Raw genomic sequence first — 59162 nt, forward strand, 5'->3', positions numbered from 1 at the left:
TCTACAGAACCTAATAATTGTATGATACAATATTGTTCTGCTCCAGGAAGACATCCAGGCCTCTCTTGAACCCCTCGACTGAGTTCGCCATCACCATGTGACACTATGTATTCCAGCCACCCATCCATCCCTCCATTCCTCATCCATCCATCTGTCCAGGCATACCTCCATACATCCATCCCTCATCCATCCCATGCAGCCTCGATGTCATCCAGGTGCAGCCACTCATTCCTTAGTGGTTCTCGGCCTTGACGGTTGAATCTTGGCACCGTCCAGGTTGGAAACTGTTTATCCCAAGACATGGACGGTCGTGGGACAGAGCGACGTCAGGTGAGGGATATGGTTGTTTTTTTATTTTTATTTTTTTTTACAGGAGACAAAGGCTTCAATGGAATGGGCGTTAGATGAGTATAACTGTGTTTGTTATTTTAAATAAAAAAGGAAAAGTGTGTTTTGTTTTTATTTCAATTAAAGGACATTATTATTGCTGTGTTTATTTACCATACAACTATAGGATTAGTAATGGAAAGGTGTCTTATAGACGCCTCTCCATTACTAAGCCGTGGGCTTGAAGTCAGTGGACAATACAAAGGTGACCCCAACCCCACAAATATGAAACCCACTTGCCACCGTTACAGGGCAAGTGGAAAGAGCCAGGCAAAGCGCCAGAATGGACACATCTAATAGATGCGCCTTTTCTGGGCAGCTGCAGGCTGCTATTTTTAGGCTGGGGAGGGCAATATCCTTGGCCCCTTACCAGACTGAGAATACCAGCCCCAAGCTGTCTGCTTTGGCTTGGCTGGTTGTCAAAAATGGGAGGAATCCTATGCCGTTTTTTTTAATTTTTTTAAATAAATATGGGAACCCCTCTTTTCTTGATAACCAACCATGCTAACTCTCACAGCTGAGGGTTGCAGCCCCCAATTGTCAGTTTTGCCTGGTTGATTATCAAAAATGCAGGGGAACCCATGCTGTTTTTTTTATATTTAATTATTTATTTAGAGTGCAGGTGCCGGCTGATGGGAGTATTCATTAGCCGCTGCCTGCTCTCACTGTTATTAGTGGCAGCTGGTGTAGGCTGACGGGAGCAGTAGTCCCATCAGCCGATGCCAGTGACCAGAGGTAAACTTTACCACCGATCACAGCTGTGAGGGAACTGCGGCTGACCCGGCAGTAATGTTTTTACCGCCGATCAGAAGCAGTGTTTGCACATGACATCTCAACAAACAGGAGGGCCAAATCTGAACAGTAACACGGACTTCATGGTGGTGCTAATGAGTTCAAGTCCTCTTCCTCTCTGAAAAGGCAATTTGCATATTACATTTCCCAGAGGAGCATTGCACGGCGCATACGCCTCCTTACCTTGTCAATGCCAGAGCCAGTATGTCACTCTCTACAAGGAGAAACGTTACCCCTTAGACCCTGGATCCAATGAGTGAGACAAGAAGTCAGAACACACATGATGCATATAAAATCCATTTTATTAAATCTTTACATATTCAATGCTGGATGCTCTGGCCATTTTGATATAGACATTTATTGTACTGTACCTGGATCCGGAGATATGGGGTATCATGTCCTGTCCATACACAGATCTTGCTACTTATCTTGCAATTAACACGACTGATACCAGCATTTAGCTTGGTCCAAGAGGCATGTAATTGACTATGGTAATGGGGTCCAAAAGAACCGGAAAAGTCTAATCGTCGTGATTAGTGTTTTTCCCTGAGAACTGCTGTACATCCATCAAACTTTGGCTGATATATTTCTCTATAGGTTATTTGTCTATATACATCCTTCAAAATGCAGAAACTCACTGGAAAATAATAAAAAAAAATCTGATTTATTATGTAGTATTTTTTTTATTTTTATTTAGCTACGTCTTTTTCTTTCCCCCCTACGTCATCGGAGAGCAACTAAAGAACTTATTAGCTGCCTGACTGCAAATGGGAACTGCAGAAAAACATGTGGCACATGCATCGGAGCTGAATTCACCCATATCTTTTGTGCACCATGTATGCAAAATGATCCATTTTTGCCATTTGTATGATTTTTTTTTTTTACATTAAAAATAATAAAAAGGTATGTTTCATTTTTCTATAAACTCTTTTGAATCGATTAAAAACTGATGCAATGCTGATCCATTTTTTAAATGCACCCATTGATATGTATAGGCGAGTCTCATCCCCAAAAAAACATTATTGGTCAATGTAAAAAAAAAAAAAAACATTAATGTGAGCTACCACGTTAACATTGAGGCAGTGTGCGGTCCATTTTTCATACGGACCAAAAACGTTCATGTTACCATAACCTTTAGGTATGGTCCCATGAAAAGTGACATATACCAAATTCAATACATAGTTATAACAGTATAGAGTGCCAAATCTGCCACATCCATGTGCACCATGGTATTAGTCACCTGCAGGTAAATAGTGTTCAAACCTGAAGCAGCTACAGGGAGGAAATGAAGTTATATCCCCCCTGCAGCCGCTGCTTCGAGCATTCAAAGGGAACCTGTCGCCTCCAAAACCACTAGTGTGCATTTAGATGTCTTACTTGTACATATGAGAATATCAATGGCTTTTTTCTTACACTTTATTGGCAGAAATCTGCTTATGGCTATGTGCACATCGTAACTTTTAGACGCCAGCGCAGCAACCAAATGTTCCCAGGCACAGTCTGTGGCCGTTTTCTTGAGGCGACTTTGCCTTCGTTCTTGAAGTGACCTGAAAAAGATGCCATGTGCTCATACCCTAAGGTCTAGGTTCACATGGAGTTTTTTATGTGGATTTTCATTCTGCTTCAATATCCAAATCATGGAGAATTTGATGCAGTTTTTGATGTGGATATTGAAGCAGCTCCACTGAAAAAAAAACGCCATGCAAACCTGGCCTAATGGCATCATTCTAGTGCATGGGGTTTGTCTGTTATTACACAATTGATTGAAATAAGGGGTGCTGTTTTCCATGAAAGCACTCAGACAAAAAGACCAGGAGAATTCATAGGATCTCCAAAACGAGAGCTCTCCTAACACGGCTCCCCGTGTCGCACCAACTTTTTCAGAACTCTAAAACTTCAGCAAATGTTTAACTTTACTGGTGATGTCATTAGCTCCCATGTCGCTGCCAACTGGCTAATGCTATAAGAAGGAAATGCAGATTGATCAAACAAGATTTTTTTCCTAACTCCTAATAAGCCAGAAGATAAACAGTGATTTAATATACCAGGAGAAGCGAGTACGCTCACTAACAAGGTACACACATAGCTAGATATCTTTAAAGTCTGTCACTTGGCAGGCAAGTCTATCCGTTGTGTGCCCCTCTGGCAAAAGGAAGACGAGATCTTCCAAACTTTCCTGACATTTCAGCGGTTGCCATTTATTTGCTTTGAAAATTAATTCTTCTGTGCAGATCCTGCTCCGAAGAGTCCGGGACGTGATTTGCTGCCAGAAGATCATTGCTTCTGTCACAAAAAGCAGCAGTGCCCAGAGTCGAGGGTAAGTGCTGCACCGAGGCCATTCATTACCTACATCCACCTGTCGCCTCCTGGCAAAACAGAAGCTGCGAGATTAAGACATTCTGTACGAGGAGAGGTAACTGTCTTCTAGATAAAACGATTGGACTCGCTGTATGTGCTGAAGGCGAGAAGGAAAAGAGGTAATCGACCGCTACAGGGAAGAAACGTCAACACAATGGCTGTTCCTTTATCCTTATGGGGTTGCAATTCATCAGCAAGACTGGTGTCCAAAACGCCACTTTCTAAGGCTACTTTCACACTAGCATCGTACGACGCACGTCGCAATGCGTTGTTCTGCAGAAAAACGCATCCTGCAAAGTTGTTTGCAGGATGCGTTTTTTCTCCATAGGCTTGTATTAGTGACGCATTGCCACACGTCGCAACCGTCGTGCTGTGGCAGACCGTCGGCACCAAAAAACATTGCTTGTTACGTTTTTCGGTGCGTTGTGTCCGCCATTTCAGACCGCGCATGCGCGGCCGGAACTCCACCCCCTCCTCCCCGCAACTCACAATGGGACAGCGGATGCGTTGTAATAATGCATCCGCTGCCCTCGTTGTGCTGCGTTGGCACAGGATGCGTCAGTACGTAGGCCCGACGCACTGTGACGGGCCGACGCTAGTGTGAAAGTAGCCTGTTTTCACTGGAACACAAAATTCATTAAGAAGTGTACAACAACTTGATACAGAGGAATGTGTCGCGCGTAGGATAGCTAAGAGGGGCCTTGACTGAGCGCAGCTAACACAATTATAATTTACCCATAAAGTACAAGAGAAACGTAGTTCTGTCCCTGGCTACAGAACACTTCCTGGGGTGGCGCATATTTTAGCTGCCATGTGACATCCCAAGAAATATTTTGCAAGGACAGAAGTTTGTTTTTTTTTTCTCTAGTACTTTACACCACTTTTATGGTCAAATTATAATGACTTTTGTTGGCTATGCTCAGTCATGCCCCCTATTTGGTAACCTATGCTCAACACCAAAATTTGCAAATTGGTCATAATCTACAAATATGGTGGTCAGTGGACATTCTTCAAGAGACTACTACGGTGGGACTTAGATGGGATAACTCAGGCCAGTAACTGACCATCAACCAAGAACCAGACCCAGGCAGTGCTCAGAGTGAAGAAACTGTGATGAGACTTAAAAGTGCGTTGGGGGTGTGCCAGTGCCTTGTCACGCCCCCAATGCACTTCCAGGTTAATTTGCATGTAGTTTCAAAGCTTGATTTTTCAGCGCTTACACATCGGATTACTACAAAACAGGCATTATTTTTGTTGCTGTACTACAACGTATACAGCCATGCCACTTGTTCCACTTGTGAAATCTTCATGACCGGTTTCCTTTAAACAGCAGCATATTCATCAAAAAGTCATATTGTGTTATAAAGCAAAACACCTAAAGATAATATACACATTCTCTCGCACCTTGAGCTAAACCTTGTTTAATGGCAGAAGTAAAAAAATAAAAAAAATCAAAGTGTGTTCTTCACCTGTCCCAGGGTTGTGTCTGCTATGACAATTCAGCACCATTAAATGTAATGGAGACTGAACGGCAGTACCACACACAACCAGTAGGTAGCTGTGGCGCTGTTTCATTAAAAAAAAAAAAAAAGTACCCTGTACAATCAATAGTTCACTATAATGAAGAGGTGAGCTTTTGCCTTTTCTATTCTTCATCCTCTGCCAGAATCTACTCATTCTACACTATAATGCCTACTCAATGTGCTTTACTGTACAGTGGTACCATTCCCCAATATTTCCAGTAATTATAGGGAAAAAAAAAAATTACTTTCTTATTTTTCCAGTTTTACCCAAGACAAAAAAGTCCTTTTTTAGGGAAAAAAAAATATATAATATATACATCATGTCGACCTACTGGACTTTTTCACAATTTTTTTCAATATTTTACTCCAGTGCAGAATGACGATTGCAGCAGGGAAGTGCTTAATGCAGCTCCGTTTTTATGGGATTTAACCCCATAGCTGCTCTATAGCATATATTTATATATAATGTATATCATAACCTTCATATGCTATCAGTCTCGGTCAGAGCTCCGTCACAATAATGGGCCCCAAAGGTCATTTATTCGTCAGTAAAGTATTTCTCATGGGACAATTCACCTTTCAGCCCTAATTAAACATATTTTCCCTCTGTGCAATGATATCCTCGGCCCCAGTCCAGCCCTAGGAGATTCAATTGTCTTCATATTCTATACGCCGCTACTGCTGCATGAATACTTATCACGTGTGTCAATGACATTATTACAAGGTACCTTTCTCTTTAAAAAATATTTATCCTAAAACCAGTGATTATGACATTACAGCTGATTGCGACCCCATAATTTAATAATTTACATAACATTCATGCTACGCTGATCCTACATCCAATTATCCACCATTAAAGGTTCACTTGTCACATTGTACATGCCGCCCTGTTGATGGTATAAAGCAGATTCATATATACCGTAACTTTATGTTAAAAGACTATTTATATCCCTGCTTATTGTAGGCTTAGGGGTCCAGTGGGCGGTTCTACTTGGTAATGGGCCCACCCACTGGACTCCTACGCCTAAAAAGAGCAGGAATTCCGAGAACCTATACCAAACATATATATTAATCTGCTCCATTTCTCCCCTGTTTAAGTGCAGATATCACGTCCAATGTGCCAAGTTCTCTTTAATTACCAGTAAAATGTGGATAATTGGCTTCTGGATGGAATATTTTGTATGATACATCATTGTCATAGGACAATAGAGTCTTTTATGTTTCTTCGGCACTAAAGTTTTAAAAAAATCCATTGAGCTTGGCATCAACTACCTTGCCGAAAGCTGTGGATTTGTGTAGAGTACTTTTCTAGGTGTTCGTCATTGTCCTCCTCCCCGTGTTGCTGCTGGTAATGTTGATAGAGCTTTCCCCCTCTCCTTGTATCCGTCCTCGGGTCCCCGGGCAAGCAACCGCTGGACATATTCAATACGGTGGCGGTTAAAGTGTTTATGTAGTTTTTGGCCAAGGTAAGCGTTTCGATTTTGGACAATTTCTTCTCAGCCCTGACGTGTGGAATGACTTCTCGTAGAGCCTGGAAGGCGTTGTTGAGCTTGTGCATCCTCTGCCGTTCCCGTTCGTTGCTCTCCAGCCTACGGACGCTGTGCTCCTTCCCTTGGGAGGACTGTCTCTTCCTCCGATTGCCGCTCTTACCGGGTTCTTGGCTTTTACTCTTACTCTTCTCCCGGTACACGTAGCACTTATCGTTATCATCCTCGCTGGAAGTTTGCTGTTCCGGACTCTCTTCGTCCTCCAAGTCGATTTCCAGTCTTCGTCTCGTTGATCTTGGGTTTGTCTTCATATTTTAGGGTAAAAAGAAACAAGGCAGATTGATCTTTCTCCCAAAAGGCTTCTTCTGACTTTATTCATCAAAGTGAGACCTGCGAAAACACATTGAGTCAATTAGAAACTGCCCTGAAACTGGGTACTGAAAGTTCACTGCACCTGGTGCATGGTGGAGAAAAATCACAAATCGCCGCCCAACGAAAGAAATTGTGGTGCCTCTCGTAAAAAAAAAAAAAGACAAACAGCTATTGCTCACTTTATGGGACCTAGACTTGTCCTTGTTCCGGCAAGTCCTGAAAGTGAACGGGAAGGTGGCAGTACCAACACGCCATCCTCTAAGAATGCTTAGTAGTGTTAGCAGTATGGCACCAAGGTTATGATGTTTGTATTCTTCATTAAAATTTAGTGAAAGAACCTAACATACACGGCTCAATGTTGGGGTCAAATTTAATATTGAGTTCTTCTAACGGATCGATGTCTTCTAAACGTCGATTCTATGTGTGATCATTTACTGCAAGGGCGCAATATGCGGCCCACTATGTCAGTGTTTGGAGCCCACTCAGCCATCTCTGACTCCTCGGAGTTCAGGAACTCTCATAAATTATGGGGATAGTTGCGAGTACTGTATGGTCACCTTGACGCCTTTTTTTTCTGTGTAGTGCTAAATAAATAAAGAGATGACTTTCTGTCTACAATAATGGACCCACTTCTTGTTAGATTATGGCCTAACTAGAAGGGTCGATATAGGATCAGAATACCCTTTGGGAGTGGTACAATCACAAAATTTGGCACTCCGACACAAAAAAACAGGTTGTGCACGTCTGCTTTACTATTTATATGCATCATGAAGAATCAGACTCCATATAAGTCTAAGGCAGGGGTGTCAAACTGCATTCCTCGAGGGCCGCAAACCATGAGTGTTTTCAAGATTTCCTTTGCATTACACAAGGTGCTGGAATCATTCTGTGCAGGTGATTAAATTGTCACCTGTGCAATACAAGGAAATCCTGAAAACATGACCTGTTTGCGGCCCTCGAGGAATGCAGTTTGACACCCCTGGTCTAAGGAGACAAAGACTAGATATCTACAGAATATGATGATCCCGCGAATATTGCAATTTCTATTCAACTGATGCATGTTCTGATGGGAAAAATTGCCCAACTCCAATCCATCTTTTTGTGCATTTAGGCCGCGATTCATCAAGCCTGGCATTTTGAACACCATTGTCTTGGTGAAGTGTGAGCTGGAGAAGGATGTGCAAATTTCATTAAAAAAAAGTGCATCTCTTAATGATTGGGTGCATTTTTTAAGAGGTTGACCAATTTCAGGAATTTGGTCCCGATATTGTAAAATAACAAACTCAGCAGGTATTCCCCCCACATTGGGTCCAGTCTTGGTGTTTTGGCTGCAGTGGTCCAATCACGTGAACCGCGCATGTCACCGCTCTAACCAATCACTGAGCTCAGGGAGCGTGCCATCAACCTCGGCACATCCCCTGAGCTCAGCGATTGGCTAGAGTGGTGACACGCGCTGTTGACATGACGTCACCGTGGAGGCAAAACATTGAGACCACTTAAGCAGCAGGGACCCAAGGAGGGCTAGGACCTACTGAGTTTGATTTTTAACAGAATTTGGGAGTCATTTTCTGAAAGTGGACAACCCCTTTTAGCATTCATTATGGTAGTGTTCCCCAACTCCAGTCCTCAAGAGCCACCAACCGGTCATGTTTTCAGGGTTTCCTTAGAATGGCTCAGGTGATGGAATTGTTGCCTGTCTAGATGATGGAATTCTCACCTGGGCAATACTAAGGAAATCCTGAAAGCATGACCCGTTGGTGGCTCTTGAGGACCGAACTTGGGGAACACTGCATTATGGCATTTTGTTTTCCAGTTTTCTGGATTAAACATCTTAAAAGGAAAAAGGAGCCCTGAAAATTAAGCAGCAGTAACAGATGTAGCCTCCTGGTTATTATAGGTCAAGGGGCTCGGTAATTTCCATCAATCCCATAGTCTTTGAATGGAGCTGCACAGTTTACGGAAGGCTTATATGGGAGACTTTCATTCCACTCAGAAGGAGAAGAAGACACGAGACCCTTGTTCTGACCATCAATAGGGCAACCAGCGAACTTCAACCATGATCTATTACATGTTGATGGAACACCCCTTTAATTTCTATCCTCGTGTTTATAGCAACCTCGATGCTTGTTGGTCTTTTCTAAGCTCAGTGCCACCATTGGTAATGGAATAGTGGACTGTAGTAGAAGACCACAATTATCTAAACCGGCTTCGGAGGTAAACTAGGAAATTGTGCATTTTATAATCTTTTATATTATTCTGCTTTTAAATAGATCATCTAATGTACAAAACTAATTTTCACATTCAATACTAGGAGCTTCAGATTTAATACAGGAGGAGGTCCGCAATTCAGGACCCTCACTTATCACCCAACGTTACAAAGAGCGTCTCCCGCTCTGGAGGACTGTGCACTTCCCTGCATTACATACTCCATATATTGCGCAATTATGAAATACCTCATTTCTCCTGCGGAGGCGCTGGTGGGGAATTGAACACTTGTTACCAGATCTAAACTGATTGATTGGAATCAGCCTATTATGGGGTGGGGAAGAAACGGGCGCATCCAAACAAAAGTGTAAAAAATATCCACAGCCTTAAAGACGACTTGTCACTTGCCTTAAATATAAATTTTTCATATTACCTGGTGTGAATGCCGCAGTTCTCCTGAATTTGATGTTACTTTTCTTCTGTTCCTGCATCACTCTGTTTATTAGATATGGCCTCCTCTTCACTGTGTATAATTCTAGTGTTGTTAGCCAACGGGGCGGGATTGTCAAGTAGGACTACGCCCACTTGGCTAAAAAGTCTACATCTATATACAGTGAAGAAAGGACCATATCTCAGGAATGGAGGGGCTCAGAAACAAAAGAAAAATAGCGCTGGATTCAGAACAGCAGTTTTTACGCCTGGTAAAAAAAAATGCATATATGTGTCAAGTGACGAGGGCTTATATAATTTTGATTGTTTTACTTGATCACACCTATAAGAAAACTCATTCATTGTGTTATATATTTAATTTCTATTTTTGTTCATAATTTGTGCTCATATTTTTTTTTTTTGCAAATTAACAATGTCTGGTGGGTTTGGGGGTCGTGCAGCCCAGGAGGGATAGACATTATGGGACCCCGTACTCGATGACGATTCTATATGTTTATTCAGAACAATGAATGGAAAGTAAAGGGTTTTCTAATGATATAAAATGCTGTAAGACAAGACCGGTGAGACCAGCGCTCATCAGTGGCGGCGACGTATGGTAGCCGTGACGTATGGTGGCCGTGACGTATGGTGGCGGCAACATATGGTGGCCGTGACGTATGGTGGCGGCGACATATGGTGGCAGCGACGTATGGTGGCGGCGACGTATGGTGGCCGTGACGTATGGTGGCCGTGACGTATGGTGGCCGTGACGTATGGTGGCGGCGACGTATGGTGGCCGTGACGTATGGTGGCAGCGACGTATGGTGGCGGCGACGTATGGTGGCCGGGTGACAATTGGATCTTTGTGCGGGACCTGAATGGGGTTAAGTTATAATTAGGATTTCTAAATCTTCCAGTGATATTTACCAATGAGTCTTAATCTGTAGTCTATGAAGGCAGCCCGGAGCCTGATGATTACTGATAAGAAATCTGATCTCAACGTGACAAATAAAGAGAAAACACACATCAAAGATCGGCCCAGGAACGTGGCAGAACCTTGTTTGCAGAGAAGATGAAGACGTAACAGAGAGTCTGAAGCGAGGCAAGACATCCAACAAGGATGAGGGGAATAGGGCATAATAGATCACATCCAGGGGTGACCGGCTACTATGCTACATCCAGAGGTGGCCGGCTACTATGCTACATCTAGAGGTGGCCGGCTACTATGCTACATCTAGAGGTGGCCGGCTACTATGCTACATCCAGAGGTGGCCGGCTACTATGCTACATCTAGAGGTGGCCGGCTACTATGCTACATCCAGGGGTGACCGGCTACTATGCTACATCCAGAGCTGGCCGGATACTATGCTACATCCAGGGGTGACCGGCTACTATGCTACATCCAGAGGGGGCCGGCTACTATGCTACATCTAGAGCTGGCCGGATACTAAGCTACATCCAGGGGTGAACGGCTACTATGCTACATCCAGAGGTGGCCGGCTACTATGCTACATCCAGAGGTGGCCGGCTACTATGCAACATCCAGGGGTGGCCGGCTAACATGCTACATCCAGAGGTGGTCGGCTACTATGCTACATCTAGAGGTGGCCGGCTACTATGCTACATCCAGAGGTGGCCGGCTACTATGCTACATCTAGAGGTGGCCGGCTACTATGCTACATCCAGGGGTGACCGGCTACTATGCTACATCCAGAGCTGGCCGGATACTATGCTACATCCAGGGGTGACCGGCTACTATGCTACATCCAGAGGGGGCCGGCTACTATGCTACATCTAGAGCTGGCCGGATACTAAGCTACATCCAGGGGTGACCGGCTACTATGCTACATCCAGGGGTGGCCGGCTACTATGTTACATCCAGCGGTGACCGGCTACTATGCTACATCCAGGGGTGACCGGCTACTATGCTACATCCAGAGGTGACAAGCTACTTTGCTACATCCAGAGGTGACAAGCTACTATGAAACATCCAGGGGTGACCGGCTAACATGCTACATCCAGGGGTGACCGGCTAACATGCTACATCCAGGGGTGACCGGTTACTATGCTACATCCAGAGGTGACCGGCTAACATGCTACATCCAGAGATGGCCAGCTACTATGCTACATCCAGTGGTGGCTGGCTACTATGCTACATCCAGGGGTGACCAGCTAACATGCTACATCCAGGGGTGGCTGGCTAACATGCTACATCTAGGGGCGGCCGGCTAACATGCTACATCCAGAGGTGGCCGGCTAACATGCTACATCCAGGGGCGGCTGGCTAACATGCTACATCCAGAGGTGGCCGGCAAACATGCTACATCCAGGGGTGACCGGCTAACATGCTACATCCAGGGGTGGCTGGCTAACATGCTACATCCAGAGGTGACCGGCTAACATGCTACATCCAGGGGTGGCCGGCTAACATGCTACATCCAGAGGTGACCGGCTAACATGCTACATCCAGAGGGGGCCGGCTAACATGCTACATCCAGGGGTGGCTGGCTAACATACTACATCCAGAGGTGACCGGCTAACATGCTACATCCAGGGGCAGCCGGCTAACATGCTACATCCAGGGGTGGCCAGCTAACGTGCTACATCTAGGGGTGGCTGGCTAAAATGCTACATCCAGAGGTGGCCGGCAAACATGCTACATCCAGAGGTGGCCGGCTAACATGCTACATCCAGGGGCTGATGGCTTCTATGCTACATCCAGGGGTGGCCGGCAAACATGCTACATCCAGAGGTGGCCGGCTAACATGCTACATCCAGGGGTGGCCGGCAAACATGCTACATCCAGAGGTGGCCGGCTAACATGCTACTTCCAGGGGCGGCCGGCTCTCATACTCTTAGGAGGCACTATAATAGGCTGTGAGAACGTCATGTTTTCCTGGGTGCCCATACAGAAGGGCCGACCTTCAGAGTCTGGATGGCATCTTGACCCGACCAGACAGAAGCCACGGACATTACTGGCGCACACAGTCGGCCATACCAGATACAAGCATAACCTATAATTATTGATGAAACTCTGCCAGCCAAATAGCTGTGCCCAAACCAATGCACCAGACACAGGGCCCCATTGTGCGGCTCCTCGTCTCCTCCATGTTCCCGCAATGCTCTGTACCTCAATAACACAAATTAATGGCATTCAGCCGCCATAATGTCTCCGTCTCCTCCTGTGCTATTTTCACGCCACAATACCAAATATATTTATTTATTTATTTTACATCTTTTTCTTTAATGGGGTAAAAGCCCATTACACCATTACAGCCCAGCACCTAACCACTGAGCCAATGTCATTTACTTCACTTTTCAGGGGCTTTATTGTTATGGTTAATTAATTTATAGGGGTTTTATTGTTTTACTAATTTTACACACTAAAATCATGTTTAAAGGGTTTGTCTATAACTTTTGCAAATTTTATTAATAGGCCTAAAGTGGTGCAAAAGTAAAAAAAAAAAAAAACAGACGGCTCTGCTCCTTCATTCTGCTTCCGGCGTCCAGTCTTGTTTGAGGGAGGTGTGACTTGACCACTGCAGCCAATCAGTGGCGGCTGATTGGCTGAAGCCTTACGTTCCACCCAAGCGGAAAAAATGGCGTTTCCATCTCTTCCAGTTGGACGGAAGTAAATCTGCACTTTGTTTGTAGGATTTTATTTGTAAACCATATGTACATGCAGAGGACAAAGACAAGTCCTTACATGGCCGATCCATTTCCCCGATACTGAGAAATCAGCGTTTGAATTGTTATGCAAATGAGGCTGAAGATCTATGTGTAGATCTGAAGCCTCTGTCACGCCAGCTCTATTTCCTGCCGTCCAGCCAAGATGTTCTTCAGCAAAAAGGCCACCAGCTTTTTCCTGAAGGAGCTTCGTTGGCGGCGCTTCCGTCATTGTTTTGCCACCAGCGACATTTGTTAATAATTACTTGAAACTATAACTAGCGAGTGGTTTCTAAATGGAAGCTGCCCCCCAAAAATGACTATGCTACTTTTAACCACTTTTGAACACAGAAGTGGTAAAAGAAGTAAAAGAAGGCAGCAATGTCTTTTATACATTTCTGTACTACGTTCATTTTTTGAGGCTGTTTTGCAATTTTTTTTTCAGGCAAATTCCGCCTGAAAAAGACGTCGGCTATAGTCTGACTGGCGCTACAGTCAGGAAGTCCCGGTACATCGCTGCCCCCGTGATCATTGCTTCATCTCTTACATCAGATACATATGTGCAACGGAACATTAAATGCATTTTTTGTGATACTTGTAAGTGCTCCTTTAAGGAGAAAGCCCATAATACCTTCCTTAAAGGGACTCTGTCACCTGAATTTGGCGGGACTGGTTTTGGGTCATATGGGCGGAGTTTTCGGGTGTTTGATTCTCCCTTTCCTTACCCGCTGGCTGCATGCTGGCCGCAATATTGGATTGAAGTTCATTCTCTGTCCTCCGTAGTACACGCCTGCGCAAGGCAAGATTGCTTTACGCAGGCGTGTACTATGGAGGACAGAGAATGAACTTCAATCCAATATTGCAGTCAGCATGCAGCCAGCGGGTAAGGAAAGGGTGAATCAAAAACCCCCAAACCCCGCCCATATGACCCAAAACCAGTCCCGCCAAATTCAGGTGACAGGTTCCCTTTAAACCACCTCTCCACCACACAAGATGGACACATTACACAATGAGACATCTGTGCGGTGGTTTGTACAAATCAGATGTAAAAACAAACAACTCAAAAACTATTAATAACGTTTCACTCAAGTGATTGAGAAACTGCAGGATAAAAAAAAACACAAAAAAAGAAAATCAGTTAAGAAGCTTTTACAACTATCTGTTCAGGAAATCTGAGTCATGGCGCCTCGGATAAGAGCTGCACAACGCTCACATCATATCCCCGGAGAAACCAACGGCTTACTATAGAATCACTGAATATTAGCAGTGAAGGGACCGCCGTGTCCAACCCCCTTCTTTTGTGCAAGTCTATGTCTTGAAAAGGTTTACACCATTTTGTCTGTTTTTTTGGAACAATGTTTTTGTGACTTCATAATAAATGTGAAGCAATTTTTGACTTTTTATACTTAGATGTAACAATTTCTATGTTTGTCAGTGCTCCTCCTAGTTTTCACGTCCTTTTGACAGTGTGCATGGGCTCCCATCTTGGTATTGGTGCAGTGCCTGTCTATGGCTTACCCAGAGCTCCCCTCTTATTAATGGTGTGGTGCCCATCAATGGCTTATTCAGTGCTCCCCTCTTGGTATTGGTGCCCATCAATGGCTTATTCAGTGCTCCCCTCTTGGTATTGGTGCCCGTCTATGGCTTATTCAGTGCTCCCCTCTTGGTATTGGTGCCCATCAATGGCTTATTCAGTGCTCCCCTCTTTGTATTGGTGCAGTGCCTGTCTATGACTTACCCAGCGCTCCCCCTCTTAGTTATGGTGCGGTGGCCATCGATGGCTTAACCAGTTCTCCCCTCTTGGTATTGGTGCGGCCTGTCTATGGCTTAATAAGTTCTTGCAACAGGTTTTTAGTTGCAGACATCTTTATAAAAAATCTGCCTTGTGTGAACGCACGTCTGCGCCATTGATTACATATTAACGTTCATTCGATCATCACCTTCTGCTCCTGTAACCCTGGGGGGTGGGGTGGGCAATGGTAGAATGGACACGGACATATTTTACCACGGCTCCCACTCACAGATGTTAGGAACAGATCTGCAGCTGAACATCTGGGATACTGTCATATGAAAGTCGCACAGGGCTTTTCGGCGCGGCACATTTGCATAGTCGTGCAGGTTTCACAGGAGTTTCTGAGATCTACACCACCGACATGGTCATGAGAAGTCAGAAGGTAGAAAGAGATGGAGAAGACTTTATTGTCCTGTGCGGGGCACAGCGTTGGCATCTTTTTTGTTTTTTTATTTTCTGTTCAATGTTCTGATGAAACCAGTTTATAAATAAATCTCAGATCATCCTGCCCTCCTGATAATAGTCAATGAGGCCAAAATATCACTGGGAGGATGAAATACAAAGGTGAACTTCAGAAAAAAGCCGGGGGTACGGTGCCAGGGTAGGGTACGGTGCCAGGGCAGAAAACAGGCACACGCTGACCCAGGTCCACAATACACAACAAGACTGAGCAAAACAACATTATAAGGAGGAGGATCGGTGCTACGATGGGGGACACAAGCAAAAGACCCTCCTCACTGCATCCTGCAAGGGTCAGAGCCGTTGGATTTATTAGAAGTGGAAAGAAATCATGGGACATATTTCTACCAACATAACTTTGCTGATATGTAAAAACCTCATTTTGTCACGTGTCACTGTAACCTCCGCTGCACTGATGATATTGGAATAGTGGAGATCATATCTGGATCACTGCGCAGGAATCTATTCACTGACCAGTTTTATCACTACAGAATACAGAATAGATGAATATATATATATATATATATATATATATATACATATATATATATATATATATGTATATATATATATATATATATATATATATATATATATATATATATATATATATATATATATATATATATATATAGCCTTTTTTTCTTGTCTAGATAAAACAGATGCAAAACCTTGCATGAAATAATAGACTGCTATCTGGCATTTCCCCAGCAGAGGGCGCCTACTGGATACTATTTTCTCATGGAGTTCCAATGTATTAGCATTAAGTGCTCCCCCTAGTGGCAGCCGCAGTCAGATAGAATTTTATCATTGTGGCTAAGGTTACACAGCATCCGGTGGCCATGAAATATAAAATTGATAGTTGCTAACTCCCTGCCTGTTGTGCTGTGCACCGATCTCTCACTCTTGGCAGCGACTGTCATGCTTTTTGCAATGTCACATCGACAGGACAGTTCCTTCTATTCCACCCGGCTCTGTCTACAGGGAATCACTGCTGACATCATGTTGACTGACTGACAGCTGCCTAACTGCTTGACCCTTAGGGAAAAAAAGTCCTAGATAATCCCTTTAAACTGCTACATTACGATTAAGGCTGCATTTTTCACTGCTAAGTTATGGTTCCCAGTAGTGATGAGCAAACGTGGTTTGATAAGGTGTTATCTGAGCATGCTCGGGTGCTAACCGAGAAACTTCTTGCTCGAATAATATGTTCGAGTCCCCGCAGTTGTTCGACATTCGCAACACATGTAAGGATTGCCTAACAAACAAGAAATCTTTGCATGTGAAATTTGCGGGGTGAAATCTGTCAGACTAGTATCCAGTGCAGCTCAGTCCTCAGTGGCTAATTAACCCCTTCATGCCACAGCCCATTTTCATTTTTGTGTTTCTGTTTTTTGGCTTCCCACCGCCATAACTTTTTTTATTTTTGATAAAATGATACCAAATATGTGTATATTTGATTTTTTTATTATTATTATTTTGAATGGGGCAAATGGGGGGTGATTTAAACTTTTATATCTTATTTTATTTTTTTTTATATTTTTTTAAATTTTTTTTAACTTTTCCCTTGCTTCAAAATTCTCCAGAAGCTGCGATCATCAGATCGCTTGTGCTAAATAGAGCAGGGCAGGGAGGGAGAAATGACGCCCTCCCGCCGGTGTGTGGTAAATGCCACTGTCAGTGACTGACAGCAGTATATAACAGGCTAACATCCACGGGTGGAACACCACTCCACCCGCGACTGTTAGAGGCCCTCGATGGCTGATTAAATGAGTTGTCGTGTGCAGGGAAAGATGAGGAAGAGGTGGAGAAAAACTACTAAAGAAATGCATGCGGATCGTGTCTGTATGAGTCTGAACTGGTCCCAACTAATGTTGCAAATGTCTTCTAGGTCACCAGAAAGATAAAAGTCCTCGCAGCCCGTTGGCAGCGAGGGGGACGCGGAATAAACCTCTGCTGACGGTGTAACAGCCTGACCTCTCCCATCATAGCGAATAGTTGCATTTTCTATTTGTTCTTCTACCGTACCGAGATCTTTTGGCCTTCACAGAGTCCCCGGCTCTAGGTCACCTGCACTGAAGTATGACGACACGTAAGACCACAGCTCCGGCGAGGCTGAGCCTGTCCTACTACTTATCAGGAACAATGTGTTCCTATTTGGTTGCTTTATTTTCTATTCTTACTCTTGGAAGGTTGTCCCCTCCTAGCTATGGCTGGATGTCAAGGTGCTGTGTGTATCTGACTATCTGTAGAATCTGTCACCAGCTTCTTGCTCCCCCATCTGAGAGCAGCATTATATAGGGGAAGAGACACTGATTCCAGTGATGTATCACTTACTGGGCTACTTGCTGTAGTTTTGATAAAATCCCTGTTTTATCGGCTGCAGATCTAGCAGTTCTCTAATGTTGAGCTCTGTATAACACTACCGATTGGCAGCTTTCTGACTGTACACTGTACATAGGCAGAAAGCTGCCAATCAGTGGTGAGGGCGGGGTTATACATAGCTCATAAACAGAGGACTACATAGCAGCAGGTTTACTAGTCCTCTAGTGATAATCTCCTGCTTATAAATCAGTGATTTTATGAAAATTACAGCAAGCAGCCCAATAACTGGAATCAGGGTCTCTTTACCTACATTATACTGCTTTTAGATTAGGCGGCAAAAACTGGTGACAGATTCACTTTAACCCCTTTCTGACATGCGCCGTACTAGCACTGCTCTGCAGGAACTGCGTTCCCGCAAACAGTAGTACTAGTACGGAGGCACGATCGTGTAGTCTCAGGTTGAGCGCCGTGGCGATCGCATGCAGGTACCAGCTGTGACAGCTGACACCCCGCAGCAATGCCCACGATCGGTGCTAGCGCCGATCATGGGCATTTAACACCTCTGATGCCTCTGTCAGTAGTGACAGCGGCACAGAGAACAATCACATCACGTTGTTCTGGTGGGAGCGCGCAGGGAGCCCCCTCCCTGCGCGCTCCCACCAGAACAATGTGATGTGATCGCGTTATTTTGGTGGTCTCCATCGAAACCCCTGGATCCAAGATGGCCGTGGGGTCCTTCCGGGTCCTTCAGTGAGGTGGCTTGTCAGCGCCTGCAAGCCTCCTACACTGCCTGTCAGATTGCTGATCTGACACTGTGCTATGCAAAGTATCAGGTCAGAGATCTGACACTATACAGGTCCTTCTCAAAAAATTAGCATATAGTGTTAAATTTCATTATTTACCATAATGTAATGATTACAATTAAACTTTCATATATTATAGATTCATTATCCACCAACTGAAATTTGTCAGGTCTTTTATTGTTTTAATACTGATGATTTTGGCATACAACTCCTGATAACCCAAAAAACCTGTCTCAATAAATTAGCATATTTCACCCATCCAATCAAATAAAAGTGTTTTTTAATAACAAACCAAAAAACCAACAAATAATAATGTTCAGTTATGCACTCAATACTTGGTCGGGAATCCTTTGGCAGAAATGACTGCTTCAATGCGGCGTGGCATGGAGGCATCAGCCTGTGACACTGCTGAGATGTTATGGAGGCCCAGGATGCTTCAATAGCGGCCTTCAGCTCAACCAGAGTGTTGGGTCTTGCGTCTCTCAACTTTCTCTTCACAATATCCCACAGATTCTCTATGGGGTTCAGGTCAGGAGAGTTGGCAGGCCAATTGAGCACAGTAATACCATGGTCAGTAAACCATTTACCAGTGGTTTTGGCACTGTGAGCAGGTGCCAGGTCGTGCTGAAAAATGAAATCTTCATCTCCATAAAGCATTTCAGCCGATGGAAGCATGAAGTGCTCCAAAATCTCCTGATAGCTAGCTGCATTGACCCTGCCCTTGATGAAACACAGTGGACCAACACCAGCAGCTGACATGGCACCCCACACCATCACTGACTGTGGGTACTTGACACTGGACTTCAGGCATTTTGGCATTTCCTTCTCCCCAGTCTTCCTCCAGACTCTGGCACCTTGATTTCCGAATGACATGCAAAATTTGCTTTCATCAGAAAAAAGTACTTGGGACCAAAAGTCAGGCGCCTCTGCCGCTGTTTATGGTTCAAAAGTGGCTTTACCTGGGGAATGCGGCACCTGTAGCCCATTTCCTGCACACGCCTGTGCACGGTGGCTCTGGATGTTTCCACACCAGACTCAGTCCACTGCTTCCTCAGGTTCCCCAAGGTCTGGAATCGGTCCTTCTCCACAATCTTCCTCAGGGTCCGGTCTCCTCTTCTCGTTGTACAGCGTTTTCTGCCACATTGTTTCCTTCCAACAGACTTACCATTGAGGTGCCTTGATACAGCACTCTGGGAACAGCCTATTTGTTGAGAAATTTCTTTCTGGGTCTTAAGGTACCTTCACACATAACGATATTGTTAACGATATCGTTGCTATTTGTGACGTAGCAACGATATCGTTAATGAAATCGTTCTGTGTGACAGCGACCAACGATCAGGCCCCTGCTGGGAGATCGTTGGTCGCTGAATAAAGTCCAGAACTTTATTTCGTCGCTGGACTCCCTGGAGACATCGCTGGATCGGCGTGTGTGACACCGATCCAGCGATGTCTTCACTGGTAACCAGGGTAAACATCGGGTAACTAAGCGCAGGGCCGCGCTTAGTAACCCGATGTTTACCCTGGTTACCATGCTAAAAGTAAAAAAAAACAAACACTACATACTTACCTACCGCTGTCTGTCCTCCAGCGCTGCGCTCTGCACTCCTCCTGCACTGGCTGTGAGCCGGAAAGCAGAGCGGTGACGTCACCGCTCTGCTTTCCGGCTCCCAGACAGTACAGGAGGAGAGCAGAGAAGCAGAGCGCAGCGCTGGAGGACAGACGGCTGTAGGTAAGTATGTAGTGTTTGTTTTTTTTTACTTTTAGGATGGTAACCAGGGTAAACATCGGGTTACTAAGCGCGGCCCTGCGCTTAGTTACCCGATGTTTACCCTGGTTACCGGCATCGTTGGTCCCTGGAGAGCGGTCTGTGTGACAGCTCTCCAGCGACCAAACAGCGACGCTGCAGCGATCCGGATCGTTGTCGGTATCGCTGCAGCGTCGCTAAATGTGAAGGGGCCTTTACCCTCCTGCTTGAGGGTGTCAATGATGGCGTTCTTGACATCTGTCAGGTCGCTAGTCTTACCCATGATGGCGGTTTTGAGTAATGAACCAGGCAGGGAGTTTATAAAAGCCTCAGGTATGTTTTGCATGTGTTTAGAGGTAATTAGTTGATTCAGAAGATTAGGGTAATAGGTCGTTTAGAGAACCTTTTCTTGATATGCTAATTTATTGAGACAGGTTTTTTGGGTTATCAGGAGTTGTATGCCAAAATCATCAGTATTAAAACAATAAAAGACCTGACAAATTTCAGTTGGTGGATAATGAATCTATAATATATGAAAGTTTAATTGTAATCATTACATTATGGTAAATAATGAAATTTAACACTATATGCTAATTTTTTGAGAAGGACCTGTATAGTGATGTCCAACCCTGGGACAATGTAATAAAGTTTTAAAAAAAATTGAATGTGTAAAGTTATTTTTTTTTTAACCCCTTCATGACCGGGGGATTTTTCGTTTTTCCGTGTTCGTTTTTCGCTCCCCTCCTTCCCAGAGCCATAACTTTTTTATTTTTCCGTCAATTTGGCCATGTGAGGGCTTATTTTTTGCGGGACGAGTTGTACTTTTGAACGACATCATTGGTTTTAGCATGTCGTGTACTAGAAAACGGGAAAAAAATTCCAAGTGCGGTGAAATTGCAAAAAAAGTGCAATCCCACATTGGTTTTTTGTTTGGCTTTTTTGCTAGGTTCACTAAATGTTAAAACTGACCTGCCATTATGATTCTCCAGGTCATTACGAGTTCATAGACACCAAACATGACTAGGTTATTTTTTATCTAAGTGGTGAAAAAAAATTCCAAACTTTGCTAAAAAAAAAAAAAAAAAATTGCGCCATTTTCCGATACTCGTAGCGTCTCCATTTTTCGTGATCTGGGGTCGGTTGAGGGCTTATTTTTTGCGTGCCGAGATGACGTTTTTAATGATAGCATTTCGGTGCAGATACGTTCTTTTGATCGCCCGTTATTGCATTTTAATGCAATGTCGCGGCGACCAAAAAAACGTAATTCTGGCGTTTCGAGTTTTTTTCCCGCTACGCTGTTTAGCGATCAGGTTAATACTTTTTTTTATTTGATAGATCGGGCAATTCTGAGCGCGGCGATACCAAATATGCGTAGATTTGATATTTTTTTTATTGATTTATTTTGATTGGGGCGAAAGGGGGGTGATTTAAACTTTTATGTTTTTTTTATTTTTTTCACATTTTTTTAAACTTTTTTTTTTTAACTTTTGCCATGCTTCAATAGCCTCCATGGGAGGCTATAAGCAGGCACAGCACGATCGGCTCTGCTACATAGCAGCGATCTGCTGATCGCTGCTATGTAGCAGAATTGCACGTGTGCTGTGAGCGCCGACCACAGGGTGGCGCTCACAGCGACGGGCAATCAGTAACCATAGAGGTCTCAAGGACCTCTATGGCTACAATGGAGACGCATCGCCGACCCCCGGACATGTGACGGGGGTCGGCGATGACGTCATTTCCGGCCGCCCGGCCGGAAGCGGTAGTTAAATGCCGCTGTCTGCGTTTGACAGCGGCATTTAACTAGTTAATAGGTGCGGGCAGATCGCGATTCTGCCCGCGCCTATTACGGGCACATGTCAGCTGTTCAAAACAGCTGACATGTCCCGGCTTTGATGCGGGCTCACCGCGGAGCCCTGCATCAAAGCAGGGGAGCCGGCATCGGACGGTATAGTACGTCCGATGCTGGTAAGGGGTTAAATCCCCAAATAAAGAAAAAAAATATATATATTTTCCAATAAATCAATCTATGTAAGTAAAAAGAAACAATAAAAGTACACATATTTGGCAGACGCGTCCGTAACGACCCAATCTATAAAACTGTCCCACTAGTTAACCCCTTCAGTGAACGCCGTAAAAAAAACCGAGGCAAAAAACAATGCTTTATCATCATACTGCTGAACAAAAAGTGGAATAACACGAGATCAAAAAGACAGATGTAAATAACAATGGTACTGCTGGAAACGTCATTTTGTCCCGCAAAAAACGAGCCGCCATACAGCATCATCAGCAAAAAAATAAAAAAAAGTTATAGCTCTCAGAATAAAGCGATGCAGAAATATTTTTTCTATAAAATAGTTTTTATTCTGTAAAAGCCCCAAAACATAAAAAAAAAGAAGATACAAATGAGGTGTTGCTGTAATCGTACTGACCCGAAGAATAAAACTGCTTCATCCATTTTACCAAACGCGGAACGGTATAAACGCCTCCCCCAAAAGAAATTCCTGAATTGTTGGTTTTTGCCCATTCTACCTCACAAAAATCGGAATAAAAAGCGATCAAAAAATGTCACGCGCCCGAAAAGGGTACCAATAAAAACGTAAACTCGTCCCGCAAAAAACAAGACCTCACATGACTCTGTGGACCAAAATATGGAAAAATTATAGCTCTCAAAATGTGGTAACGCAAAAAATATTTTTTGCAATAAAAGCGTCTTTTAGTGTGTGACGGCTGCCAATCATAAAAATCCGCTAAAAAACCTGCTATAAAAGTAAATCAAACCCCCCTTCATCACCCCCTTAGTTAGGGAAAAATAATAAAATAAAAAAAAATGTATTTATTTCCATTTTCCCATTAGGGTTAGGGTTGGTGCTAAAGTTAGGGTTATGGTTGGGATTAGGGGTGTGTTACAGTGGTGCGTGCGCCCAAACAGGGGTTTACCTCCACATATGGGGTATCAGCATACTCAGGATAAATTGTACAACAACTTTTGGGGTCCAATTTCTCCTGTTACCCTTAGTAAAATAAAACAAATTGGATTTGAAGTAATTTTTTCTTTTTTTGTGAAAAAAAGTTAAATGTTCATTTTTTTAAAAAACATTTCCAAAATTCCTGTAAAGCACCTGAAGGGTTAATAAACTTCTTGAATGTGGTTTTCGGCACCTTGAGGGGTGCAGTTTTTAGAATGCGGTCACTTTTGGGCATTTTCTGTCATATAGACCCCTCAAAGCTACTTCAAGTGTGAGGTGGTCCCTAAAAAAAAAAATGGTTTTGCAAATTTTGTTGTAAAAAAACTAGAAATTGCTGGCCGACTTAACCCGTATAACTCCCTAACAAAAAAAAAATATATATGTTTCCAAAATTGTGCTGATGTAAAGTAGACATGTGGAGAACGTTATTTATTAACTATTTTGTGTGATATGATTATCAAATTTAAGGGCATAAAAACTAAAAAGTTTGAAAATTGTGAAATTTTCCAACATTTTCGCCAAATTTCTGATATTTTTCCCAAATAAACGCAAGTTATATCGAAGAAATTTTACCACTATAATAAAGTACAATATGTCATGAGAAAATCTCAGAATCACCGGGATCCGTTGAAGCGTTTCAGAGTTATGACCTCATAAAGTGACAGTGGTCAGAATTGAAAAAAAAAATGGTCCGGTCAGGAAGTTGAAAACAGGCTTCGGGGTGAAGGAGTTAAGGACCGGCCAATTTTTTACTTTTGCGCCTTCGTTTTTTCAAGAACCAGAACTTTTTTTTTTTTTTTTTTTACAATCAACGATGCTGCATGAGGAATTGTTTTCTTTTAGGACATTCTACAAAAAAGAAGAAGAAGCCAATTCTGCTGTTTTTATATTTTTTTCCTCTCGTTTCGGTGTTTACCTTATAGGGTAAATATTTGTAATTGTCATCAATTTGGGTAATTATGCCGCAACACCAAAACACAAACTACAGATTTTTTTTAAACATTTATTATATTTCTATATTTATGTTTGAGGAAAAGGGAGTTGATGTAACTACTTTACTACCTATGATGTACATTTTCGCCATAGATAATAAAAGTATGAAGCCAGCTCAGGAAGAGAACCAGCTTTATACGAGGCAGATGCCAGCTGCGTTACATTGCCGGCATCTGCCTGTATCTGCAGCGACCGGTGATTATGCCGATCACTGCAATCTTACCATATAAATACAGCTGGCAATCTCTCATAACAGCATTTAAATGACGTAATTTAGGGGAACCGATGAGTTATCACGGCAGCTTGGGCCTGTGAAGCTCAGAGATTTCACTATATACTGCATTATTGTGGTATTAACCCCTTAAAGATCAGAGGTATTTTTGATTTTGCATTTTTCATTTTTTGCTCCCCTTCTTCCCAGACCCATAACTTTTTTTATTTTTCGGTCAAAATGGCCATTTGAGGGCCTTTTTTTGCGGGACAAATTGTACTTTTGAACGACACCATGTCATGTACTTGAAAGCGGGGAAAAAAATCCAAGTGGGGTGAAATTGCACAAAAATGTGCAATCCCACACTTGTTTTTTGTTTGGCTTTTTTTACTAGGTTCACTAAATGCTAAAACTGACCTGCCATTGTGATTCTCCAGGTCATTATGAGTTCATAGACACCAAACATGTCTAGGTTCTTTTTTATCTAAGTGGTAAAAAAAAATTCCAAACTTTGCTAAAAAAAAACAAACAAAAAAACGCAATTTTTCGATACCCGTAGCGTCTCCATTGTTCGTGATCTCGGGTCGGTTGAGGGCTTATTTTGTGCGTGCTGGGCTGAATTTTTTTAATCTTGTGATCGCCCGTTATTGCATTTTAATGCACTGTTGCGGCGACCAAAAAAAAACAAAATTCTGGCGTTTTGACTTTTTCTCGCTACGCCGTTTAACCAAAGAGGGTCCTATCCATGTTAGTTGAAACTGTAAAAATACAGGAGGTGCTCGCCTGGTGGGCTCGTATAGGACACAACAACAACAAGGATTCGCCTTATGTCAGCCTCTGCAGAACCCACGAGAATCCAAACCCCAGTTGTAGTATTGGGATAATGGGTTTTCCCTGAGCTGCTGAGATTCGGGTAAAGGATCTGCCAGAGTAATAGCCATCACTATTGATGAGTGACACCTCCGAGAGAGTACAGTAGCTGGACTGTACTACTGATCCATCTGCCTGAGTAATAGCCATCACTATTAATGAGTGACACCTCCGAGAGAGTACAGTAGCTGGACTGTACTACTCATCCATCTGCCTGAGTAATAGCCATCACTATTGATGAGTGACACCTCCGAGAGAGTACAGTGACTGGACTGTACTACTGATCCATCTGCCTGAGTAATAGCCATCACTATTGATGAGTGACACCTCCGAGAGAGTACAGTGACTGGACTGTACTACTGATCCATCTGCCTGAGTAATAGCCATCACTCTTGATGAGTGACACCTCCGAGAGAGTACAGTAGCTGGACTGTACTACTGATCCATCTGCCTGAGTAATACCCATCACTCTTGATGAGTGACACCTCCGAGAGAGTACAGTGGCTGGACTGTACTACTGATCCATCTGCCTGAGTAATACCCATCACTCTTGATGAGTGACACCTCCGAGAGAGTACAGTGGCTGGACTGTACTACTGATCCATCTGCCTGAGTAATACCCATCACTCTTGATGAGTGACACCTCCGAGAGAGTACAGTAGCTGGACTGTACTACTGATCCATCTGCCTGAGTAATACCCATCACTCTTGATGAGTGACACCTCCGAGAGAGTACAGTAGCTGGACTGTGCTACTGATCCATCTGCCTGAGTAATACCCATCACTCTTGATGAGTGACACCTCCGAGAGAGTACAGTAGCTGGACTGTACTACTGATCCATCTGCCTGAGTAATAGCCATCACTATTAATGAGTGACACCTCCGAGAGAGTACAGTAGCTGGACTGTACTACTCATCCATCTGCCTGAGTAATAGCCATCACTATTGATGAGTGACACCTCCGAGAGAGTACAGTGACTGGACTGTACTACTGATCCATCTGCCTGAGTAATAGCCATCACTATTGATGAGTGACACCTCCGAGAGAGTACAGTGACTGGACTGTACTACTGATCCATCTGCCTGAGTAATAGCCATCACTCTTGATGAGTGACACCTCCGAGAGAGTACAGTAGCTGGACTGTACTACTGATCCATCTGCCTGAGTAATACCCATCACTCTTGATGAGTGACACCTCCGAGAGAGTACAGTGGCTGGACTGTACTACTGATCCATCTGCCTGAGTAATACCCATCACTCTTGATGAGTGACACCTCCGAGAGAGTACAGTGGCTGGACTGTACTACTGATCCATCTGCCTGAGTAATACCCATCACTCTTGATGAGTGACACCTCCGAGAGAGTACAGTAGCTGGACTGTACTACTGATCCATCTGCCTGAGTAATACCCATCACTCTTGATGAGTGACACCTCCGAGAGAGTACAGTAGCTGGACTGTGCTACTGATCCATCTGCCTGAGTAATACCCATCACTCTTGATGAGTGACACCTCCGAGAGAGTACAGTAGCTGGACTGTACTACTGATCCATCTGCCTGAGTGATAGCCATCACTATTGATGAGTGACACCTCCGAGAGAGTACAGTGACTGGACTGTGCTACTGATCCATCTGCCTGAGTAATAGCCATCACTCTTGATGAGTGACACCTCTGAGAGAGTACAGTAGCTGGACTGTGCTACTGATCCCTCTTCCCGAGTAATAGCCATCACTCTTGATGAGCGACACCTCCGAGAGAGTACAGTGGATGGACTGTGCTACTGATCCATCTGCCTGAGTAATACCCATCACTATTGATGAGCGACACCTCCGAGAGAGTACAGTGGATGGACTGTGCTACTGATCCATCTTCCCGAGTAATAGCCATCACTATTGATGAGTGACACCTCCGAGAGAGTACAGTGGATGGACTGTGCTACTGATCCATCTTCCCAAGTAATAGCCATCACTATTGATGAGCGACACCTCCGAGAGAGTACAGTGGATGGACTGTGCTACTGATCCATCTTCCCGAGTAATAGCCATCACTATTGATGAGTGACACCTCCGAGACAGTACAGTAGCTGGACTGTACTACTGATCCATCTGCCTGAGTAATAGCCATCACTCTCGATGAGTGACACCTCCGAGAGAGTACAGTGGATGGACTGTGCTACTGATCCATCTGCCTGAGTAATACCCACCACTCTTGATGAGTGACACCTCCGAGAGAGTACAGTGGCTGGACTGTACTACTGATCCATCTGTCTGAGTAATACCCATCACTCTTGATGAGTGACACCTCCGAGAGAGTACAGTAGCTGGACTGTACTACTGATCCATCTGCCTGAGTAATACCCATCACTCTTGATGAGTGACACCTCCGAGAGAGTACAGTAGCTGGACTGTACTACTGATCCATCTGCCTGAGTAATAGCCATCACTATTGATGAGTGACACCTCCGAGAGAGTACAGTAGCTGGACAGTGCTACTGATCCATCTGCCTGAGTAATACCCATCACTCTTGAGTGACACCTCCGAGAGAGTACAGTAGCTGGACTGTACTACTGGTCCATCTGCCTGAGTGATAGCCATCACTATTGATGAGTGACACCTCCGAGAGAGTACAGTGACTGGACTGTGCTACTGATCCATCTGCCTGAGTAATACCCATCACTATTGATGAGTGACACCTCCGAGAGAGTACAGTAGCTGGACTGTACTACTGATCCATCTGCCTGAGTAATAGCCATCACTATTGATGAGTGACACCTCCGAGAGAGTACAGTAGCTGGACAGTGCTACTGATCCATCTGCCTGAGTAATACCCATCACTCTTGATGAGTGACACCTCCGAGAGAGTACAGTAGCTGGACTGTACTACTGATCCATCTGCCTGAGTGATAGCCATCACTATTGATGAGTGACACCTCTGAGAGAGTACAGTGGATGGACTGTGCTACTGATCCATCTGCCTGAGTAATACCCATCACTATTGATGAGCGACACCTCCGAGAGCGTACAGTGGATGGACTGTGCTACTGATCCATCTTCCCGAGTAATAGCCATCACTATTGATGAGTGACACCTCCGAGAGAGTACAGTGGATGGACTGTACTACTGATCCATCTGCCTGAGTAATAGCCATCACTCTCGATGAGTGACACCTCCGAGAGAGTACAGTGGATGGACTGTGCTACTGATCCATCTGCCTGAGTAATACCCACCACTCTTGATGAGTGACACCACTGCGAGAGTATAGTGGATGGACTGTACTACTGATCCATCTGCCTAATGCGCATCACTCTCCGACACTGAACTAAATACTATCAAGTTGGGACAAGGAGTTATTATCATGTACATAACAGAAGGATGCAATGTACAAATCTGAGCAATATGCTCCCATACCCAGTGTGGGACTGGGGTGCCTAGGGCCCCACCAGTAACTTCAATTCCAGGGCCCCACTTTTACAGCTACATGCAAATATGACGTTATCCTCATTCACAAAATTCCATAGCAATAAACTAGGTTAATTGTTAAACTAATAAGATGTTGCCTTTGCCTGTACATGGTGAATCAAGTGTATTGTGCCATGTACTGTTCATATAAGTTGGTGGTGGCCCACCAGAGGATTCTCCTGTTCTCCTGTGGGCCAGTCCAAGCCAGTACATACCCCTTCATCCCCAAATATCTATTATAAATGCATGTTGATCAGTATATGAGAGCAAAGTAAGAAAATGTCAGATACCTTCTAGAAAGTATATTAACATAACTATTTCATAGAGGGCTGTTTGCATGGACTTGGAAAATGGTAAACACTTAATGGTGATATGGTAAGCACTAATTTCTCTGGGTAAAGGTTATATCATAAGCACATGTACTGTAAGTACACTGACTTTATAATACCAAATTTACAGCCGGCATTTATGGTACCGGCCGCAGGTTTCCTAACCCGAATTCAACAGCTTTATATATGACTATCAAGTTGTTGTTGTCAGGAGAGCCACTGCCAGTCCAGACATCGCCTAACCCTGAAGAAAACTGAAAACAATTAACAAGCAAGCGATTTGCTTTTTCAGGGAGTTTGTTATGGCGGTGTGATATTGAAACTATGAATCATAAACTCAAATAGTCCTTAGAGCTTAACATAATAATGCAAACAGCTAAAAAGCCTGATGTACATATAAATGGCTAATATATAGAGAGAAGCAGGACTGGAAGGTAGATAAAGGATTGGATGAGCCAACTGGATCCACAGTGTGGGTAAGATCTGGGAGGTGCAGAGGTAGGCGTCACATCCAAACCTCGGTGTCTGAGGGCCCAACGTAACAGATTATACATTAGATCTCCATCAGTCTGATAGAATTTAGGCCGATTGCACACTTCCGTTTTTTCATGGTCTGACTATGGATTGTGATGGACAGACTGACCATTGGTGGTCTCCTGACCCAAACTCTACAGTGTCATAGGCATGTATGAGGTTATTGAGTTCAGGTCAAGAGACACGCGGCCAATCCAGACAGCATGGACCATCTTAAAAGGAAAAGAAGAAGGAGGGAAAGGTGAAGGGGGAAAATAAGGGGGGAAAGAGAAAAGGGCAGGAGAAGAAGGAGGAGAATGCAGAAGAGAAGGAGGAAGAGATCAGTTAATAGAAGCTAGCTGCAAGCGGTCATCACTGTAATAATGCAGTGACAAATTTGCATAACTAATCATATGCTAAATAGTTGCAAGTCAAATTTACAGTGGGGAAAAAAGTATTTAGTCAGTGATCAATTGTGCAAGTTCTCCGACTTAAAAAGTTGAGCGAGGCCTGTAATTGACATCATAGGTAGACCACAACTATGAGAGTCAAAATGAGAAAAATCCAGAAAATCACCTCATCTGACTTGTCAAGATTTAATTTGCAAATTATGGTGGAAAATAAGTATTTGGTCATTAACAAAAGTTCATCTCAATACTTTGTAATATATCCTTTGTTGGCAATGACAGAGGTCAAACGTTTTCTGTAAGTCTTCACAAGGTTGCCACACACTGTTGTTGGTATGTTGGCCCATTCCTCCATGCAGATCTCCTCTAGAGCAGTGATGTTTTTGGATTGTCGCTGGGCAACTCGGACTTTCAACTCCCATCAAAGGTTTTCTACTGGGTTGAGATCTGGAGACTGGTTAGGCCACTCCAGGACCTTCATATGCTTCTTACAAAGCCACTCCTTCGTTGCCCTGGCTGTGTGCTAGGGATCATTATCATGCCGAAAGACCCATCCACATTTCATCTTCAATGCTCTTGCTGATGGAAGGAAGTTTGCACTCAAAATCGCATGATACATTGCCCCATTAATTCTTTGATGTACATGGATCAGTTGTCCCGATCCCTTTGCAGAGAAACAGCCCCAAAGCATGATGTTGCCACCCCCATGCATCACAGTAGGTATGGTGTTCTTTGGATGCAACTCAGCATTCTGTCTCCTCCAAACACAACGAGTTTTGCTTCTGCCAAACAGTTCTAATTTGGTTTCATCAGACCATATGACATTCTCGCAATACTCTCCTGGATCATCCAAATGCTCTCTAGCAAACTTCAGACAGGCCCGGAAATGTACTGGCAGGGGGACATGTCTGGCACTGCAGGATCTGAGTCCCTGGCGGCGTAGTGTGTTACTGATGGAAGCCTTTGTTATGGTGGTCCCAGCTCTGTGCAGGTCATTCACTAGGTCCCCCCGTGTGGTTCTGGGACTTTTGCTCACCGTTCTTGTGATCATTTTGGCCCCACGGGGTGAGATCTTGCGTGGAGCCCCAGATCGAGGGAGATTATCAGTGGTCTTGTATGTCTTCCATTTTCTTGTTATTGCTCCCACAGTTGATTTCATCACACCAAGCTGCTTGCCTATTACAGATTCTGTATTCCCAGCCTGGTGCAGGGCTACAATTTTGTTTCTGGTGTCCTTCGACAGCTCTTTGGTCTTCACCATAGTGGAGTTTGGATTGTGACTGCTTGAGGTTGTGGACAGTTGTCTTTTATACTGATAGCAGGTTGAAACAGCTGCCATTACTACAGGTAATGAGTGGAGGACAGAGGAGCCTCTTAAAGAAGAAGTTACAGGTCTGTGAGAGCCAGAAATCTTGCATGTTTTTAGGTGATCAAATACTTATTTTCCACCATAATTTGCAAAATAAATCTTGCCAAATCAGACAAGGTGATTTTCTGGATTTGTTTTCTCATTTTGACTCTCATAGTTGTGGTCTAGCTATGATGTCAATTATAGGCCTCTCTCATCTTTTTAAGTGAGAGAACTTGCACAATTGGTCGCTGACTAAATACTTTTTTGTGTGTGTGTATGCACAGTGCATGTGCAAGCCATCCACAACCTGTCTCCTCCATATATCTCTGAACTAATCTCTCGATATCTTCCCTCACGTGACCTCCGGTCCTCCCAAGACCTCCTTCTCTCCTCCACACTTATTCGCTCCTCATCCAATCGCCTCCAAGACTTCTCCCGAATATCCCCCATCCTCTGGAACTCTCTGCCCCAACACGTCCGACTATCAACCACTGTCGAATCCTTCAGACGGAACCTGAAAACTCATCTCTTCAGGAAAGCCTACAGCCTGCACTGACACCGCTGCTGCCTCATCACTATCGAAGCTACCGCCTCACCAACACCGGAGCTACCGCCTCACCAACACCGGAGCTACCGCCTCACCAACACCGGAGCTCCTGCAACCCTCAACCTATTGTCTCCTTCCCCATAATCCTGTAGAATGTAAGCACGCATGGGCAGGGTCCTCGCCCCTCTGTATCAGTCTGAAATTGTTAGTTTGTTTACTGTATGTGATATTTGTAACTTGTATGTAACCCCTTCTCATGTACAGCACCATGGAATCAATGGTGCTATATAAATAAATAATAATAATAATAATAATGTGTATATAGACATGTGACATGTGCAATGTGTACAAATATTTACACATGTGTATGTGCAGTGTGTATAAATATATATACACCTGTATGTGCAGTGTGTGTATATATATGTGACATGTCCAGTGTATAAATATATTATACATACTGCACATACACATGTATATATATTTATATACACTGCATATACATTTATTTATACACTGCACAGGTCACATGTATATATGCACACAGACTGTACATACACATATATAAATATATATGTATGTGCAGTTTTTATAAATATATACAGGTGTATGTACAGTGTGTGCACATACGTGTGAATGTGCGAGCAGTGTGCGTATACATGTGTATGTATGTATGTATACATGTTACATGTGTATGTGTGGGCAGTGTGTGTATACATGTGTATGTATGTGCAGCGTGTGTATACATACATGTGTATGTGCAGCGTGTGTATACACATGTGTATGTGCAGTGTGTGTACACATGTGTATGTATGTGCAGTGTGTGTATGTATATGTAGTGAGTGTATACATGTGTATGTATGTGCAGTGTGTGTATACATGTGTATGTATAGAAACATGGAAAACATGCATGGCTTCCAAAAAGATGAAACAACATCATAATACCATCTCAATTAGAAGCCAAGTATATCAGATGTGCAGGACACACCAAAACTACTACAATACCACAAATAAATTGGTGTACCAGTCCAAGAAGTAATGCAAATATAAACTTTATTAGGATACAGATACAAATGGGTCAGAAGTGACAGTAAAAGGTTAAAATCGGCCATACAGCCGTGATTACATGGTAGGGGAACACAACAACACCCACAATCCAGCAATTAGAATAAGACATACTATAATGCTCAATCCAGAAAAACTAGTATTCCTATATATAATGTAAGCCAACAGTGGGAATACAAGGAAAAGAGCAGAACATTCCACACATTAAACTGATAGCATACCGTATGGTAATAGAGGCTGGATGGTGAGCCCCGGCGTCCCTAGCCCTCCCAAAGTGTATGTGCAGTGTGTGTACACATGTGTATGTATGTGCAGTGTGTGTACACAAGTGTATGTATGTGCAGTGTGTGTACACATGTGTATGTGCAGTGTGTGTACACATGTGTATGTGTGGGCAGTGTGTGTACACATGAGTATGTATGTGCAGTGTGTGTACACATGTGTATGTATGTGCAGTGTGTGTACACAAGTGTATGTATGTGCAGTGTGTGTACACAAGTGTATGTATGTGCAGTGTGTGTACACAAGTGTATGTATGTGCAGTGTGTATACACATGTGTATGTGTGTGCAGTGTGTTCACATGTGTATGTGTGTGCAGTGTGTGTTCACATGTGTATGTGCAGTGTGTGTATACATGTGTATGTATGTGCAGTGTGTGTATACATGTGTATGTATGTGCAGTGTGTGTATACATGTGTATGTATGTGCAGTGTGTGTATACATGTGTATGTATGTGCAGTGTGTGTATACATGTGTATGTATGTGCAGTGTGTGTATACATGTGTATGTGCAGTGTGTGTATAACGTGTATGTATGTGCAGTGTGTGTATACATGTGTACGTATGTGTGGATTGGTCATGGAAAAACAAAATTAACCATCGCTGGAAAATAAACCCTATCCAATCTTATGAGACCCTCTCTTCTTCCGGGGACACACGGTACATACAGGTCTGTGGACAAGGACCTGGCAGCCAGGATGCTATAAACCATTGTGTGAATATTTTTGGTTGTCTTTCATTATGTCTGAAGGACAATCTGACGGTAAAGCATTATCCCCCTGGAACACAAACAATCCTGCTGTATTGCATTAAGGTTCTGGCATGTTCTGACATCATATACATATTGTGAATTGGGGGATTCTACTAGTCAAGACCCCCACTGATGTTCTGCCCACAGTTCACCCTCCAGGTTGATCGTTGTGGCCACTAAACTCGTCACCGTCAATCATATCTGGGGGGGTCCTGATATTTATGGACCCACCCATTGGTACTAATTACGATTTTGGATCCGTGACCAATAGATTCTAGTGATGAACTTTGTGCATTTCTGGGCACCTTGTGCCCAACAGGGTTAAGGTGCAAAGTGCTGACATTGGCAATCACTGTGCACACAAGTGAGTCACAAGCATGAAGGCGTCCATTGTGCATGCTACATATCACTTTCCTAAGTGACAGCCTTGTTCTCCTAATACCCAGTCTTATAAAGTACAACTATTAGTGTAGGAGAAGCTAATCAGAATAACTGCACATGAATGGATCTGGCTGTCGCACCATATAAGCCCCCCATCCATGGCCTAGGGGGGTTAGGGTGCACCCCATGCACATTACCTGCTTTCTCCAGTGCCTCCAGCCCAGGTGAGGATACAGGTGCAGGTCAGGAGCAGGGAGGTAGGTAGCAGGCGACTGCTGTGAGCCTGGGGATAGTACACGTAGCTTTAGTGCACAGTTAGGGAAGGGGTGGGGTCTGGCAGCATCCCACATGCAAAAACCAAACAAGCCCCAGAAGCTGTCCCAGCTGTGGCACACGCTCCGCCAGTCGTCGTCGCCCCATTGTCATTCTGCAAGGAAATGTTCCCGTTCTTATTTAGAAAGAACGCCTAGGTAAATACGATACGTATCTGCACAATGTTCCCGAGACAATGCCCTGCATTATACTGCCCCAATATGGAGACTAGTCCCAAAAGCATCAAAGTGGCCAAACTACAACCCCCAGCATGCACTGACCAATACAAAAAAATAGATTCTGTTTTGGGTAAAGTTGGGAGACGACCAATATGGACGCAGAGCAATGGTTGTATTCATGTGTGAATGAATGACCCCTGAGACCAGTAAAGGTGGCCAGATTAGAGAAGACCCAACCATTGGTTTCGGTTGCATCAGCTTATTCTGCGACGCAGCACCCAGATCGTCACCACACAACCGAATATTCCTGTCTGACACCCGCTGGGGCCACTTTAGTAGGAAGTCCATTAACCTATCACTATGCGAAACCCACGAGGACAATGGTTGGATTTGACCCAGTACACCAGATTAGCAGCAGCGCTAATCCCAGAGCTCCACTTCCTGAAAGAGGTTTAGGGTTCGTGTTTACAGACACTCTCCTTATAGCGTGCACACTGCGCACTGTCAGGATTCTCTGCGAGTATGTGATTTGTAGACATGCAGTCACATGCCCACTAGACGAGAGCAGTCTCGTTCAACATAAGTGAATTGAGCGAGGTGACACGTTGAGTTGGAATGTGGCTGGAAATATACAAATCGTGAGAGATCCCGACAAATCTTGACACCGCGCACTGTGCAGAGAGTGATTGTAGATTTGAACCCAAAGCCTGGACAATCCTGGGTTCACACGAGCATATGAAAAATAGTCCGATATTCATCTAGAAAAGATGTGAGTCCAGTGTAAGAGCATTAGGAAATATCAAGGTTACTTACTGGTAGACTTTTTTCCGGAACCCATGACAGCACACCTGAGAGAGTGAACTGCCCAGCCACGACAGGAAACCTACTGAAATAATAGGGCGGTACCTCTACCCCGCCTCAGTTGGGTTACATGAGCATGAGAGGGTCTCCAGTGAATTTACACACATGACCAACACATTATAAAAAAAAAATCCAAACTATAGTGGACACCCAAAAGGTGAGAAGGAGGGAATATATGGGTGCTGTTATAGGTTCCGGAAAAAACAGCTACCGGTAAGTAACCTTGGTGTTTTCCCTTCACCCATGACAGCACACCTGAGAGATTTTTGGAGAAATGAAACACCTTAGGGAGGGACCTCAGCTTTCAGCACCCTTCTACCAAAGGTCAAGTCAGCAGAGGAGGACAGATTCAGTCTGTAGTGCTTAAAGAAAGTAGACCAGGTAGAAGCCTTACAGATCTGATCAATTGATACCTCCGCTTTTTCGGCCTAGGAGGTAGCCACGGCTCTGGTGGAGTGAGCCTTGATGCCTTCAGGAACCGGAGCGCCACTCGCACTACCTACTTGCGGTGGATACCGTGTAGCTCTGTCTCTCTTCCTCCTGACGGCCGGACTGACCTGCCATACAATATTTTTCCAGCATATTTACTGTATCCTCATTCTTGATGCAAATAAGTTCCTACCGGGGTTCTACTATATGTACCACTCTCGCTACATTTAGCACACTGATGAAGGTCTTTGCAGACCGAAACGTTTGTGACTACTGTATGAATATTAAACACCCCTTTTGCATCACACCCATTGGAGTGTGCTAATTATAACTATTCCACATATTAAGGTTTGAGAACTAGTGTTGAGCGATACCGTCCGATACTTGAAAGTATCGGTATCGGATAGTATCGGCCGATACCCGAAAAATATCGGATATCGCCGATACCGATACCAATACAAGTCAATGGGACATCAAGTATCGGAAGGTATTCTCATGGTTCCCAGGGTCTGAAGGAGAGGAAACTCTCCTTCAGGCCCTGGGATCCATAGGGAGGTGTAAAATAAAGAATAAAAATAAAAAATATTGATATATTTACCTCTCCGGCGGCCCCTGAACTCAGCGCGGGTAACCGGCAGGCTTCGTTGTTCAAAATCAGCGCTTTTAGGACCTGAGAAACACGTCCCGGCTTCTGATTGGTCGCGGGCCGCCCATGTGACCGCCACGCGACCAATCACAAGCCGCGACGTCACCGCAAGCTATTAGCGCGCTCATTTTTGAAAAATGAGCGCGTTAATGACTTTCAAAGACGTAGCGGCTTGTGATTGGTCGCGGCCACGCGACCAATCACAAGCCGCGACGTCACCGCAAGCTATTAGCGCGCTCATTTTTGAAAAATGAGCGCGTTAATGACTTTCAAAGACGTAGCGGCTTGTGATTGGTCGCGGCCACGCGACCAATCACAAGCCGCGACGTCACCGCAAGCTATTAGCGCGCTCATTTTTGAAAAATGAGCGCGTTAATGACTTTCAAAGACGTAGCGGCTTGTGATTGGTCGCGGCCACGCGACCAATCACAAGCCGCGACGTCACCGCAAGCTATTAACGCGCTCATTTTTAAAAATGAGCGCGTTAATGGCTTTCAAAGACGTAGCGGGTTGTGATTGGTCGCGGCCGCGACCAATCACAAGCCGCGACGTCACCGCAAGCTATTGACGCGCTCATTTTTAAAAATGAGCGCGTTAATGGCTTTGAAAGACATAGCGGCTTGTGATTGGTCGCGTGGCCGCGACCAATCACAAGCCGCGACGTCACCGCAAGCTATTGACGCGCTCATTTTTAAAAATGAGCGCGTTAATGGCTTTGAAAGACATAGCGGCTTGTGATTGGTCGCGTGGCCGCGACCAATCACAAGCCGCGACGTCACCGCAAGCTATTGACGCGCTCATTTTTAAAAATGAGCGCGTTAATGGCTTTGAAAGACATAGCGGCTTGTGATTGGTCGCGGCCACGCGACCAATCACAAGCCGCTATGTCTTTCAAAGCCATTAACGCGCTCATTTTTAAAAATGAGCGCGTCAATAGCTTGCGGTGACGTCGCGGCTTGTGATTGGTCGCGGCCACGCGACCAATCACAAGCCGCGACGTCACCGCAAGCTATTGACGCGCTCATTTTTAGAAATGAGCGCGTTAATGGCTTTGAAAGACATAGCGGCTTGTGATTGGTCGCGTGGCCGCGACCAATCACAAGCCGCGACGTCACCGCAAGCTATTAGCGCGCTCATTTTTGAAAAATGAGCGCGTTAATGACTTTCAAAGACGTAGCGGCTTGTGATTGGTCGCGGCCACGCGACCAATCACAAGCCGCTATGTCTTTCAAAGCCATTAACGCGCTCATTTTTAAAAATGAGCGCGTCAATAGCTTGCGGTGACGTCGCGGCTTGTGATTGGTCGCGGCCACGCGACCAATCACAAGCCGCTATGTCTTTCAAAGCCATTAACGCGCTCATTTTTAAAAATGAGCGCGTCAATAGCTTGCGGTGACGTCGCGGCTTGTGATTGGTCGCGGCCGCGACCAATCACAAGCCGCTATGTCTTTCAAAGCCATTAACGCGCTCATTTTTAAAAATGAGCGCGTCAATAGCTTGCGGTGACGTCGCGGCTTGTGATTGGTCGCGGCCGCGACCAATCACAACCCGCTACGTCTTTGAAAGCCATTAACGCGCTCATTTTTAAAAATGAGCGCGTTAATAGCTTGCGGTGACGTCGCGGCTTGTGATTGGTCGCGTGGCCGCGACCAATCACAAGCCGCTACGTCTTTGAAAGTCATTAACGCGCTCATTTTTCAAAAATGAGCGTGCTAATAGCTTGCGGTGACGTCGCGGCTTGTGATTGGTCGCGTGGCGGTCACATGGGCGGCCCGCGACCAATCAGAAGCCGGGACGTGTTTCTCAGGTCCTAAAAGCGCTGATTTTGAACAACGAAGCCTGCCGGTTACCCGCGCTGAGTTCAGGGGCCGCCGGAGAGGTAAATATATCAATATTTTTTATTTTAATTCTTTATTTTACACATCTCTATGTATCCGATACCGATACCCGATACCACAAAAGTATCGGATCTCGGTATCGGAATTCCGATACCGCAAGTATCGGCCGATACCCGATACTTGCGGTATCGGAATGCTCAACACTATTGAGAACCGATCTTTATGCACCTCCCTCTTTAGGCTGTGCTGAACATTTTCTATACCACCATAGATCCTTGACGTAAACGGTTTCCTACTTTTCAACAGGATGGGGACTAGCCCTGGTGAGAACCCCTGCCGAATCAGTAATGCCCTCTCAAATTCCATGCTGCTAGATGGAAGCCCTTTACTTGAGAGTGGGTGGCAAACTGGCCCCTGGGTAAGAAGGTCCGGGATCTCTGGTAGAATCCATGGATCGGTCACAGACAGCCTTAGCAGGGAAAACCATGGTCTCTTTGGCCAGAATGAAGCAATGAGAATTACCCTCGCCTGATCCTCCCTCCCTGATCTTCCTCCCGACTGCTGGAATCATCGCTATTGGGGGAAATGCATAGGTCATCCTGAACCGCCAAGGAATCCGAAGAGCATCTACTGCGAATGGTTTCTCCCTTTAGGTTTAACGAACAGAAGTTCCTCACTTTTCTGTTGTGTAAGCTGGCAAACCGATCTTTCTCCGGTTGTCCCAATGCCCGCACTATCTGTTGGAAAATTTGGGAATTTAGAGACCATTCTCACAGGAAGTCTGACTTTGTGTTGTGCCGTAAGGACAGTAGGTGTTGCTCTGCTAGCTGGAGTATGATGTCTGCTGCCACCATTAGGATATGGGACCTTGTTCCCCACTGGCAGTTGATATTAGCCATGACTGCGCGACATGACTCGGACATGGTAACCCTGGAGGAAGGGGAGAAAGCGTCTCAAAGCTCTCTCCACAGCCCTCAGCTCTTTCACGTTCGAACCCTGGCCCCTCTATAGAGGAGACCAGGTCCCCTGAACCGAGTGAGACCTTAGATGTGCCCCCATCCGGTATTGCTCGTATCTGTCGTGATAATGTCCTCCACTGGTCTTATCCACTGGACTCTTGGCGACAAAGGTTTTCTTACTGTCCACCAAGACAGGGAATCCCTTATTGCCAAAGAAAGATATAACTTTCCCTCTAAATACCCTTTTAACGACCTCTGTGCAGACAGGACCTCCCACTGTAGTTGCCTTAGGTGAAATTGAGCCCATCTTAATGCCGGGATACAAGATGTTAGGGATCCTAGCAAAGACATTGCTTTTCTTAGTGTCATTTTTGGCTGACGTATCGCTGACAGTGGCAGGGCCATTATCTTGGCTACTTTGTCCTCTGGTAGAAGACAGATCTGGCACTCGGTGTCCAAAGCGAACCCCAGGAAGGATTGTATCTTTTCCGGTTTTAGCCTTGATTTGAGGGTATTTACCATCCAGCCCAGCTCTTCCAGGACCAGTTACCTCCCTCTCCTGCTCTGTGTAGTGATCTTCTGACCTTCCGACTATAAGGAAGTCATCCAGGTACGGGATAAGCGTGTTTTGAGAACGAAGGTAGGCCATCTCCTCTGATATTTCCTTGGAACATACTCTCTGAGCTACTGACAGTCCGACTGGAAGGGCTGTATACTGATAATGCCTGACCCGTCCTTGGACAGTTTTTGATGGTCCTAATGGATTGGGATGAGATAATAGGCGTCCTTTAAGTCGATGACCGCCATGAAACAATTCTGGAATAACAGCTTTAGGCTATGTGAGCATGTTGAGTATTTGAAGAAATTTCTGCAAGGTTTCTGCAGCTCTTCGCAGGAAAAATGGTAAGGAAAAAAAAATGCGCGTTTTGTACAGCAATGAAGGCTTTTTCTTTTTAGCCATATATATTTTAAAAAAGGTTTTTCTGATGTCATTTCTTGGTTCAATACCACCTTTTTCATGCTGATGTAGTAGCATCAGGGTAATGGGATTAGGGCTTGGTGTCAGCAGCTATCAATGACACCTAGCCCTAGGCTTAAGGTACCGTCACACTTAGCGACGCTGCAGCGATACCGACAACGATCCGGATCGCTGCAGCGTCGCTGTTTGGTCGCTGGAGAGCTGTCACACAGACAGCTCTCCAGCGACCAACGATGCCGGTAACCAGGGTAAACATCGGGTAACTAAGCGCAGGGCCGCGCTTAGTAACCCGATGTTTACCCTGGTTACCATCCTAAAAGTAAAAAAAAAAAATCAAACGGTACATACTTACCTACAGCCGTCTGTCCTCCAGCGCTGTGCTCTGCACTCCTCCTGTACTGGCTGTGAGCACAGCGGCCGGAAAGCAGAGCGGTGACGTCACCGCTCTGCTTTCCGGCTGACCGACGCTCACAGCCAGTGCAGAGAAGCACAGCGCCGGGGACAGACAGCGGTAGGTAAGTATGTACTGTTTGTTTTTTTTTACTTTTAGGATGGTAACCAGGGTAAACATCGGGTTACTAAGCGCGGCCCTGCGCTTAGTTACCCGATGTTTACCCTGGTTACCAGTGAAGACATCGCTGAATCGGTGTCACACACGCCGATTCAGCGATGTCTGCGGGGAGTCCAGCGACCAAATAAAGTTCTGGACTTTCTTCCCCGACCAGCGACAGCACAGCAGGGGCCTGATCGTTGCTGCCTGTCACACTGGACGATATCGCTAGCGAGGACGCTGCAACGTCACGGATCGCTAGCGATATCGTCTAGTGTGACGGTACCTTTAGTAATGAAAAAGCTGTCAGCCCGACCCCCTCATTACTAAGCTGATAAGTAAACACAAACTTTCTGTCACCAGCCTATGTACAACAGAGCAAAGTGCACAGGCATGAGACAGCAATGTCTTTGGAGCTCTACAGCACAGGGGGCTGGTTTCACGGCTCATTTCAATACCTAAGCCAGCCACCTTCTCCATCATGCTAGATTCATAGCGATAGAAGGGGGCTGAATTATCTATTGAAATAAGCCAGTCAGCCAACCTCCTTTACGCAGATCACATGCCATCTGTGAAAACTTTGTCCTGCATCACTGCAAAGCCAGAAGTGGAGATGCTGATATATCAAGATCGGGCGGCTTTTTTTTAAAGTTGTATCATCATTTTACACACATTAACATTTTTTTTTTTTTTTAAGGTTGACAACCTCTTTAAGAGATTATTTGCAACAGCAATGCCTCGTTGTGTACACTGCTAGGAGACATTTAGCCAGTAGAGGGCGATCTTCTGCTTGGCCCTCTATCTGCTCTGCATTAATATTGCTGCTCAACCACAGAGGACCTCTTACTTCTAGGCGAAACCGGACCCTCTTAATGTAAGCCGGAGATCGCCAACCTGAGTGCATACGATCCTTACGGGAGGATGCATTACCCCTCCTGACATGGCAACATCATTTCTACACAGGTACAGAGCAGATTGACAAGTGGACTCTGTGAAATCCACGCTCACCCTTTGCTTTTGTAAGTGAGGTGTGGAGAAAAACACTTGCCCTTTTATTGCATTGCCAAATCTTAATGTCTTGTGCAATTCAGTATCAGAGGCCGGCACACGGGGGAGAATAACCGGCATTATATCCATGAGGTTAAGCATGAAATTTAATCATGCTCATCTGTTATGATGACCTTATCGGCACACACTCAACTGATAAACGTCTTATTACAGCATCAGGGAAAAGGCCACCGCCAGCTACAGGCCTCCTGCCCGACAAACAGGATTTATGTTATGGAGCAGAACAGCTACAGGCACTTGGCTCCTGTTCACACTTTGTTATTTTAAAGGGAACAGAGAAGAACAAACAAGACTCAAATGACCAAACATAATCCCAGGGAGGAATTATATTCCTACTTCCAGTGTCGGACTGGGCAGCCAAAGGCCCACCAGTAACCAACTCCATTGCCGCAGTTCTCGACTGCATACAAATGTGACATTATCCTCAATCACAAATTTATACAACAATGAATTGGTTAGATTGTTTCATGAATAAGATGCCGCCATTGTCTGTACATAGTGATTCCAGTATATAGTGCCAAGTAAGCTCATATTGTTAGGTTGAACAATTTAATAAAATGTTCACTTAAGTTGCCTACTCCTGGCCTAATGGATATTGATCAGGTGCGCACCAAAGAAATAAACATATAACAACACACAGTCATATGTAAACTCTCCATGATCAATCTATGGCCCAGCTGCAAGGGAAAAAAGAGACTTTATTCAGTCAGAACACATGGTTACATATCCCCTGTAAGGGGGCTCGGTTAGCTCTAAAATGGGAGTGATCGGATGCATTCCATTGGTTAGTGGGTTGGGCAATGAGCAAGTCCATGGGTGGATCCATGAGGTCATCAGGGTGGGTTGGTCCATGAGGTCATCAAGGTGGGCGTCACTGTGGGTGGATCCATGAGGTCATCAGGGTGGGCGTCATCTTGGATACCAGCCAGGCAGCCACATGGCTCTCTGATACAGGAAATGGCAGCCATCTTTAGTGTCTTACTTTCATCTAAAAAAACTTATGTAAGATCAAACAATACACGTTATGGGTCATTTCTCTCAATCTCTTATGGCTTGGGGTTAATTATTTGATCTTATGGCTCTCCTCAACAGTCCCCCCTAAATACTTTATTAACCCTTTTTTTTATCTTGATCCCATCATGGTTCCCTAACCCACCAGTGTTAAGTGTCACTATGACATCAGAGGCTTCATGACAATACGGATGCTATAGACACCAGAGAATGTGTGACCAATCATGGATATATCAGGAGGTATCTCGGAGCGCGCTACCAGCGTCCTCGGGACTTTTCTACCTGCTGGCTTTATTATTCTTCAATCTCCATGGTTACATAAAATACACATGTCACTCACCCTGATGTAACACATCCTAGATCTGACCGTCTCGCCCGGGAGGGGGGAATTGGAGTTTTCACCAGTTTGAGACAAGTTTTCCCTTGTGGAAAACCTCCCTTTGTAGCTGGACTTTGACAAGCAGGTCAGATCCTACTCTGTCCCTAACTGTCTAACAAGTTTATAATGTGAGAGATGGATTAAATGGCGCTATAACAATTAATAATAATAATAATATGAATCCAGAAGACGCTCAGCAATCCTGACTGAAGTAGGAGTAGTCAGGAGCACTTGGTAGGAACCCTCAAATCTCGACTCCAGGGATGTCTTTCTGATGAACTTCTTTACCAGCATGTAGTCACCAGGTTGGAAATCATGGGTACCTTCACTGGAATCTGGATCTGGAATCGATGATAAAACTTGTACATGTGTTACTGACAGTTCTTTTAGTAAGGACAATTACATAATTTACAAGAGTATCACTTCCTAAAGCTAGTTGTTGTGGAAAATATTGACCCAACCTTGGAGGCTCCAGTGAGAATCTCGTGTGGTGTGAGTTTGGTGGGACCCCTTGGGAGTGTTTCTGACTGAGTATAAGGCAATGGGCAAAATGTCTGTCCAAGTCTGACCTCCTAACTGGCTTTCAGTATTTTATTTTTCAAGGTGCCATTCAGTGTTTCTACTTTCGCACTGCTCTGTGGGTGATATGGAGTATGTAAACCCAAATCAGCTCCCACCAATGTCCATAGTTCCTTAGTTAGTGCTGCAGTGAACGCAGGTCCTTGGTCACTCTCAATTACCTCTGGGACCCCATATCTGCATACTACTTCAGTCATCAGTCTCTTAACAGTCACTCTGGCAGTCATGTTTATTACTGGATAGGCTTCGGGCCATCCTGAGAACATGTCAGTCACTACCAGTACATACTCGTACTTCCCTACTTTTGGCATTTGAATGTGATCAATCTGAATCCTCCGAAAGGGATAGAGTGGTTTAGCCAATGTTTCTGAGTAACTTTCTGGGGCGGTGCTGGATTGCATGTTGCACACACAAGGCAGGAATTGCAGTATTTTTGGGTGACAGTAGAGATCCCAAGTGCCATGTAAGTCTTCCAAATCAGGTCAATCATCTGATTCCGGCCTCTGGGCGATACCGTGTGCCCATTCTGTCTCCGAGGAATACAGATTACGGGGTAGACAGAACTTTTTGTTCACCCTCCAGACTCCATCTTCATCCTTTTTTAGCTCCTCCTTCTTGTCATGGCTTCTTTTCATCATCCAATGTCTTGATGTAGATGGATAATCCTCATAAGAGAGCCTTTAGTCCCTTCTTCAGTGTTTTGTGACACGTACACCGCTGCTTTCTCTTTCCCAAATGGATCAGCAGCATAGGTTTTTACTGTTTTGTCAGCAAAGAAGTTCCTCCTTGCTTCTGGAGAATCCAATCTTCCGTGAGCTTTGATCTTGATCACTGCAACCTCCGAACGTAGATCAAGAGCGGCCACAAGTTCTTGTATGGTAGCAGCATGTTTTACAGGAGTTCCACTGGACGTTAGGTATCCTCTGGCTGCCCAGATACTGCCGAAGTCATGAGCCACTCCGAAAGCATATCTTGAATCCGTGTAGAGGTTGACCACCTTCTCCGTTGCTTCCTGACAAGCCAACGTCAAAGCTTTAAGTTCCGCTTCTTGTGCAGACATGTGCGGTGGTAGTGATCCAGCTGAGATGACCTGGTCATGTGTAACCACGGCATATCCCGTATGGAACCTTCCCGTTTCATCTGCAAATCTGGAACCATCAGTGAGGAACGTCAGGTCAGCATGTGGGAATGGGTCTTCAGACACGTTTTTCTTGGAGGCTACTTCTTCCTGCATTTGCTCAAGACAGTCATGATCCTCCTTTGAGTGTGTAGAGGCATCTTCTCCGAGAGCATCAGCATCATCATCCACATCCCCCCTGGAAAGAGGAAGCAGCATGGACAGTTTGAGGATGCTGCAGCGGACAAGACATTATCCGGAACCAACAGCGAATATTGTAGTCTCATATGACGCTGCACCAACAGATGTTTAGGGTTGCAGGAATAGCGATTATGTCGTGTGGAGCCATTAAGAGAACTGGATGTCCTCAAATGATATCAGAATTTGGGATTCCAAAAGCTGGTGCAGACTGTATGGCCTGTTTAAGAGCGTAGAAAGCTTCCACGGATTTGAGGTCTTCGTACAATGGCTGCATCAGCTTTGAGGCATCTGGAATCCTTTGGCGACAATAAGTGATAGGTCAGCCAGCTCATCCGAGGCCCATGTCTTGGGGTCTTGGCAGAACTCAACACCAGAGTCCCATGTTTTGTCACTGGCAAGTGAGTCATCATTGAACACGATATCCATAACAGGCCAATATGCATCAACTGCTTTAAGATTTGCCAGGGAAATTAGATCTTGCTACGTAGCTGGGTAAGTACTTTGGATTTGAAGCATGCTTCTGTAGAAAGGCATCGGCTGTTTTTCTGGATCTGGAGTTTGGTACAACAGAGTAGCAGCTTGCAGGGGTGTAAACTTGACGTAGAGGGTGGGCTCCTCAGACATGAGCATTGGCACTGTTGGTGGTGACACCTGAGGCGGGAGTAGAGATGGCACCGGAATTGTCAAGGTCTCAATTTGCTCACTAATATTCGCATACTCTAAAATGCGAGTTATTGCTGCATGAAGTTGTTGAGCACTAACGTCTGGATGAATAGGGTCAAACGTAGGGGTCACAGCGTGTATGATCATTCTACATGGAAGATTGCCAGCTTTAGTCACCACTATGTCCCCAACAGCTATCTGACCACGTGACTCAACAATGATTTGACTGTCAGCTTGAATAGTCGCCCCTCCTGCTTACACTATAGCTCTAGCTACACCTCCATTATGCTCTAACCGAGAATTGGCAGCTTTAACAATAGCGTCTGTTTCCATTGTCGTTATGTCACCCTTTCCCACCACTAACAAGGGTCCCTCAGGAAGTTCTTTTTGAAAACAGGTTGTCAACATTCCCTCCCCTTTGTGCTTCCTGTGCTATTGACATCCCCCTCCCAGATTGAGCCCCCCCCTTGATACAGTTGCCACCGTCCCATACAGGTGTGCACTTGGCTGCAAGAGAGCCTGTGAGGTACCGGGCATAGGGTTAGGTAGACTGTGTGAGAGTGCTATTGTAGTGGAAGCGTTGGGAGGAGAGGCCATTGCTTGGAGCATCTTGTGTGGGTTGTTGTGAACAGGTAATTCAGAACCACAATGGACATTGAAGTTCAGAGCACACAAAGTGACCTGACAATTACCAAAAACATAGGACGAGCTCTGAGACGTGGGAACTCCGCTGACCGCAATCCCCAATCCTATCACACAACACCAGAGGTAGCCGTGGATTGCGCCTAATGCTCCCTATGCAACTCGGCACAGCCTGAGAAACTAACCAGCCCTGAAGATAGAAAAATAAGCCTACCTTGCCTCAGAGAAACTCCCCAAAGGAAAAGGCAGCCCCCCACATATAATGACTGAGTAAAGATGAAAACACAAACACAGAGATGAAATAGATTTAGCAAAGTGAGGCCCGACTTACTGAATAGACCGAGGATAGGAAAGATAGCTTTGCGGTCAACACAAAAACCTACAAACAACCACGCAGAGGGGCAAAAAGACCCTCCGCACCGACTAACGGTACGGAGGTGCTCCCTCTGCGTCTCAGAGCTTCCAGCAAGCAAGAAAAACCAACAAAGCAAGCTGGACAGAAAAAATAGCAAACAATAATAACACAAGCAAAACTTAGCTTACGCAGGACAGACTGGCCACAGGAACGATCCAGGAGGAAGCAAGACCAATACTAGAGCATTGACTGGAGGCCAGGATAAAAGCACTAGGTGGAGTTAAATAGAGCAGCACCTAACGACTTAACCTCATCACCTGAGGAAGGAAACTCAGAAGCTGCAGTACCACTCTCATCCACCAAAGGAAGCTCATAGACAGAACCAGCCGAAGTACCACTCACGACCACAGGAGGGAGCTTGGCCACAGATTTCACAACAGTGGGTGTGCGGCTAAATTAGCAGTGGAAGTGACAGTAGAAAGGGTTGGTGCCGAGGACGATCCAGGCGGGAGCATTGCTAGATAGGGGAAAGGTTCGGTGCCCCATTGGAAACCACTGAGACAGGATACATGGGTAAAGCTTGTTCACTTCCCAAAGGAAAATAGTATTGGCCGTTAGTGGTCATTACTGGGTAACAAGGATTTGGTGATGTGGTGTATAGCCTTAGTCTAAGATGTTCACCACCAGGAGCAGCACATTTGCCATCCAGAAAATGGCGACCGTCAGAATTACATGTTATCCACAAAATGGCCACCATTAGAATTAACACATTTGCCATCCACAGAATGGCCGCCGCCAGCATGAACACATTTGCCATCCATAAAATGGATGCTACCAGCATTAGCAAATTTACCATCCATAAAATGGCTGCTACCAGCATTAACAAATTTACCATTTACAAAATGGCTACTACCAGCATTAACAAATTTACCATCTACAAAATGGCTACTACCAGCATTAACAAATTTACCATCCATAAAATGGCTGCTACCAGCATTAACAAATTTACCATTCACAAAATGGCTACTACCAGCATTAGCAAATTTACCATCCATAAAATGGCTGCTACCAGCATTAACAAATTTACCATCCATAAAATGGCTGCTACCAGCATTAACAAATTTACCATTTACAAAATGGCTACTACCAGCATTAACAAATTTGCCATCTGCAAAATGGCCGCCGCCAGCACTAACAAATTTGCCATTCACAAGATGGCCGCCGTCAGGGTTAGCACATGGCTCTGGGCCACCATTATAAGGTGGTGGCCCCTCACAGGATATATTTTTGTAATACACATAACTCAAAACTCTGCCCTTTTTATTCCTTTCCTCTTCTACCCAATTTTCTCTATACAGACTTTCAGAGACTTTCTCCCATGCCCTAGCAGTAGACAACAATCCATTATCTTCTAGGATACCTTTCCTTTCTTTCAAGACAATCTTCCACTCCAGGGGCTGTAACCTTCCCCTTCTGGCATTCCACACAACTTCATAAGCTTTTTACATTGTTTAACATGACTCTTCCCTTCACGAGTCGCTACTAATGTACACGGGTCTAACTTGCCATCTGAATTTGGCTTAGTGCCAATACGGCAGAACTGCATTAATTTCTCCATCTTTCTATAGATATCTATATCTCTATCAAGATAACAAACACCAAACAAACAATAAGACGGGGGAGATGACTCAAACCTGAGATTCTAAAGAGAACTGAGTCTGCAGTACTCAGTTCCTACTCCCTCTTGTCACGTGGTCCCTGTCTGACTTCCGTGTTCCGTACTTTACAAACCAATTATTCCCTACTTAGTCAAATTGCTCCCTAACTTACCAGTCCCCGTGCAGAGTCAACTCACTCGATGCCACGGGGCAAAAAAACTATAAATGTATTTATTTGGCTCGAACTGAGTCATCTCACTCCAAGTTTTAATGAGCCGCTACACAATTTATTAGGCGCCGAACTGAGTCATCTCACTCCAAGTTTTACCGGGCCCCCCTAGGCCGAGTCAATCACTCAAGGTCCTAGTCTCTCTTATACAGAACTGAAAATCTTATCACAGGCGACAACCATGTACTGTACCACAGACAAAAATAATTTTTTTTTTTTCTTACACTTGCTTGCTTTTCTTTTCTAAAAACTTGCTTTTCCTGTTCTAACACTTGCTTTTCCTTCACTAAAAAAAAACCAAAACTTGCTTTTCCTGTTCTAACTACCAGTCATCTCCCCTCCTCACAACACATAACAGGCAGTAGGCAACTAAAACATGTGACGGTTCTTGCAATTAAATGACCAGCAGCGGAGAAACCCTTCTGCCGTCTTACAGATACCACGAAGACCGGACATGGTCAGGCAATCTGCACAGGATACCCCGAAGGACACAGGTAAAGACTACAGATTATAAAAATCAGCAGACTTACCGTGTTCTGATAAGGAGGTGATCAGTCTCCATGTTCGGGGTATTCAGCGCGTCGTGCCATTCCAGTCGCCGGTCCTCAGGGTTCAGGGCTCTTCCTCTGCTGGCCCCACGTTGGGCGCCAAATTGTTAGGTTGAACAATTTAATAAAATGTTCACTTAAGTTGCCTACTCCTGGCCTAATGGATATTGATCAGGTGCGCACCAAAGAAATAAACATATAACAACACACAGTCATATGTAAACTCTCCATGATCAATCTATGGCCCAGCTGCAAGGGAAAAAAGAGACTTTATTCAGTCAGAACACATGGTTACATATCCCCTGTAAGGGGGCTCGGTTAGCTCTAAAATGGGAGTGATCGGATGCATTCCATTGGTTAGTGGGTTGGGCAATGAGCAAGTCCATGGGTGGATCCATGAGGTCATCAGGGTGGGTTGGTCCATGAGGTCATCAAGGTGGGCGTCACTGGGTGGATCCATGAGGTCATCAGGGTGGGCGTCATCTTGGATACCAGCCAGGCAGCCACATGGCTCTGATACAGGAAATGGCAGCCATCTTTAGTGTCTTACTTTCATCTAAAAAAACTTATGTAAGATCAAACAATACACGTTATGGGTCATTTCTCTCAATCTCTTATGGCTTGGGGTTAATTAAGTATTTGATCTTATGGCTCTCCTCAACAGTATAAGAGGGTGGTGGCCCACCGGAGGATTCTCCAGTTCTCCAGTGGGCCAGTCCAAGCATGTTTCCTTCCTATGAGGAGTAACACAATTAAAAAAGGAGGATAAAAAATCATTTAAAATGAGGGTAACTTTCACTTTGTGCTATGAGATGAAGGGGTTTTAAGAAGCTAACCACGTTGTTAACATAAGTGTTTAATATTGATCAGCATACCAGGATACTCGGGAAAATACCTGGACGTAATCTTTAGTAGCAGATGCAAGTTAAATCTGTGTGTCTGACATTTACAGACGATAAAGGAGAGGAGGAATCCCGAAATATGACATTGATCTTGCTTTTCATTATTAGGGAATAGGCAGACTGCCGTATAACTCGGTCAAGGATCGCAACACACTTCTCGGACTGGCCATCGGCTCTCCCAACCGTAGCGTGACAGCTCCATAGAAATAGGTTGTCACACTCTGGTCGGAAGAGCCCCTCGCCAGTCCGAGCATTGCGTTGCGATACTTGTCCCAGTTATTCAGCCGTCTGACTGTTCCCATATGTGGTTTACGAGATGCTTCTTTAAAAGGGAATCTGTCAGCAGGATTTCACCCCCAAAACTATTTGTATGTGCATGTATTTCAAAGGCAAGTCCAGCGATATCTTTACATGGTCGGTCCATTTCTTCATTGCTGATTAATCAGCATTTAAATTTATATGCAAATGAGGCTGAAAGAGCAATGGTAGATCAGAAGCTTCTGTCATTCCGGCTCTATTTCCCTCCAGCTTGACTGACTACTCCTTTGCCTCAAGTCACAGCATATAAGGCGATCAGTAAAGCTGGAAGAGGTAGCACTGGGCGGGGGATAGAGCTGGAGTGACAGAGGACCAAACTATGCACTCTGACATCAGACAAGCGCTTACAAGCTCTTCTGGATAGAGCTTGTGAGGACTATGCTTCAGGAAACCGGAATCTCAATTTGCAGATAAGTGTTTCAGGCTGTTGCAGCTCTTTAGTGCAAAGCATGAGATCTGATTTGGCTGTATGAGAGGCATCTGGCTGAGGTCTAAGAGGTAATGTCACGTGCCAGAGTAAAGAGACTTATAGGCCATGTAATGCATTAGGACTGCGGAATGCTTAGTTTTGCCTGCAGTGACGCTATGGGGGATTTAAACAGCAGATTTCTCCACATTATATTTGATCTTGATCACTGGAGGTTTTAACAGAGAACACCTTTGAGGGTGTGTTCACACGTACAGATTTTTTTAATGCAGTTTTTAAATCCAAAAGCAAATAAAAAAAAAAAAAAACACAGGAAGAGCATCAGTCTCATCTTCACAGTCGTCTTCCATTTAGGATTTACACTTGCGTCAAAAATTGCATTTAAAAAATAAAGAAATCTGAACATGGAATCATACCTGAAGGATTTTCCAAGACAAAAATAAAAAATCTCAAACCATGTCCCACACTGGAAGAGCCTCCGAGTGGATTATATTTTTTTTGCAAGTCCTGAAAAACCCATTAAAAAAGTTATGATGTTTTTCCAGAATCAGCCCCAGACCTGTAGTGTCCGGTATTCTCCTCTTTCAAGGGAATGGAGACATTCTTGAGAAAGGCATGGTGCAGTTTATGGAATTTTTTTTTAATCTTAGGAAGTCCAGGCTTGTGGTTTGAGTCACTGCGTGACTTCAGACTTGCGATTCCTGATAACCGCACGCTGTGTGACCATAAGTATGCAATTTGAATACTTCCGGCCACATTCAGACTAGACTTGTTCAGCCTCACTCAATTCACTAGCATTAAGTGAGCGCGTGCAAGTCTAGTCGGGATGTAACTATGCACATCTCATACTTCCATTCACAGGCCTGCTTGTTCCCGCAGAATCCCGACAGCACACGCTGCGCTCTGTGAAGTTTCACAAGTCCGGAGTCACACAGAATGACCGCAGAAGTGAGCCCCAAGCTTGGACAATCCCTTTAAGGATTTTCTTTAAATGTAATAAAACAAATTGTACGCAATCAGTGAGGCCTAGAAATCAGACTAGAGACCACATCCACACAATTAACTGTGTTTGTTATCTGATTATCTTAAAATTTAATAGCTGAAAAGCAAATTTATATGCCCTCAAATAATGAATAAAAAAAAACCCAAGGACATTGCACCGGTTGCTTATGTATTCCACATTATCAAATCTGGCAACCTCTCAGATGTCCAATATTTGTCACCAAAGTTCTGGAAGGAATGCAGGTCTACTGCCAAACAGTCCCAAAGATATGGAAAAGTTTCTGATGTCAAGACAAGAACATTTATATAAACTGGACTGATATAGTAAAAAACCCAAAGAACCATTTTCCAGCCTCCTCAAGGTGTTTCTAGAAACATGAGAAGTATTCCTGAGACATCACGGTTTGAAGTTTCGAGGCTCTTGCTTGTGTCTCCTCCTGAAAGCAACCATCTTGATTTGGGAAAACCTGTTCCTTCTGATAAAAACACAACTTTGGAACATGTTTACTTCAAATTTACTCCTTGTCAATGGGGTGTGCCCTACTTATTTGTTATAGTGGCGACCACTCCATATTAGGAGCCTAGTTTGAGGTTTCTCAACATCAGTCCTTCAAGTCCATGAAAGGTCGTATATCAATCATCTGGTTGCCTTCTTGCAGAAAGTGTGCCACTTTGATTTATGGATAGAGTCTGATACTGGAGCGGTTTTCAAAATGACCTATTAGAGCATAAACATGTCCACGTACCCTTGCTCAAATTTGGTTAAAATGGGAAATTTTACCATGCCTCTTCCCAAATACTCTTTATAGGACTGCGTAGCCCTATAACAGAGGAGTAAATCCTCTTATGACCCCAAAGTGCTGATTCCACCTCGAGAAAAGTCACTTAGAAGTTCAGTATGGAAATGCACTGGGGCGCAACGGTGCACTAACGGCTCAGCTGTATTTTCTGACTAGCCGCACCCTCCTCTGGCTGATTGATCTGTCAGTGGCCAGTTAGGAAATCTAGCAGAGGCCAACTGGCCACTGACCTATCAATCAGTCAGGGGAAGGTGCAGCTAGTTAGAAAATCTAGCGGCGGATGAGGAGCTGTAAGTGCACCGTTGCCTGGGTTTGCATTGGGGTTTAACGGTGCACTTACAGCTCCTCATCCTCCGCTGTATTTTCTAACTAGCTGCACCCTCCCCTGGCTCATTGATAGGTCAGTGGCCAGTTTGCAAATTTATATGGGATTTTAGAATGCGAGACCACCCTGACACACTCAACTGGACTTGCTGTGCTGGTCAGGGCTGTGGAGTCGGAGCCCATTTTGGTGGAGTCTATGGAAATCGAGGAGTTGGGAGGTTTGGCTTACTGACTCCACAGCCCTGGTGCTGGTTGCTTTTTTTTTTTTTTTAAATGAAGAACAGTCTTGCTATGAAAAATATAATTTGTCTGGATTTTTGGGTCTATTATAAGTCAATGAAAGGCGTCACAGATGCCATAAAGGCTAGTGCGAATATACAGTGACCATCAAAGGTTTTGAGACGGACACATTTCGTCTTTCACAAATTTAATTAGTTTTTAATTGTGCCAATTTATGTTAACTCTAAATTGTTAGAATCAGATGACCGGCAAAAAATTGCAGACATGACTTGCCATGAAAACCGGTTATTACGTACCGGTAATAGGATTTTACAGAGTCCACGGCAGCACCCACAACGAGAGAGGGGATCCGCCCACCATCCGGACAGGAACCTACAGGTTAAAAAGGGGCGGCCCCCCTCGCCCTCCAGTTTGTGTTCCAGAGTACAAGGGATACCGCCAATGAATCAGTACATGATAACACTATCTTAAACAATACTAAACACCATCACCTCTAAACAAGTGATTTCTAAAGGCACACCTTCCAATAGAGTGCAAGAATAAGTATCTAAATACAGGGGGGGGGGGAATGTATGGGTGCTGTCGTGGACTCTGTAAAATCCTATTACCGGTACAAAAAAACCGGTTTTCCTATCGCCACAACAGCACCCACAACGAGAGACTTTCAAAGACTATTTAACTGGGAGGGATCACAGCACTAAGTACTGAACGGCCAAAGTGTAAGCTGGAATTAGCAGATAGATCAAGGTGATAGTGCTTATAAAAGGTGGAAGGTGATGACCAAGTTGCCGCCTTACATATCATTTCAATGGGGACATCTGCCTTCTCCGCCCAGGATGACGCCATGGCTCGAGTAGAATGCGCCTTGATGCCCTCTGGTGGTGTCTCCCCTTTGGCAGAGTAAGCAAGACATATCGCATCCCTAATCCACCTAGCGATAGAATTCTTCGTGACACTTGAACCTTTCCTTTGATTCTGGAAAGAAACAAACAAAAGCCCTACTCTGTCTCCAATTTTGTGTCCTAACCAAATACTCTAATAACGCTCTTTTAACATCTAGAGTATGATATATTTTTTCCTGTTCTGAAGCTGGATTTTCATAAAAAGATGGTAAATAAATCTCCTGACTTCTATGGAACTTGGTTGCTACTTTTGGCAGGTATGCAGGATCTGGTTTTAAGACAATCTTATCCTGAAGAATTATTAGATAGGGGGGGTCCACTGATAACGCCTGTATATCACTGACCCTCCTAGCAGACGTTAACGCTAAAAGTAGAGCCGTTTTTAAGGTCAAATTTTTAATTGAAATAGAACTCAATGGTTCGAAAGGAGGTTCAGTCAACGCGTCAAGTACTAAATTTAAATCCCACGGGGGTAATCTTACAATCTGAATCGGTTTAGAACGCTGACATGCTCTAATAAACCTAGCAACCCATCTATTACCAGCTACATCACTGTTATACAGAGCCCCTAAGGCCGAAACATGGACTCTCAGCGTGTTGACTGCTAAACCCAATTCCCAGCCCTTTTGAAGGAATTTTAGAATAGCTGAAATTGGAACTTCATCTGCTAATGGTTGTTGATAAAATGTAAGAAATTGTTTCCAAATCTTAGTATAAATCCTTGTAGTGACCTCCTTTCTGCTTTTAAACAAGGTAGATATTAAAGCATTGGAGAACCCCCTCTCCTTCAGAAGCTCCCTCTCAAGTTCCACGCCGTTAAGTGGTGAAGAGTCTCCAAATTGGGATGATGAAATGGACCTTGAGAGAGGAGCTCCGGAACCACTGGCAACACCCAGGGATCGGTTACTGACATTGTTCTGAGGAGAGAGAACCAAGGCCTCCTGGGCCAGAAGGGGGCAATTATGATTACTCTGGCTCTTTCCTCCCTGATCTTCCTGAGAACTATTGGAATCAGGCACATTGGGGGAAAGGCATATGCCAGCTGGAAGTCCCAACGGATACGAAGGGAATCCACTATGAACGGTCGGTCTGCTATGTGTAATGATGCAAACTCCCTGACCTTCCTGTTCTCCCTCGTAGCAAACAGATCTATCATCGGCAAACCCCAGAGTTTGACCATCTGCCTGAATATCTGTTTGTCTAGAGACCATTCCCCTTGCCGAAGAGAATGGCGACTGAGATAGTCTGCCTCTATATTGAGCTCTCCTTTTATATGAATTGCCGACAGGGAATGAAAGTGGTTCTCGGCTAAGGATAGTATCTGTGCTGTAGTGGACATCAGGGATCGTGATCTTGTCCCCCCTCTGATGATTGATGTAGGCCACTACAGTCATATTGTCGGTCTGTATTCGTACATGCGAATTCTTCAGGGATGGTAGAAAGCGGAGGAAAGCCTGATTGACCGCTGAAAGCTCTCTTAAATTTGAGGAACTTTGGGATTCCTGAATCGACCACCGCCCTTGGGTTAGCATGTCTCCCATATGGGCTCCCCAATCAAACGGACTGGCGTCTGTTGTAACTACGCTGTCTGGCGTGATGCTCCACAGAACTCCTCTTGATAGATGAGACCGGTTGAGCCACCATTTCAGATCGTGAAGTGTGGCTGGTGATAGCCTGAGCTTTCTGTTTAGAGAACCTCGGAGTTCTTTCTCTGCCTAAAGAATGTCGTACTGAAGCATGAGCCCATCTCACGGCTGGTATACATGCAGTCAATGAACCTAGCAGAGACATTGCGTCTCAAACTTAAACTTGGAACTCTCCTTACCGAACTGACTTTTCGAATGATCATCTGTTTCTTTTCTTCTGGCAGAAAAGACGACTGATCTTCTGAGTCTAGAAGAACCCCTAGAAAAATCTGACATCTGGCAGGTTCTAGTCTGGATTTTTCCTTGTTGATTATCCAGCCGAGTTCCTGTAAGGATGATATTATGGCATTTACCCGGGCCGTACATTGAGCCAAAGAATTCCCGACTATCAAAAAATCGTCTAAATAAGGCACTACAAGGGTTTCCCTTTCCCTGATATGGGCCATAACTTCCGAGATAACTTCAGTAAAAATTCTAGGTGCCATGGACAGGCCAAAGGGCATTGCCCGAAATTGAAAATGTTTAATCTGATGGTTTACCCATACTGCCATCCTGAGGAACTGTTGGTGATCTCTGTGAACTGGAAGATGGTAGTATGCATCTTTTAGATCCAAAACCGACATGTAGCACCTAGGAAACAAAAGCTTAGTTGTTGATTTAATGGATTCCATCTTAAAAGCGTGGTATTGAAGAAATTTATTCAATTTACGCAAATTTATGATAGTCCTAAAGGACCCGTCAGGTTTGGAAATCAAGAAAAGTGGAGAGTAGAACCCTGTCTTTTCCTGGAGTTTTGGAACCTCTTCAATAACCCGCTTTGTAAGCAATTGTTGAATCTCTAATTCTAAGGCCTGTTGTTGGGCCAGAGAGTCCAGCGATGTTATCACAAAGTGATCTGGGGGAGTCCTCAAAAATTCCAATTTTAACCCTGACGCAACCACCCCCAATATCCAGGCACTAGAAGTTATTTTTGTCCAGCTATCTAAGAAGAATTTTAATCTACCCCCTACTGGTAGATCTGTTTTATCTGTAGTTACGTCTACGTCTTGAAGTAGATGAAGGGTTTCCATAGTATCCACCTTTATGCTTTTGTTCTGATGGCTCCCAGTCATGATTGTATCCCTGCTGGTCTGACTGAAATTTCCTGAAAGGCATGCGTCTCCGGAAGGCGTTCCTAAAGGTGGGATTAAACACTTTAGGAAATCCCTTCTTCCTATCCTCTGCCTTTGCCAGGATATCATCCAGTAGCGGGCCGAATAGGTACTCACCCCTACATGGAATGGCACACAATTTGGCTCTAGCCTGAGCATCCCCCTTCCAGGTCTTAAGCCACAGTGCCCGCCGGGCCGCATTTGAAAGACCCGCCGATCTTGCCGCTAATTTTAATGAATCAATTGAAGCATCTGCCAGGTAGGCCACTCCTTCTCTGATCTGGGATACGAAATTCAATAACTTTTCCCTAGGAACCTTTGCTTTAAGCTATTCCTCCAACTGGCTTACCCAGACCATAACTGATCTGGCAGTACAGGTGCCAGCGATCGCGGGCTTAAAGGCTCCAGAGGATGACTCCCACACTTTTTTAAGGAGCATGTCAGCCTTTCTATCTGAAGGATCCTTAAGGAGTCCCACGTCTTCTAGTGATAGCGATGCTGACCTTGAACTAGAGGCTACTGCCGCGTCCACTTTTGGAACCTTCATCCACTGAGATAAGAGGTCATCATCAAAGGGGTATCTTTTGGCGGCAGAAGGTAAAAATCCCTTATCCTGCTTATCCCACTCCCGCTTGATTAGATCCTTAATTGTATCTACCACCGGGAAAGATCTACGACTCCTCTGGCACAGCCCTGCAAACATAATTTCATGGGCTGTTTTTGCTTCCTTATTTTCTCCGACACCCATCGTCGCTCGAACCGTCTTAACCAGTGTTTCCATATTATCAACGGAAAAACAAGGCCTTCCCTCCTCCTCCGAGGAGGATGGCGAAGAGTCTCCTGAACATTCGCCTTCCTGTAAAGAAGGGCTAGAATCGGACCTCATATCCAGACTGACCTTCTCATGCCGACTAGTTCTAAGGGAAGATCTTATCTCTTCCCTAATAACCTCCCTCAAATTTGATGTACGCAGAGGGGCTTCCTCTTCCAAAGTACGGCATATACACGTCTGACATAACTTCTTTACATAGCTGTCAGGTAGTGGTTCTGTGCACAAAGCACACTGTCTATGTTTTGATTTGGTGACTTTCTTCCCCTACAACAAAGCATAGTACAAAAACAGCCGTATCAGCTACTGGTCTGGAATTAAGACACTCACCACAGCTGAAGACGATGGAGTACCGTTCTCTGAGGTGGCGAGGTGCGACGTGACGTCGGGTTGCTAGAGTCCTGCTGCCCATGTACCACATCACTGCTGCGAGATCTGCTGCTGCACTGCTCTGCCTGCAAGTGTTCGGCGTCTCCTATAGAAGACATGCTGCCGCACACACTCACCAAAGCGCTGCTCCATCTTTAAATCTGCCGCGCTCCTCCTCCCGGTCTTCCCCGGAAGTCAAAAGAGTACTTCCGGGTCATAAGCGCTGATCTGCTCCTGCAGCGCCGCGTGTGCGATCCAGGGCGGCATGCCTTCCCCCAGAAACGCCACGACTCCTGGCCAGACGAGGGGGGGGCTGCGAGCAGTACACCCCCCGACGCTGCTTTCGGGCCCCCGATTCTGCCGTTCCCACCTGGACACCGCACAGAGGCTTGGCGGACCCGGGTAAGCGAAAACATGCAGGCTCCCGCCGTCCGGACAGGAACCCAAACTGGAGGGCGAGGGGGGACGCCCCTTTTTAACCTGTAGGTTCCTGTCCGGATGGTGGGTGGATCCCCTCTCTCGTTGTGGGTGCTGTCGTGGCGATAGGAAAATTATCACAAAATTAACATTACCACTGAAAATCAGCC

The 59162-nt window shown here is 44.8% G+C and overlaps 1 protein-coding gene and 1 long non-coding RNA gene across 2 annotated transcripts; both read right to left on the reverse strand.

The window, feature by feature from the left end:
* Positions 1-1463: 1463 nt before the first annotated feature.
* BHLHA15 (basic helix-loop-helix family member a15) lies at positions 1464-34899 on the reverse strand. The gene is made up of 2 exons (XM_069734219.1): positions 34660-34899; positions 1464-6937 (listed from the first exon to the last, which is right to left on the reverse strand). The coding sequence occupies exon 2, from the start codon at positions 6856-6858 to the stop codon at positions 6325-6327; it is 534 nt and encodes a 177-aa protein (XP_069590320.1). The 5' UTR covers positions 6859-6937; positions 34660-34899; the 3' UTR covers positions 1464-6324.
* An 8045-nt stretch (positions 34900-42944) lies between these two features.
* LOC138645143 (uncharacterized) lies at positions 42945-50110 on the reverse strand. Its single transcript, XR_011314713.1, has 2 exons — positions 49648-50110; positions 42945-44014 (listed from the first exon to the last, which is right to left on the reverse strand). It is a non-coding gene; the product is annotated as an uncharacterized lncRNA (long non-coding RNA).
* Between the last annotated feature and the right edge of the window lie 9052 nt (positions 50111-59162).

This window comes from Ranitomeya imitator, chromosome 7 (genome assembly GCF_032444005.1).
Source record: "Ranitomeya imitator isolate aRanImi1 chromosome 7, aRanImi1.pri, whole genome shotgun sequence".
NCBI lineage: Eukaryota > Metazoa > Chordata > Amphibia > Anura > Dendrobatidae > Ranitomeya > Ranitomeya imitator.

Bases quoted from the DNA above. Each gene is read 5' to 3' on its own strand.
- BHLHA15 (XM_069734219.1), bottom strand. From the start codon at position 6,858: ATGAAGACAAACCCAAGATCAACGAGACGAAGACTGGAAATCGACTTG.